The 72,089-nt window shown below is 42.7% G+C and overlaps 1 protein-coding gene and 1 long non-coding RNA gene across 2 annotated transcripts; one reads left to right on the forward strand and one right to left on the reverse strand.

The window, feature by feature from the left end:
- Positions 18,567–51,522, reverse strand: BBS2 (Bardet-Biedl syndrome 2). The gene is given in 18 exon segments (XM_021093887.1): positions 18,567–18,986; positions 18,989–19,054; positions 19,935–20,083; positions 25,550–25,662; positions 26,611–26,748; positions 27,235–27,366; positions 28,848–28,977; positions 29,749–29,920; positions 30,008–30,152; positions 31,570–31,709; positions 32,255–32,390; positions 34,263–34,349; positions 34,434–34,538; positions 38,344–38,421; positions 39,954–40,016; positions 40,277–40,402; positions 45,498–45,725; positions 51,406–51,522. Coding segments are annotated over 18 exon segments (2,163 nt in total). The 3' UTR covers positions 18,567–18,948.
- On the forward strand, positions 54,578–56,084 carry LOC110261424. Its single transcript, XR_002345505.1, has 3 exons — positions 54,578–54,704; positions 55,295–55,374; positions 55,981–56,084. It is a non-coding gene; the product is annotated as an uncharacterized LOC110261424 (long non-coding RNA).

A 72,089-nucleotide genomic window follows, 5' to 3' on the forward strand; every position in this document is an offset into this window, starting at 1 on the left:
CACACTAAGTGAATATGTCCAAAAGTCAAAGACAAACACCATGAGAAACCTCTTCCCTCTGGAATCTTACAAAGGACACCAATGAACCTTTCTACACAAAACAAACTCATGGACTGGAAAACAGATTTTTGGTTGCCAGAGTAGAGTGGTAGGGTGTGGGAAAGACTGGGATTTGGAGGGTAATAAATCCAAACTCTTGCCCTTGGAGTGGGCAAGCCTAGGGAGCCTGCTGTATAGCACAGGGACATACATCGTGTCACTATTTTTGGAACCAAACGGAGAATACTGTGAGAAAAAGAATATGTAGATGCATGTATGATTGGATCACTTTGCTGTTAAAGTGAAATCAAGCACCACAAATCAGCGATAATGGAAAATAATAAATGATTTTTAAAAATCAACAAATTTAGTGGCTCAGCGTTCACGAGAGAAAGTGGTTGAGACTGCTGCCTCTTAGAAAAGAGGCAAACTGACTCCATTGAACCTGTCAAGATTTCCTAGCAAAGTGACATCCGACTGTACCTAATTACCTAGCGTGTATGAATTTCTATAATAATTTTTTTCATTTACTATTTTACTTACCTATTTATCTTCCTACACCCATGTGTCATGCAGATACACTCTGCCCTGGAAATGAATTCATTCCTATGCTATGCGTCCCAAGGCTTGTACTTAAAACCCTCTGGCACCCAAGATATTTGGTAAAGAGAGCAATTAGGGTGGCCTTATCTATCAATTCCATTAGCTGCTCTGTAGGAATGTACATATGTATGTATTCATATGTATGTATGTATGTGTATATATACCCACACACACATATATATACACTCATTGACTTCCTTATCAATTAAGCTCACTCTTTTCAATATCTAATTTATCAATTTATTTGGGTGCCCCATGTGACATTGGGATGTTGTATGGTCAGAATTGGATCTCCAATGCAGCTCTTGCCACAGCCACAGCAGTGACAAGGAGAGACTCTGAAGCCAGGCAGCCACAAGGGCACTCCCTGAGAGCTTGCTGGATGATACCAATCAACGCTGCTTAATTCATCAGACCTGGTTCCGCACAGGCTTCCATACCTGGCACTGTACTGAGAAGTGCTGCTCATCCCAAAAGGCAAGGAGGAAATTTCCATAAGCCTCTTGAGCAAAAAAAGCCCAGGGACTAGCCCAGCTGCCCACCCAAATGCCACTGAAGTCCCCCATTCATTCAGCAGCACCCCCCTCTTTCTCCACATACCTAAACCCACCAATGGTCAGGGGCTGGAAAATGGCCAGCTCCCGATACAACACAGATGCTCTGTGGGTCTTGGCCCCTGCCGCTGGAGGAACACAAGGTGTTCTGAAAACCAGTGAATCCTTCAAGCATTCTAAACACACTGCCACCCAACCAGGCTGCCAATCCACCTCAAAATGCTGAAGAGATACCTGTGTCCTCTGCCTGACATGAGGCGTCTTGGAGCAGAGCATCCCCGGTGCCCAGGAAACAACCAAAAAACCTCTGGGTGCTTGCTGTCAGTTCTGCTCAGATCACCATCAGCCCCAGCTCTGGGCCTGCACCTTCAGAGCCTTGGAGCTGCACTTGGGTCCAAAAGGTGCTCTGGCGCACACGTGTGGAATCTGATCTATTAGCAACTCTCAGGTCCTTCTCATCTCTGGCTCAGCTGTCCCCAGGGCTGCATTGGTTGTGTGCAATATTCTTATTGGATTTCCTTCCACTCTTTGATGAAATACCAAGAAGTGCCCTGCCAAGTGGGCTCTTTATCTCTCAAAGGCTTTCAGAGCCCTGGGGCCAACCTACGCCAGGCCTCTCTGGTTACACCCTCAGCCCCTGCCCCATCATGTCATGACGGCCTTCTTCCTTTTGTATATATCCCGGCACTTATGCATCTATGAAGATAGGTGTGTAGGTATGTAATGATTGATTTTTTTAATAAATTTTCTGCCTGTGATTCCTTCATTAGTAAGTAAAATCTGGCATCTTTTCTCTTCTTTCTCTTTGTTTCTAATTTATTGACCCCACCTGAAGCATGTGTGACTTGTCGGCACATCGATGATTTTCAAGCCACAGTATTTACCAAACCCACCACAGCAATAAATACAGATCTCTTACCCAGGTTGCTGGGAGGCATGTTGGTGAGAGCTTTCTTTATATCAATCAATCTATTGGCCTTAACATCCCCGACCCGGTGTTAAACCAGGTTTTCATACCAAGTGAATAGAAGGAAGAGATGAGGCTCACATGGGAAAAAAGGATGGAATTTCCTGACAACTCTTGAGAGAAAAAGCACAGGGATTTGCACAGCTGCTCACCAAAATATCACCGTTTTACTACCTCCTGTGCACAACCCGCAGGTACTTTATCTGGATCCCAAAGGCCAGATCAGGCTGGGCATCCAAAATTAACAGCTCAATAACTGATACCACCCAACAGCAAAACAAAACCAGCACCTCAACTGAAAAATGGGCAAAAACATGAATAGACATATCCCAAAGGAAACATGCCCCAGAAAAAATGATCACAATCACTTATTAACAAAGGAATGCAAATCAAAACAAACACGAGGTACCACCTCATCCCCCTCTGTATGGCCACTATTTCTAAGTCCTCAAATTACAACCCTGGAGAGGGTGTGGAGAATAAGGTGCCCTCCTACAGTGTGGGTGAGTATGTAATTTGGTACAACCACTATGGACCATAGGATCAATGTAATCTGAAATACAGAACAACCAAATGACCCCAGCAATCCCACTCTTGGGTGTATATCCAGAAAATGTTCTTTTAAAAATTTAAATGCCATGTTTTGTTCATGCAGCACTATTCTCAATACCAATACATGGAAACTCTATATCCATTGACAAATGATTGGATCAGGAAGAGGATGTACATATACACAATGGAATACTACTCAGCCATAAAAAAGTTTTTAAAAAAGCCATTGGCAGTCACATAGATGGAAAGAGAAACACTTATACTAAGCAAAATATGTCCGAAGGAGAAAGACAAATATAATGTGATATGCCTTCCTTGTGAAATATTACAAATGACACCAATGAACTTTTCTACAGAAAAAAACTCATGGAGAGGAAACAGATTGTGGTTGCCAGATTGGAGAGGGATGGTGTGGGAAGGACAGGAATTTGGGGGGCATTACATCCAAACTCTGGCCCTTGGAGTGGGTAAACCATGATATTCAGCTGTACAGCACAATGAACTATATCTAGTCACTATTTTGGAACAAATGGATTAAAATGTGAGAAAAAGAGTATATATATATGTATGACTGGCTCGCTTTGCTGTTAAAGTGAAATTGATCAGCAAAAGTCAGTGATAATATAAGGTATTAAATAATAAAGTAAAACTCCCAAAATTTAGTGGCTCAGCGTTCACCAGAGAAGGCATCAGGGTTAAGACTCCTGCCTCTCAAGAAAAAAGAGCAGCAAACTGACTCCATTGAACCTGTCAGTATTTCCTAGCAATGTGACATTCAACCAGAACTAATTACCAAACATGTATGAAATTACTTCTATAATAACAGTTTTACTCATTTTTTACTTACCTATTTATGTTTCTGCACCCATGTGTGGCATGCAGATACCATCTGCTCAAGAATCGAAGCCACGCCTATGCTGTACATCCCCAGGGTCGTACTTAAAACCCTCTGCCACCCTAAGTGTAGGGTGAGGAGAGCCTTTCGGATTGCCTTATCTATCAACTGCATTAGCTAATCTGTAGGAATATATATGTGTATTTGTTTACTTCTTTATCAATTGAGCTCATTGTTTTCGGTATCTGTTTTTATTTGTCAATTTATTTGGGTGCCACTGACACTGGGATGCTGTCTGGCCAGAGTTGGATCTCCCAACCCAGACCTTAGCATAGACACAGCAGTGATAAAAGAGACTCTTGAGCCAGACAGCCACAATGGAACCCTCTGAGATTTCTGGATGATACCAATTAACACTGCTTAATTCATCTGAACTGGTTTCAGTCAGGCTTCCATACCCTGGGCACCATACTGAAAAGTGATGCTCATCTCAAAAGCCAAGAAGGAAAAATCATTAACACCTGTGAGCAAAAAAGTACAGAGATTAGCACAGCTGCCCACCTAAATGCCACCCAAATACCCCATTCATTCATCAGCACCAGCTTCTTTTTCCACCTACCTAAAGCCCCAATGGTCAGGGACTTGACAATGGCCAACTCACAACACAACACAGATGTTTGTGTCTCAGCCCCTTCCACTTGAGGAACCCAAGGCATTCCAAAACCCAGTGAATCCTTCAAGCATTCTAAAGACACAGCCACCCAACCAGGCTGCCAATCTACCTCAAAATGCTGAAGGGACACCTGTGCTCTCTGCCTGACATGAGGCATCTTGAAGCAGAGACTCCCTGCTGCCCAGGAAACAACATAAAAACCTCTGGATGCTGGCTGTGGGTTCTGCTCTACACCCCATCAACTGCAACTCTGAGACTGCACCTGCAGCCTTAGAGCTGCAACTGGGTCCAGAAGGTACTCTGTCGCCCTCTTGTGGACAGATGCTCTAACAGCAACTCTCAGGTATTCCTCCTCTCTCTAGCTCAGCAATCCCTGGGGCTGCTATGTTCCTGGGCAACATACTCTTATGTTTTCCTTCCCCTGCTTTTTGAAATACCAAGAAGTGCCCTTCCAAGTTGGCTATTTCTCTCTCAAAGGCTTTCAGACCTTGAGGGCAACATACACCATTATTCCTCTCTGTTTAAACAGTCAGCTCCCATACCAACAGGTCATGACAGTCTTCTTCCTTTTTATGTATCACTGCACTTACGTACTTATGAAGACAGGTGTGTAAGTAACAATTGATTTTTTTTCTTAATTTTCCAATTTTCCAACTTAATTTTCCAATTCCCAATGAATTACTTCATTCATAGAGTAATGTCTGGTGTCTTTGGTTCTTTGTATATTTTTCACCTCTTCATTCCCTATTTCTTCTAAAATAATTGACCCTACCTGAAGCATGCATGAGTTGTCTGCCCATCGATGTTTTTCAAATCACAGTGTTTACCAAACCCACTGCAGTGACAAAGACATATCTTTTATCCAGGAAGCAGGGAGGGATCTCAGTGAGAGTTTTCTTTATATCAATCGATCTTCTGGCCTTAATATTTCCGACCTGGCTTAGGTCAGATCTTCATACCAGAGCATAGAAAGAATAGAAGGGGTTCACATGGAAAGAAAAAGAGGGAGTTTAATGAGACTCCTGAGAGAAAATGCCCAGCAATTGTTACAGCTTCTCTCCAAATTATCAGCACAACCCACAGGCACTTTATCTGGATCCCAAAGCCCAGGTTAACAACTGATACCACCCAACAGCAAAACAAAACCAACAACTCAACTGATATATGGGCAAAAGACCTGAATAGACCTTTCCCTAAACCATATAAACTGAGGGCAACAAGCACCGGAATAGTGGATGCCATCACTCATTAATAAAGAATTGAAAATCAAACTGAAGCTGAGGTATCCCCTCACCCCTCTCCAAATGGTCATCATTAGTACATCTTCAAATAACAAACCCTGGAGAGGTGTGGAGAAGAAAGTCCCCTCCTACAGTGTGGGTGTGCATTTAAAAATGTGTACAACCACTATGGACCACAGGATCCAGGTAATCTGAAAATTAAATATAAAATGACTGTATGAACCAGCAATCCCACTCTTCTGCATATATCCAGAAAATGTTCTTTTAAAAAAGTTCAATGCCCCACTATGTTCGTACAGCACTATTCACAATAGCAAGACATGGAAACACACTCTATGTCCATGGACAGATGATTGGATTTGGAAAAGGATGTCCATATACACCATGGAATACTACTCCGCCATAAAAAAGCAAAAAATTTCCACTGGCAGCCAAATAATTGCAAAGAAAAACTCTCTCATACTAAGCAATATATGTCCAAAAGAGGAAGATAAATACCATGAGAAAACCCTTCCCTCTGGAATCCTACAAATGACAGCAATGAACCTTTCTACACAAAACAAACTCATGGACTGGAAAACAGATTTTTGGTTGCCATATTTGAGGGGGAGGGTGTGGGAAGGCCTTTGATTTGGTGGGTAATAAATCCAAACTCTTGCCCTTGGAGTGGGTAAGCAAAGAGATCCTGCTCTATAGCACAGGGAACTATATCTAGTCACTATTTTTGGAACAAACTGGAGGATAATGTGAGAAAAAGAATATGTAGATACATGTATGATTGGGTCACTTTGTTATTAAAGTGAAATTGAGCAAGAAAAACAAGGATAATGGAAAATAGTAAGTGCTAAAAAAAAAAAACAAAAGCAAACAAACAAAAAAAACCCACAAAATTACCAGCTCCGCAATCACCAGAGAAGATGTCTGGGTCGAGACTGCTGCCTCTCGAGAAAAGAGACAGGCAAAGTGAGTCTACGGAACCTGTCAAGATTTCCCATCAAAGTGACATCTGACCAGACCTAAATACATAGCATTTAAGAATTTATTTGTACAATAATACCTTTATTTTTAACTTACCTGTTTATGTATCTGCACCTATGTGTGGCAGGCAAATACACTCTTCCCTGGAAATGAATCCACGCCTATGCTGTACATTCCCAGGCCTGTACATAAAACCATCTAGAACGTGAAGTATTGGGTCAGGAAAGCCTTTAGGATTGACTTATCTATCAATTCCATTAGCTACACTGTAGGAATATATAAATTTATTGGGGTGCCGTCTCTGAATTAGGATGTTGTCTGGCCGGAGTTTAATCTCCCAATGCAGCTCATGTCACAGCCACAGCAGTGACAAGAAGAGACTCTTAAGCCAGGCAGCCAGGAGGGAAAACCCTGAGAGCATTCTTGATACCAATCAACCCTGCTTAATTCATCAGACCTGGTTTCATTCAAGCCTCCATACTGAGGCACTGTACTGAATAGTGAGGATCATCTCAAAAGGGAAGAGGAAAAATTCACTAAGAATCCTGAGCGAAAAAAGCACAGGGATTAGGCTAGCTGCCCACTAAATACCACCAAAGTCCCCCATTCATTCAGCAGCACCACCCTCTTTCTCCACCTACCTAAACACCTGACAGCCAGGGGCTTGAAAATGGCCAGCTCCTGATACAACACACATGCTCTGTAGGTCTAGGCCCATTCATCCAAAGGAACACAAGGCGTTCCAAAACCCAGAGCATCCTTCAAGCATTCTAAACACACTGCCACACAACCAGGGTGCCAATCCACACAAAATGCTGAAGGGACACCTGTGCCCTCTGACTGACATGAGGCATCTTGTAGCAGAGAGCTACAGGTACCCAGAAAACAACCCCAAACCTCTGGAAGCTAGCTGTTGGTTCCACCAAACACACCATCCACCCCACTACTGAGCCTACACCTGCAGCCTTGGAGCCGCACCTGGATCCAGAAGGTACTCTGGCACCATCCTGTGGACATCTGCTCTAATAGCAACACTCAGGTTTTTCTCCTCTTTCTGACTCAGCAGCCCCTGGGGCTGCATTGGCCTTAGGCAATATGCTGGTTGATTTACTTCTTCCACTTTCGTGAAATACATAGAAGGGCCATTCAAGATGGGATATTTCTCTCACAAAGGCTTCAGAGCCCTGAGTCCAAACTACCCCATGCCATGCCACTCAAACTATCACCTTTTGACCCATCATATCTTGACAGACTTCTTCCAGATTTAGATATACCTGCACTTGTGTATTCATGAGAAGAGTTGTGTATATACAGAACTCTTGTTTTTTTCTTAAATGTCCAACTCTTACACCTTCATTCATACAATAAACTCTTGCTTCATTTATTTCTTCATTTTTTTTTTTCTCTTTCTCAATCCCTCTTACATACTTATTGACCCCTCCTGGAGCATGCATGAGGTGCCAGCCCACTGATGGATTTCAAGCCACAGAAGTTGCCAAACTGACTCCATCACAAAGACAGAACTTTTACCCAGGGAGCCAGGTGGGATCTCCATGATAGCTTGCTTTATATCAATATACAAGCCTAAATTCACCTGAATTTGGCTACGGATCCAGGCATCAGACCACATGTATAGAGAGAAAAAAGAGGCTCCCATGGAAAAGAAAAGATGGAGTTTCAGCAGACATCTTGGGAGAAAATGCACAGGGATGAGCCAGATGCTCACCAAAATATCCCCATTTTACCACCTTCCATGCACAACCAGCAGGCACTTGAGACGGATCCCAAAGCCAGGTCAGGCTGAGGTTTCAAAATTACCAGCTTGACAACTGCTACCCGCCCAACAGCAAACAAAATCAACAACCCAATTGAAAAATGGGCAAAAGTTCTGAATATACATTTCCCTAAACCAGATAGACAGAGGGGAAGAAGCACTGTGAAAAAATGATCAACATCACTCATTAGGAGAGAAACGCATATACAAACTATGCTGAGGTACAACCTGACACCCATCCAAATGGCCATTTTTAGTATATCTACAAATAAATTCTGAGGAGGGTGGCAAGAAGAGGGTTCCCTCCAACACTGTGTGTGTGTGTGTGTGTATGTAATTAGGTACCAATACTCTGGACAAGAGGATCGAGGAAAATCTGAAAAAATTATAAAGAACTACTGAAGTACACAGCAATCCCACTCTTGGGAATATATCCAGAACAAAAATGTTCTTTTCCAAAAGTTAATGGCCACGCTATGGTCATCTCAGCACTATTCACAATGGTCAATACAGGGAATCAAACACCATGTCCATTGACAGATGATTGCATTAAGTAGATGTTGTACAGATACATGATGGAACACTAACTACTCAGCCATAAAACAAGAACAAAATAAAGCCATTTGCAGCCACAGAGCTGGAACTAGAAACTCCATACTAAGTGACATGAGACAGGGAAATACAAAGAGCCTAGGATACCTTTTCTCTCTGGAATCCAACAAATGGCACAAATGAACACTTCTACAGGAAAGTCATGGACTGGTAAAGAGAGGTGTGATTGCCAGATTTGATATAGGGTGTGTGGGAAGGACTGGGATTTAGGGGATAATAGATGCAAAATCTTGTACTTGAGTGGGAAGCAATGAGATTCTGAAATATAGTAAGGGGAGGTATATCTAGTCACATTTTTTGGAATAGGATCTAGGCTAATGTGAGAAAAAGAATATGTATATACATGTATGTCTGCTTCGATTGGCTGTCAAAGAGAAACTGTGCATGATGAATCAGCAATAATGGAAATAATACGTGATGGAAAAAAACACCCAAAATTACCAGTGTTGGCCAGAGAAGTTGTCTAGGTGCCTGTTGTAGATTCTGCAAAACACATGATCAACACCAACACTGAGCCTGCACCTGCAGCCCTGGAGCTGCACCTGGGTCCAGGAGGTACTCTGGCACCTCCAAGAGGACATCTGCTCTAACAGCAACTCTCAGGGTTTCCACCCCTCTCTTGCTCAGCGACACACATGACTGCATTTTCCTTAGGTAATATGCTGGATGGATTTCCTTCTTCCACTTGCCTAAAATACCAAGTAGGGCCATTCCAAGTGGGCTATTTCTTTCTCAAAGGCATTCAGAGCCACTCCATTCATACCCTCAGCTCCCAACGCTTCAACTCATGACAGCCTTCTTTGGATACACTTGAAGTTATGTATTGATGAAGACAGGTATGTATGTATAGAAGTCTTGATTTTTTCTTAATTTTCCAACTCTTATGCCTTCATTTGTACAGTAATGTCTTCCTCTTTTTCTTTTTCTTTCTCTTTCACTCAACCACTCTTTCATTCTTACTTTATTGACCCAACCTGAAGGGTGCATGAGGTTTAAGTCCACTAGAGGATTTCAAGACACAGAGGTTACCAAACCGACCCCAGAGCAAAGGCCGAAATTTTACCCACTGAGGCAGGTGGGATCTCCATGATGGCTTGCTTTATATCAATATACCTTTCTTAATTCATCTGAATTTGGCTACAGATCCTGTCTTCAGAACACAAATAGAGACAACAAAAGAGGCTCCCATGGAAAGGAAAGGAGAGAGTTTCAGCAGATCTCTTGTGAGAAAACCCACAGGGATAAGCCAGATGCTCACCAAAATATCCCTGTTTTAGCACCTTCCATACAAAACCCGCAGGCACTTGATCCAGATCCCAAAGCTGGGTCAGGATGGGGTTTCAAAATTACCAGCTCGACAAATGATACCACCCATCAGCAAAACAAAACCAAAAACCCAATGGAAAAATCGACAAATGTCCCGAATAGACATTTCCCTAAACCAGATATAAAAAGGGCAACAAGCACTGGGGGGGGGGAAAAAAAACAAAAAACCAGCATCACTCCTAAGGAGAGAAATGCATATCCAAACTACTCTGAGGTACCACCTGAAACCTGTCCAAATGGCATTAGTAAGTCTACAATAAACAAATCCAGAGGAAAGTGTTGAGAAGAGGGTGCCCTCCAAAAGTGTGGATTTCCATGTAATCTGGTACCATAGCTCTGGACAACAGGATCGAGGTAAATCAAAAAAAAAAAAAAAAAAAAGATAAAGAGCCACTGTAGTACACAGCAATCCCACTCTTGGGCATATATATGAAACAAAGATGTCCTTTTTCAAATGTTAAAGGCCCCACTATGTTCATTTCAGGACTCTTCACTACAGCTAAGACAGGGAACCAAACAAAATATCCATCGACAGATGCTTGCATTAGGTAGATCATGTACAGATATACAATTTAATACGACTTAGCCATAAAAAAAGAACAAAGTAAAGCCACTCGAAGCCATATACCTAGAACTAGAAACTCCCATACTAAGTGACGTAAGTGCGATATAGAAAGACATATAGCCTAGGATATCCCTTCACTCTGGAATCCAACAAATGCACAAATGAAGCCCTCTACATAAAAGAAAGGCATGGACTGGAAAACAGAGGTGTGGTTGCCAGATTTGACATGGAGTGTGTGGGAAGGACTGGGATTTGGGGGGGGGGGTAATAGATGCAAAATCTTGCACTTGGAGTGGGTAAGCAATGAGATTCTGAAATATAGTACGGGGGAGTGTATCTAGTCACATTTTTTGGAATAGAATCAAGGATAATGTGAGAAAAAGAATATGTATATACATCTTCATTTTGCAGTCAAAGAGAAATTGGGCATGATCAATCAGCTAAAATGGAAATAATAATTGATGAAAAAATACACCAAATTTCCAGCTCAGTGTTGACCACAGAAGGTATCTGGGTTCAGATGAATGACTCTTGAGAAAAAAACAGGCAACCTGACTCTGCTAAACCTGTCAAGTCTTTAGCCATGTGAAATGGACCTTAAGTAATTACCTGAGGTGTACGAATTTATTTCTCTATTAATATTCATCTATTTATTTTACGTACATATTTATTTTTCTACACATGTGTGGCTTGAAGATACAGTGTGGCTAGGAATTGAATCCACGCCACTGCTGTACAATCCCCTGCGTGTATTAAATCCCCTCTGCCACCAGAGATGTTGTGCCAGGAGAGCTCTTATGATTGCCTTATCAGTCATTTCCTTAAGTCCTCTGTAGGCATGTATTTACTGATTTCTATATCCATTGAGCTCAATCTTTGCAATATCCATTTTACTTCATAGAAATTATAAGGTGCCCCCAACTGACTTTGGTTGGTTGTCTGGCCAGGGTTTGATTTCCCAACACAACTCTACCACAGCCACAGAAGGGTCAGATGGAGATTCATAAGCAAGGCGGCCAGGAGGTAACCCTGAGAGCATTCTTGATGATACTATTCAACCCTGATTAAGGGATCAGAGCTGGTTTAGGTTGGGCCTCATATTCTGGCACTGTACTGAAAACAGACTAATTTCAAAAGGCAAAAAGGAAATTTCACAGAGCAAAGACAGAAATTTTAGCCAGGGAGCTAGGTGGGCTCTCCATGAGCGCTTGCTTTATACCAGTCTACCATCCTCAAATCACCTGAATTCGGCTACCGATCTGGTCTTCAGACCATGTGTACAGAGAGAACACAATAGACTCCCATGGAAAGGAAAGGATGCGGTTTCAGCAGACCTCTTCTTTAAAAACGCACAGGGATGAGCGCAGCCACTCACCAAAATATCCCCATTTGACCCCCTTCCATACACAACATGCAGGCACTTGATCCAGATTTCAAAATTACCAGCTCGACCACTGACTGATACTACCCAACTGCAAAACAAAACCAACAACCCAAGGGAAAAATGGGCAAAAGTCTTGAATAGACATTTCCCTAACCAGATATACAGAGTGCAATAAGCCCCCAAAATAAAAAATGATCACCATCGACTAGGAGAGAAATGCATACATATCCAAACTATTCTGAAGTCCCACCTAGCACCTGTTCGAATGGCCATGATTAGTAAGTCTCCATACAATTTCTCAAGAGGGTGTTGAGAATAGGGTGCCCTCCCACAGTGTGGGTGTTTATGTCAATTGGTACCACTACTCTGGACAAGAGAGATCGAGGTAAACCTGAAAAAAGATAAAGAACCCCTATAGTACACAGCGATCCCACTCTTGGGCATGTATCCAGGACAAAGGTGTCCTTTTCCAAATGTTAAAGGCCCCGCTATGTTCATTTCAACACCCTTCACCACAGCCAAGACTGGGAAGCAAGAAAAATGTCCATCAACAGGTTAGTTTGATGTGGTACAGATACACAATGGAACACTACTCAGCTATAAAATAAGATCAAATTCAAGCCATTCACAGCCACATGGCTGAAAACAGAAACTCCCATGCTAAGTCACTTAAGTGAGATAGAGAAGGACCAAGAGCCCAGGGTACTCCTTCCCTCTGGAATCCAACAAATGGCACAAATGAACCTCTCCACCCACAAGAAAGGCATGGACTGGAAAACAGAGGTGTGGTTGCCAGATTTGACATGCAGTGTGTGGGAAGGACTGGGATTTGAGGGGTAATAGAGGCCAAATCTCACACCTGGAGTGGGTAAGCAGTGAGATCCTCATATAGTTCGGGGAGTATATCTGGTCACTTTTGCAACAAAATCAAGGATAAGGTGGGAAAAAGAGTATGTAGATACCTATGTCTGCTTCCCTTGGCTGTCAAAGAGGACTTGAGCATTGTGAGTCAGCTATAACGGAATACTTGATGAGAAACACCCAAAATTACCAGCTCAGCATGAACCAGAAAAGGTGTCTGGGTCCAGACGACAGCCTCTCGAAGAAAAGAAAAAAAAAAAAAAAAAAACTGCCAACATGACTCTGTGGAACCTATCAAGAGTTTTAGCCATGTGACATTTGACCTTAAGTCATTACCTGAGGTGTATGGATTCATTTAAGTGCTGTATTTATGTATGCATTTCTTTACTTCACTTGCCTATTTATTATTCCGCACCCACATATGGCTTGAGGCTACTAAATTGAAGATAATTCACTTTTGTGATCACAGGACTGTGCACTGGCACATCTGCAACTGCTAATTATAAAGTCTGAAATGTTAATAATGTTGAAGATCCTTCTTGTAAAGTACCTCTAGGGCTGCGTAACAGTCATAAAGTTCCCAGTTCTTTGACTCCTGAAGCGACTGACCGGCTTACACAGGACACGTCCAAGGAGAGCAGCAGTGCTTTTCTGTGCTCCAGGCACTGGCTCAGCACCATGGGGAGGATGAAGCTGATTAAGATACAGCCCCAGCTCTCCTTTAATAGAGGACTAAGATTTACATAAACACAAAATGTAAAAAGGGTTAAAGAACAGACATGGGGAAGGAAGGGTCTCCTGAGAGAGCATCTGAACTGAGCCTTGATACATTTAAACAGGCAGACATGGTGGAAAGTAATAAAAAATCATACTCTCTCTGAAATGCTGAATAACTGAATCTGGGAGTAAGAGGGGGTGACTTTAAAGGGAATGCTTTAAAAGTGACTACAAGCTTTCTCCCAAATACCAGAATCCTCAAGAGCTTTAAAATGAAGGCAGAGTGTTCACTTAAAGTTTCAAGGAAATTCAGCAACAAAAGTGTCTAAGCTGTAGCTTCTAGAAGGCACTCAGATTCTACCAGAATAGAAGAAATATGGCAACAAAACAGAGAAGTAGCTGATAACCAAACACCAGCTCTATTCCCTAGGCTGAACATGACCTCGAGGGGGATAAAAAGGGTAGTTAGGTGTCAGAGGCACATCTCATCCTGCCTTTACTCACTTAGGAATAGTTTGAAAGAGCAGAAAAAGCAGTGACTACTTAGTTTCAAATCTCCACTGTGACTTAACCAAGCTGTAGACACCTACAGAAAAAAATCTGCCTCTCTGAGCTCAGAGACACTATATAAAGAGGATCAAATTAATGTGAAAATAACCTATATGTAATCTAAATATCAGGGTTATAAGGAGATATCTTGCTGTAAGTAGACCCCTTCAAGCCTTGTCCATGAATATTTTTAGGTGTAAGAAGGAAGTTTTGGGGCGGAAGAACAACAGAATGACCTTTAATGAGATTATTAAGGGTCCCTAAAGATGAATAGTGCCATACCATTTAAAACCAATACCGGGAGTTCCCATTGTGGCTCAGTGGGTTAAGAATCTGACTAGTATCCATGAGGATGTGGGTCTGATCCCTGACCTTGCTCAGTGGGTTAAAGGATCCCAAGCTGCAGTGTAGGTCGGAGACACAGCTGGGATCTGGCCTGAATGTGGCTCTGACTGTGGTGTAGGCTGGCAGCTGCAGCTCCAATTTGACCCCTAGCCTGGGAACTTCCATATGCCTCAAAGGAAGCCCTAAAAAGAAAAAACAAAGAAAAAAACACCAATTAGAGATTTTGATCTCAAAAGGTTTAATTTAGACTATGGCTAAAACAGAGAAAGACTCCACAGCGGGATTTGAGTTTTGCCAGTAGCTCTGTGACTCTGGCAAGTAATTAATCCCTGCACTTCATTCCCCTCCACTTTGAAGCTGATATAAGAGACCTTATTACTTCAGAGATTAATGAAAATACAGTATAAGTGGAGGTCTTTTGAGCTTACAGGTTGAAAACGCAGAACAAAGGTATTACAGGTACATAGTCTCACAAAGTTTAGGACTCCTTAAAGATCACATTTCAGAAATGGAAGAAAAATAATTTACCAGAGAGGAAAGGCCTTCTCCTCTAACTACTTACAAATACTATGTCTTTTTTGTCTTTTTTTTGTCTTTTTGTACATAGTCTCACAAAGTTTAGGACTCCTTAAAGATCACATTTCAGAAATGGAAGAAAAATAATTTACCAGAGAGGAAAGGCCTTCTCCTCTAACTACTTACAAATACTATGTCTTTTTTGTCTTTTTTAGGGCCCACACCCATGGCATATGGAGGTTCCCAGGCTAAGGATCAAATTGGAGCTGCAGCCTGCACAGTCACAGCGATACAGGACCTGAGCCAAGTCTGAGAACTATACCATAGCTCACAGCAATGCCAGATACTTAACCCACTGAGCAAGGCCAGGGATCGAAACTGCATCCTCAGGAATACCAGTTGGGTTCGTTGAGCCATGATGGGAACTCTAAATGCTCTAAGATGTGAAACTAAGGTTTTGGTCCTGAAGCCAATCCTAAAACCTACCCTAAGGCGAAATTTTAACTCTTAGGGAAGGAACTGCTAGCTGTTGGCACAAACATCAGCTTTCTTTGCCTTGCAGGCATACAGCTGGATAACGTTTCCCGTTTCCCGGCTGCCTGGCAGTAGGGTGTAGCCGCATTAGCTATTGGAATGTGAGTGGAAATGATAATGTGCTAGTTTCAGACTACAGCTTTTAAAAGCTTTTCCTTTTCTACTGGCTTGGATATAAATAACTGCAAGGCCCGAAAACAACCCTTCTCAGGAGGAATTCCGAGTGAGGGAATTAAGCTCCAATATCCTAAGGTCTTCATTGTGTGCAGTGCATGTGGACATCGTCATCCAGGTCATTTTCCTGAAGCTTATTTCTCGAGGGAACTCAGGTTGAGAAAGGCTGCCCTAGAGGATGATTAAAGGAATCTGGGTCCCTGAATAACTACAGAGAAATCCTAGCATAAATGAGAAGTGAAGTCATCGTGAATTTTGAGATCTATTTGTTTCAGCAGCTAACATTACTCCACCTAATAAGTCATTCTAAATTGGCTCTCCCGTAATACCAATGTGCTTACACTCACTTTCCATTGATTAAAAAGATGGCACGCACAAAAGATCTGAATGGATGTTTTTCTAGAGAAGACAGAGCTGGCCAACAGCTACATGAAAAGATGTTCAACATCATTAATCATCAGGGAAATGCAAAACAAAACCAAAATGAAACATCACAGCTATTAAAATAATTATAAAAAAAAACAAGCATTAATAAATGTTGGCAAGAATCTGAGTAAAGGGAATCCTCATGCACTGTTGGTGTGAATGTAAACTGGTTTGACTGCTATGGAGAACAGTATGGAGGTTCCTCAAAAAATTAAAAATAGAACTACTATAGTATCCAGCAATCCCACTTCTGGGTATTTATTTGAAGGAAACAAAAACACTAATTCAAAAAGATATCTGCACCCCTATATTCACTGCAGCATTGCTGAAAATAGCCAAGACATTGAAAGAACCTGTGTCCATTGATGGATGAAGGGATAAAGAAAGTGTGAGGGAGTTTCCATTTGCGGCTCAGCTGCTTAAGAACTCAACATAGCGTCCGTGAGTATGCAGGTTCAATCCCTGGTCTTTTTCAGTGGATTAAGGATCCGGTGTTGCTGAGAGCTACAGCACAGTTTACAGATGCAGCTCAGATCTGGTGTTGCCGAGGTGTTGCCTGCAGCTGCAGCTCTGATTTGAACCCTAGCCCAGGAACTTACATATGTTACAGATGTGGCCATAGAAGAAAAAAAAAAAAAAAAAAGAAAGAAAAACAGAAAACTGCCATTTGCAATGACATGATGGACCTTGAGGGCATTATGCCAAGCAGAATAAGTCAAACAAAGACAAATACCATTATGATTTCTCTTATAAAACAAAAAAACAAAAAATAAAAACCAAAATAATCTAAAAACAAAAAATAAAACCAAGCTCATAGATAGAGAACAGACTGGTGGTTTCAAGAAGTAGGGGGTAGAATGGGTAAGAGAAAAGGGAGAACTCTTTTTTGGTTTTTTTTAGGTTAAAGAAATTGAATTTTTAAGATTTAAATGCAATTTTTCAACAGATAGACAAGGGAATGCGGACAAAAAGGAAGTTTAGCAGTAGGGATTTTTGTTTGTTTGATTAGAGGAAAAGAGAGTGTACACTTGAAGATATAGCCGAAAAAGAGTTAAAGATTATTGCACCACACTGAGGATGAACTAAACACTGCAAACTAACAATAAGTACTGCATTTCAAGAGAACACTTCCTCACAGATATTACAGCTAAAATGCAACCTACTCTCACCTGTCCTCTGAATGGTGAGGCCTCACATGAAGCATGGAGAGAAAGGAGCAGAAAATAACTGGGAGTGAAAAAGGACAGAAATCACAATGGGAGACCTGTTAACAGAGTCAGTTATTTCTCAACCCAATTATCTGACTTTTTAAAATATAATCATAAAAAACTATTCTTTTACATGTTCTGTATACTCTGAGGTTTCATATTGATCAATATTCTGATGCAGAGACCGGATTCCTTGCTAGACAATTTGAATAAGAGGATTACAGCATGCCAGATGGCTTAGAGAATTATTAAGGTACTTGAATAAAAAGCTGTAGGATGCAATTCCAGAATCTATGCTCAAGTCTACACTGCAGAAGCAGGCTGCCAAAGGAGCTGCTTCTCCTGCCAAATCAGGAAGCTGCTTGTGAAATCAGGAGGCACCCCTTACTGTGTATATAAATATAGGACTGCCTTAATCGGAGCTGCTACATCAGCTACAGTTACTGGTTCCAGAACAAAATCACTGTGCTCCATTCAAGAAACCTCATGTGCCCCAAATCAGGAAGCTGCCATTCTAGCTTCCAAGTCTCATATCATCCACCTTTTCTACTATCCCGAACTACTTCTGCTCAATCAGCAAGCCTCAGAGACACAGAGGCTGGCTCTGGAAGAACCACATCACATTCACTATAATCCACACTGGAAAAATACATGCCCAATATCCTATTTCTCCCAGTTCAAATTTCAAGTCTCATGTGGTTGCATCTGAAATGGAAGCTGAATCAAACTTGGACATCACCAGCTGAAAACAAATTGGAAAATTTGTGTTTTAGCTTCCTGCTCTTCAGAGAAAAGGGAAGTCACACAAGAAGAAAACTCAAATACTTATTCTGAGCCAAACCTCCATTACTACATTAGACTTCACTGTCTCTGCTCCACATTAAGCTTGGAAAATTCCAAACCTTTTCTTGTTATACAGAGAATTATATATTTGGTCCATCTTTTGAGCACAGTCCCAGTCTAGAACATTCCTATTATAAGTAAGTCCTTGACAAATAAACATTCAGTACATTAATGCAAGGTTTTTTAAAAAGGGCACACAAATTGAATAGCCATTTGTTTTTCTCCATGTAATACAATTGGTTTTATGCAATTCTGATATGGTGGTGATTTTATAATCAGTCAACACAAAGTGCAGCACTTTTAAATTTTAATGAAAAAGTAGATAATCTATTTTTAATTACAAATTCAGTAACAATTTCAAGAAAAAAGACGTATCTACAGACCATTTTACACACATACAGAAAAACGACTTTGAATCCATAATGTTTCAAAAGTATTCGGTTATCTCCATACAAACCTAGTATTATATGGCAACAGTACTACTGACTTTTTACAGAAAAATAAATTGGGGACACTTTTCAGAAACAAATGCTTTTTTTCACCTGTACAACTCACCAAGGTTGTTTTCATTCCTAGCACCTTGGGTTCACGAGGATGTGACCCAAAGCAAACCAGCCTAGATGTTTAAAGAAAAATCCTTTTGAGGAACTTGGTTACCTATTCTCTCCTCTCCTACGAAGAAGCTGTCCCCACCCGCATGATTCGGAAAGCGTGTTGATGTTGTTGCTTCGAATGGCATCCCGACAAGCACTGATCACCTGGTTCTTTGGTTTTCCAACTGTATGAAAGAAACATCAAAACTGTATGAGCAAGAAATTAGTAAAAGTGAAATTATAAACCAGAGGCCATCTTTAATAAAACAACATAAAACTAAAGTAGAAAAGTTATAGACAATGCAAATTTAACTGATTTACCACTCCCTAAAAAAGATGCCTTTAGTGAGGGACTTTATCACAAACCAAGCATAGAGACCATCTCACACCTAGAAACCACGAGTCAGTTTTACAGAAAAGGACCGGAGCTCATAGCCACCTAGCTCATAGCCACCTATCCACCTTCCATTATTTCTAAAAGGAAGTCGTGGAGTTTCCTGGTGGCCTGGAAGTTAAGGACTCAGCCTAGCAGTTAAGGTCAGTGCTATGGCCTGGGTTTGGTCCCCAGGAACTTCCGTATGCCACAGGCTTGGTCAAACAAAGCAAAAAAAAAAAAACCATAAAAGGAGGTCAAAGCCTTGACCCAAAACAGCAGATTCCAAGTATAAATCTCTGGAATATAGTTCTGCCTCTCTGGTTTATTCTGTTGTTCTTTTTCTAAATTTTAAGTTGGACACTTACCCTCATTAATTTTCGGTCTTCCCCCCCCCCCCAATGGGAATATTTAAGGCTTTCCTCTTGGGTACATGTCACTAGCTTTACCTTTAGAGGATGCAGCAAGATCTAAGGAAAGGAGCTGAAAGTGGTTCTTTTTCTCTGAAGTCTGCAGCCTAACTAGAGCCAAACAAGAGGCTGACTGAAACTCGAGTGATTGGTGCCAACTTAAGTGTAAAAGTTATCTTTAAAAATACAAGCCCTGATACGGATTCCTGAAGCTACCACCATTGCCAATGATTCTCATCCCCAAATTACAGACAGAATACAATGCCACAGAAAGAGACTTACCACGCAGACGACCTGCTCTTTGAATCGCTTGATTTACTGCTTTGAGGCTTCCCAAGAGCTCTGTGTGATTGTTACAGCGAATTTTATATCCATTTAGCAAGTCTTTATTAAGGTCATAAAGTTCCATATAGCGACTCTTCATTGTTTTCCTGTATACATCAATATAGATTTAACACCACTCAAAACAGCGGGCTTACATGAAAAGACCTGCCAACTTCTTAGACACAATTAAAAAAAATTTAAAAAAGGAACACATCAGATTTTTAGCTATACTGTCCATTAAAACAGGGTAACCGCTAAAGTTTGCTTTGAAAACAGTGAGAATTTTCCATCAAATACTCTGCTTCTTCCAAATGAATGGAAGACAAGGACTTCCTTGGTTACTGATCCATGGTTTGTTTGAATTTAAGAACCAAGAATTATCCATGCTAACAACATGAGGGGTGGGGAAAAGTGAGCAAGGTTCAGGCTATCTCCCAGGATTCAGATTAATATTGGCAATTTCTTATAAAGTTACATATACACTTACTATACATCCCAGCAATCGCACTATGAGCTATTTATCCAAAAGAAATGAAAACATGTCTGCAAAAAACCTGTACACAAATGTTCACAGGAGCTTTATTCTCAATTACCAAAGTCTGGAAATAACCCAAAAGTCCATTAACTGGTAGAAGGTTACACAAAGTATGGATATCTATACAATAGAATTCTATTCAGCAATAAAAAGGAATGAACTACTCATAACTAGTGACAATATGGATGACTCTCAAAGGCATTACGGTAGGTCAAAGAAAGCAGACTTGGAGTTCCCATCTTGGCGCAGTGGAAACTAATCCAACCAGGAACCATGAGGTTGTGGGTTCGATCCCTGGCCTTGCTCAGTGAGTTAAGGATCTGGAGTTGTGGTCTAAGTCACAGATGCGGCTTAGATCTGGCATTGCTGTGGCTGTGGTGTAGGCCGGCAGCTGTAGCCCTAGTTGGACCCCTAGCCTGGGAACCTCCATATACCATGGGTACGACCCTAAAAAGCAAAAAAAGAAAAGAAAAAAAAAAAAAAACAGACTCAAAAGGCTATATATAATGTATGATTCCATTTATATGACATTTTTGGAAGTAAAACTATCGGAAGAGAAATTAGATCAGTGGTTGTTGTCAGGAGGTTAGGAGAGGTACTTGATTGTGGTAGTAGCAGCACAACTGTATACATTTCCCCAAATTTATTGAACTGTAAAAACCTAAAAAGCAGGAGTTCCCATTGTGGCTCATTGGAAACAAATCAGACTAGGATCCTTGAGGATGCAGGTTTGATCCCTGGCCCTGCACAGTAAGTTAAGGATCCGTGAGCTGTGGTGTATAGGCCGGCGGCTATCACTCCCATTTGACCTCTAGCCTGGGAACTTCCATATGCCACCAGGGCAGTCGAAAAAATAAATAAAATAAAATAAAATAAAAAGACAAAAAAACCTAAAAACTATATATTTTCTGCATGTATATTATAAATTATATATCAACTAACTTGACTTTTAAAAAATAAAACAATGTACCTCTGACAGTCTCTAAATGAAACATAAATAAATCAGGAAAAAAAGGAATTCAGAGGTTGCTGATCACTTCTCTGCAGTTCAGTACAGTCAAATGCCTAAAGCCAGCACCATTTAAAAAAAAAAAAAAAAGCCAGGGAGAAAAAAAAGGTGGGTGGAGCCGTCTGTATTGGCATAAAATTGGCAAGAAAAAGCAAAAATTGTATATACCTAGGTGATGTTGATGTGGCTGCGGTGTAGGCTGGAAGCTATAGCTCCAATTTGACCCCTAGCCTTGGAACCTCCATATGCTGTGGGTGTGGCCCTAAAAAGACAGAAAAGAAAAGAAAAGAAATGCAAACAGCCTGTAAAACAATGAAAAGATGCTCAATACTGCTCATAAGAAAATAAATTAGAACTACAATGAAACCATTTCTCAGGCACTGAACTGGTAAATATCCACGAGTTTACCAATATACTCCATCAGCAAGACTGAAGGGAAACAGGCACTCTCATAGGTTACTGATACAAAATGATATGACACCTATGGAGAGGAATTTGGCAAAATCTTGCAAAACTGTGTACACATTTACCATTTTCCCCAGCAATCCCATTTTCAAACTTTTATTGAAAGATACTTTGGAAAAAATATGAAAAGATTTATGTAATAGTTATACACTGCAATATAATAGCCAAAAAATGATCCAAATGTGTGGAATTGGCTGAATAAACATCCGGAGAGTGGAGTACTATGCAGCTGTAAAAACAAACGAGCAATATCTCTGTGTGCTACTTGGAGTGAAATCCAAAGTATATTTTTAAGTTCAAAAAGCAAGGTGGAAATGAGTTAACATGCTATGTGAGGAGGTATGCATATATTTAAAATTTTTAGTGATTTGTAATGAAAGGGAGGGAACAGGATGGAGGTGACAGGAGAGGAGAGTTAGACTTTTCTGGTGTGTTTTATAGAGCCAACTTTGGAACTACATAAAAGTTTTAATAAATATGTAATAAAATCAAACAAAAAAGGAAAGAACATCAATCCCCCAAGACTGAAAGCAAAATAAACCAAATGAACGTAACTGTATAGCACATCTGTAGCAAGATCACAAAGTGAGGAATTATTTCAAATTTTAAAATACAGTAATTTGACCAAAACTCTGTTCTAGAATACACTCTAATGACACAAAGCACTGGGGAAAAAAAATCTCACACCACTGTTGGCAATCATATTGTTGACCTTAAATACTGGTATTATCCTTAAATGTTGTATTATAGTATGTTGTACTATAAGATAAAGCCAATAGTTATGTTGATAGTGGTTACAACCATGATTTTCAACATGAGGGAGAAGAGATATAACTCCAATATCACAGTTAAGTAAGAGCCTATATTCATAAATCTTAAATACTATGAATTCATGATACATTTTCTCATTGAAAAAATTTATACATTTTCTAGCTTTATCCACTGAAAAGGTCTAGAATCAAAAATCAACCCAGCAGAAATGAGCATTTCTAATGCTCAGACTATGACATCTATGTAATATTTCCCACTAAAAAGAAGCAGGATTAAAGAAATGGGTGATTCCAGATTCAGAACAGGATGTATACTACAGAAGCCTAAAACATCGTGTACAAGAAAACAAACTAATGAAATTAATAGGATCCATCCAAAGGTAACTGTAGCCAACCTGAAAAGGCTTCCACTAGCCAAAGACAAGATAACTGAGCCATCATAAAGAATGACCGAAAAGGGAGTTCCCATTGTGGCGTGGTGGAAACGAATCCGAGTAGGAACCAGGAGGTTGCAGGTTCAATCCCTGGCCTCGCTCAGTGGGTTAAGGATCCGACGTTGCCATGATGTAAGTTACAGACGTGGCTCAGATCTGGTGTTGCTGTGGCTCTGGCATAGGCCAGTGGCTACAGCTCTGATTAGACCCCTAGTCTGGGAAGCTCCATATGCCTCAGGAGTGGCCCTAAAAGGACAAAAAAGACAAAAAGACAAAAAAAAAAAAAAAGAGTGAAATGGACTGCAGCACATTATATATGTTAATAAGGATTTTAAATTTCATTGGTCAACTTGGAAATGCTATAAAACCAACTCATTATTTTAAAGCTGATAAATAAATAGCCCGTCTTTCCAGGACAAACTACCTTAGGAAACCCAGTAATTCATTAATTCCCGACAGAATTTTGTTTTGTTTTGTTTTGTTTTTAGGGCCACACCTGTGGCATATGGAGGTTCCCAGGCTAGGGGTCAAATCAGAGCTGCAGCTGCCAGCCTACAACACAGCCACAGCAATGCCAGATCTGAGCCAGGTCTGTGCCTACACCACAGCTGTGACCTACACCACAGCTAACAGCAACGCCAGATCCTTAACCTACTGAGTGAGGCCAGAGATAGAACCTGCATCCTCATGTCAGATTCATTTCCACTGTGCCACGACAGGAATTCCAGAGCATGTTATTCTTACAGAGCTATTTCAGCTAATATATGACAAAGAAATAAGTGAATTAAAACACCACTATTTTTGCAAACTACAAAAGAAATAATCGATCTCAGCAATGATCATAGAGAGCTAGTAACATTATAAAAAAGAGACAACCAGACATTACATGCATCCTCATGGAAGTACATACTCATTCTTGCCAAAAAAACTAAACCTGAATCTGATCAATCTTCTATATCTAACTACCATTCTAACAGAAATACACAGTACGGAAGAATCATACTAAACATTACCACAAGGACACAATCAGCAAAATCCAAAAAGGGAAACAACAGGAGAAGGAGAAGGTCAGGAGAAAAAGTGAAGCAGCAAACATATGGATTAAAAAAAATTCATCAACCAAATTCAACACATGGTCTTGACTGCAACAAAACAACTTAAAATACACTGAGATACACACACACACCATTTATGATACAACTGGGGAAATTTTAAATACTGGCTAGATATTTTGTGATATTAAATTATTTTACATTTTTCTAAGTGTGTTAATGGTACTGCGATTATTGTTTTTTAAAGTTTCACTGTCTAAAATATTTGTGGCTAAAATTATGTGATGTCTAGAATCTAATTTCAATACAATAACGTGTTTGGAAGAGAGAGAAGTTGAGTGTGGAGAGGAAACAAGATGAGCCATTGGTCGATGATTATTGAAACTAAGAGGCTGGTATTATAGGAAATCATTATATAATTCAATCTAGTCATGTGTGTGTTTGAAATTTTCAGCAATATAATTATTTCAAAAAAAAAATCACTTACTTCTGATAAAGACCATTTTAACTATTTGCTAATGACTCAGACCTTTCAGGGGGAAAAAAAAGCAAGTAGCACCTTAGGCGAACCCTTACCTCTAAAATACAAATATAAAGTTCATCTATTATTGTTAACTATTTTATACATCAATGGATAACCTTTTTACAGAGTTCACCTCAGTACATTTTATTTTCAAGATAAATTTTGCATCTTAGCAAAAAGCTAGCTAGACCTGCACAAATTTTTAACTTTTTTATTCTAAAATAAAATACATATTCAGAAAAACCTCATAAAAGCAAATGCTTGTTAACTAGGTCAAGAAACAAGACTTTGCCAACATCCCAGAAGCTTCCCAATGTGTTCTTTCTGCAGAGTCCCTCCTCCCCAGGGGAAAATACCATCTTATATGATAATCTCTTCCCTGCATTTCTTTGTATTTTTATCATCTACATATGCTTCCCAAACAATATGGTTCACTTTTGTGTGTTTCCAAACTACATAAATGGAGGCATCTTGTGCATAATCTTTGTTTTTTTGGCTTTTTGGGCCACACCTGTGGCACATGGAAGTTCTTAGTCTAGGGGTCGAATTAGAGCCACAGCTGCTGGTCTATGCCACGGCCACAGCAACATGGGATCTGAGCCACATCTGTGACCTACACCACCACTCACGGCAATGCCAGATCCTTAACCACTGAACAAGGCCAGGGATCCAAGCCGAGTCCTCAGGGATACTAGTCAGGTTTGTTACTGCTGAGCCACACAAGAACTCCCTATATTGCTGACATTTTAAACCATGCACCTGTCCTAGCAATGGAAAATACTCACATGTCCCTCATCAGACGAGCATCCTCAGCTCGGACCAGTAAACTTCGGATCAGATTAGAATTATCAGCCATGTCAGCACTGAGCTTCTGATGGACTGAGTGATATTCATCAACCTGGAGACCGAGAACATCCAGGAATTAAAAAGGCCTCACAAACTTCTTTAAATTAGACAAATTGATAAGACTATCTACTATACACCAGGGCCTTTTTTTTTTCCATCATTCATTTATCCTATCTTAACTGTCTCCCACTGTTTCATTTCCTCTTCAATGAAATAATTAGTCTATGCTGCCTCCAACAGTCGAGATGACATTCTATGTGAATCCTTTCCATGTTTTAGCACCATGAGCCTAAGCCACACACATATTAATATTTTAGAGATTTGGGGTGAGAATGTTGATAAAAGTGGGGACGAATCACAATCATTTTTTTCTTTCAATTTTGGGTTGCTGGAAAGCACTAAACCAAGAACAAAGTAGATACAGTGGATAAGATGAAGGACTAGCCAAGGAAAACGTTCATGTATTTTTTAAAAGCATCCCTCCAAACCAAACAAAGAAAGTACGGTGGTCAAGAGCTAAATACTCATTTTTATACAAGAAATCTTTAACTAATGAACTCTCCAGTACTAGTTCAATTTTGATTTTAAGAACTTGCAGAAATTTGGGAGTTCCAGTCATGGCGCAGTGGAAATGAATCTGAGTAGTATCCACAAGGATGCAGGTTTGATCCCTGGACTTGCTCAGTGGGTTAAGGATCGGTGCTGCTGTGACCTGTGGTGTTGGTTGCAGATGCGGCTCATATCCCGCATTGTTGTGGCTATGGCTATAGCTTTGATTTGACCCCTAGCCTGGGAACTTCCATATGCTGCGTGTGAAGCCCTAAAAAGCAAAAAAAAAAAAAAAAAAAAAAAAAAAAAAAAAAAAAAAAAAAAAGGAATTTGCAAAAATTCTTTAAATCTTGATTATCATGTAACATTTGTAGTATCATTAATTTAACAGAGCAGTCAAGCATTATTGAACCACCATGTTCTCCCAAATGCACCCACTAGGTGCCCTCACCTTAACCAGCACCTTTCGTAATTCTTCAAAGTAGACAGGGAAATCCGCTTCTACCTGAAGGTCTTCAATACCAAAAAATGATGCCATCGACTGTATGATGTCACCAGCCAAATCAATATCATCAGTATTTATAGTGATCTATCCAGAGGGAAAAAGACAAGTTTGGTATCCTCGAATATTAAAGACAAACTTTGCTGAAACAGTACCTTAACATCCCCACATTCAACACACTTACAGGACATAAATTTATATGCAGTGATAAAGATAAGATCTAGCTCTCAAAGAAGTTAAAAATCACATTAATTATTTCTAGTGTAGGCAAAAAAAAAAATCAATCCTCTTGCCTTATGAACTAAACAACAAAATCATTCAAACAGTGCAAATGTTTTGCTCTCCACTGTATTCTTAAGCCATCCCACATTAGGCAAGGAATGGTGAAGGGAAGGAGAGAGAGCAAGGCAGAAAACCGCTGTTCTAGATGATACCCTCATGTCAGAGATGCTAACACTAACAGACTGGGTTGAAACGTGGTTTTACAACCTTGAGATCTGTGCCACCCGCTTCACTTTACACTGAAAGGTAGGTATTACATTAGAAATCTATGCCCATGACAGCAAAAATTACCTCTCCACTAAGTTTTATTTTTATAAACAGCTGGTCACCATTTCGTAAGGATGTGAAACACACTTGAAATGGAGCATTCTGAATGTTTGTGTCCTCTGGTAACAGAAAGTTCTGGTTGAGCCACATAACAACCTTTAAGATGAAGAGGATGAAATGAACTTCAATTTTTAAAGTACAGTCATCATTAAGTTATTCTACTTTATCCTACTGCTTGGTTTAAACAAACAAACAAACAAAAAAGACCCAGAGTTCACATCATGGCTCAGTGGAAACGAAACTGACTAGTATCCATGAGGATGCAGGTTTGATCCCTGGCCTTGCCGTGAGCTGTGGTCGGTTAAGAATCTGGCGTTGCTGTGAGCTGTGGTGTAGGTTGCAAACGCAGCTCAGATCTGGCATTGCTGTGGCTGTGGCACAGGCCAGTGGCTGCAGCTCCAGTTCAACCTCTAGCCTAGGAACCTCCATACACCGTGGGTCTGGCCTTTAAAAAAAAAAAAAAAAGATGTAAATAAATAATTTTTTAAAAGACCCAAAAACAAAGATTTATACTTTACCCCTCTCTAGTCACACTTTTTCCCACGTCATACATGTTCTTAAAGTAACATTCACAATTACGTCTGGTCCCACAGCATGCATGATTTTACAGCATTCTCTACTTAGATATAACTTATATGTCATGTGGAAATAACTCATGTATGATGCTAATTCTGTTTACACGACAGATCTTTTGTGGCTATATCCTGCTTAAAATCATTCCATTCCATCCTTTAAAAAACATAAATTTTTGCATGTACACATATCAAAGACACAGAGCTACATCCATTCTATAAGTAAAGAATAAATTTTAATATCAATAATAATAATACTTTACAGTGGTTTGCAACACAGGTGCCACATAAGATCTACCTGAGAGCCCTGGAAGGAGCCACCTGTAGAGTTTCAAGTTTCACAGGCCAGGAAGGGGCCTAACAATCTACATGACTGAAAAGCCTCACTGAGAATTCTGAAGTCCAACCATGGTTAAAATCCACAGGCAGTAGTCCTCTAAACCTTACAAAGTGCTACTGCACCAACATGTTACCCTCCGGGGCCCCTAGTGAGGGAAGACCTCCTGACCTATAGGTGAGAAAACTGGGGCTCAGACTGCTGAGGGGAATTCCCTAAGACCACTAGGAAGTTCATCAGTTAAGCCAGAACTTGAACCCCCCCACCCCACCCCCAAATGTTCTCACTGCCAAGTCCTACTCTTTCTATTCTGATGCAGGCTCCTCTTGCAACACTAGATGGGACAGGCACACAAGGACCGTGAGAAAAGAAAGAGAGGAACTAAAAACAGGTTAAGAACTCATCTGTAACTAAGGATTGCTTAAGTAAATACTTTTGAATTGATTAGCCAAAATACATATTTTTGAATAATTTTTCAAAATGGGAAAAGGTATTTTAGCAACACTTTTGTTACAGGTTATAAACCAACTCCAAGCTACATAACTCTTTCATGTCCTATTTACTGCTACCAAATAACACACTCATGTAATTTCCTCCTTCCTACAAAATAACATCCGAAGGATTCCAAAGTGGAAAAGTGTTGAAAAAAAAAAAAGGCAGACACTCACCCTCTGCGCCCGTTCTGCGATGATGAAGTTGACATAACTAGGCGGCTCACTGGCTGAGTCTGGGCTGGTCAGTGCATACATGGAGAAGCGGGGGAGCTGTCTTGTCAGCTCAAATACATGAAACTGGGTGCTACGGCCAACCAACGGAACACAAGGGAACCGTTTGTGTGGAGTGTTATTTCAACGTGAAGGACCCAGAAAATACATGTAAAATCACTACCGGGTCATCAACCTGATATTTATGGGTTTCACTCAAGTAACCTCCCCACTCCCATAAAAAACCTTGAAGATTAAAGTCCCATAGACATGCACGTTGGGATTTAGAGATAACATGAGTCCATGAATATACATGCATGCACCAAGGGTTTAAAACACTCTAAAAGGAATGAGGAGTTCCCTCTGTGGCCCAGTGGAAATGAATCTGACTGGTATCCATGAGGATGCAGGTTCGATCCCTGGGCTTGCTTGGTGGGTTAAGAATCTGGCATTCCCAGGAGCTATGGTGTAGGTTGCAGACATGGCTCAGATCCTGCGTTGCTGTGGCTGTGGTGTAGACTGGCAGCTATAGCTCCAATTCGATCCCTAGCCTGGGAACTTTCATTTGCAAGGTACAACATAACCCCTATAGTCTTAACGGCCAAAACTAAATCATCAATAAAACATATTTTTGGAACTTTTGTGCATATGAGATAATTTGACTAAAGCCAGAAAATAACCATCTTAAACTTTTTTTTTTTAAAGATTTCAAATTAGAGAAATAAGCAGTCATGGCTTGCCTAGGTGGGAAGAACCACTAAATGGCCCCTCCAGCCCCAGAGAACACATAGCATGAAGGGAAATCTACACATTTTGCTCTGTCCCCTAAGTGCTGTCTGGAAACCAAGCGACTTGCAATGGTTACCTGCTTCTGTAACCCACGAAGGTTTTCAAGTGCAGATCCACAGGGACATCTTTGGGAGGTGTGATTGGGATGCGAATGGAGCTGGAAAGGTTGTGAATGCTGGGATGCACCACGTGGCTTTCACCTAGAAAAATTCCCTCTGCAAAAATCAGTACTGCTCGGATGATGGTGTCTGCAGGGAAGAGAGAAGATGGCAGTCCAGGAACCACTCCAAGATGGTGCAGGTGCCAGCAAACATCAGCTATAAATACCAACTTACCGTTAGAAGTGGAGATGCACAACTCGGTGTGGGCAGCCTGCGCTGCACTCCCCAGGTTGACGGAGAGGGCCGTGTGCAGCTTGGTGTTGGCCGGGATGACGCCCCGATGCCCATCAGCCTCACTCAGGGGACTGCTCAGTTCGGCCTGAAAAACACCCCACCCACATCCAGCTCAAGTCCTCGGAACACTGAACTGATGCCAGTTTTAAATAATTCAGCTATTCAGCTTCAGAAGACAGATCCCCATCATCTTATTAATCCCATTCTTCAGACTTCAGAGACTCACCTCATTAGTGCTCTTGCTCTACTTGGCCTTTTAAAAGGAAATACCCTCATCCCTTTCTGCAGTGAGGGTCCATTGTCCCCTAGCATGCCTTTTACTGACTGCTGTTTCGTTTTTTAAAAACTACTAAAGAAATTCACTTAATTTAGCAAATTCAAATACAGTTGTGCATAATGGAACAAATTAAAACCCTGTTCCCCAGCTCATCCTCCTGCCAGTTTAGCATGTAAATGGACATAAATGTATATACACACTCACCAGAGTTTCTGTCAATTTTTATTTGTTGTTGAAAAATCAAAAGATACTCTATACATACTGCCCTGGCTTTCTCTCACTCAATAATACCACAGAAAACCTTCCATATCAGCCTATATATATATATATACACACACACACACACATATATATACTCCTCATTTTTTTTGTTTAGGGCTGCACCCCTAAAAAGGCATACAGAGGTTCCCAGGCTAGGGGTTGAAGTGGAGCTGTAGCTGCCGACCTACACCACAGCCACAGCAATGTGGGATCCAAGCTGCATTTGCAACCTACACCACAGCTCACAGCAATGCCGGATCCTTAACCACTGAGCGAGGCAAGGGATCAAACCTGTGTCTTCATGGATACCAGCTAGATTCATTTCCACTAAGCCGTGACGGGAACTCCAATACACCTAATTTTTTCTTTTTTTCTCTTGAGCTACTTATTCTTCCCCAGCACACACTCCCTACTACTTTTTTTTTTTCCCATCTTTTTAGGGCCCCACCTGAGACATACGAAGTTCCCAAGCTAGGGGCTGAATCAAAACCATAGCTACTGGCCTACACCATAGCCACTGCCAAGCCAGACCCGAGCCGGATCCATGACCTATACCACAGCTTGCGACAATACCGCGGATCCTTAACCCACTGAAAGGGGTAGGGATAGAACCTGCATCCTCACAGATACTAGGCGGTTTCTTAACTCGCCAAGCCACCACAGGAACTCCCACACTCCCTACCACTGATCAAAACTTAGGTTGCCTCTATCTGTTCCCTGCTACAAACAGTGACGCAGTAAATGCCTCTGAACCCTCGTGCAAACACTTCTACAGCTTAGCTACTGGCGGTGGGATTTCTAGGTCAAAGGATGCACGACCTCTTCACTCTGGCACTAGCCAACAGGCACTTCTCTCCCTTTCCTGTCCGGGGCAGACATGGAAATGCTCCTTTCACAAGCGCCGATCCTTCCCGGCCGCCCTCAATTTTTCAGGTTCCCACGTACCCTCCGCATCAGGACCCACCTTGGCATTGTCCTCGTAGTTACGGAGCTCCAGCAACAGGTTCTGTTTTTTCTGACTCAGTTCTCGGATCAGGTCCTGCTCTACACTGGTGTCCATGATGTTCCCTCTCATCTCAGGCGTGCCTGGCAGGTAGCCACGGACTGACAGGAGGAAAACATACTCACCAGACTGAGGGAAGGCCCAAATACAGCCAGATCTACTTTTCCTTTTCTTTTTTAGGGCCATATCTGTGGCATATGGAGGTTCCCAGGCTATGGTCAAATCAGAGCTGCAGCTGCTGGCCTACACCACAGCCACGGCAACACTGGATCCAAGCCGCATCTGTGACCTATGTCACAGCTTGTGGCAATGCCACATCCTTAACCCACTGAACAAAGCCAGGGACCCAACCCAGGTCAGGTTCTTCACCCACTGAGCCACAATGGGAATGCTTCAGCCCAGTCTACTTTTAAGGGATGTGGAAGTTCCCAGTCCAAAGACTGAATGGCACCACGGCAGTGACAATGCCAGGTCCTTAACTCCAATTACCTATTCTTAAAACCTAAGGCCTCATTTCCCCAACTTCGGTGAATTTATTAGGACAAAAGTACAGCAACACAAACACTTTCTAGTGGAATTTCCCAGTATTCTGACCCAATCAAATTGAAAATCTGACTTTTCAAGGACTGCTCCTATCTCAATTTACTTTCCCCATCCACCGAGCAGCAGATTAACTGAATGTGGCCATCCATCCGGTAATCTCCCTCTACCACGCCGGCAATTGCAGAAGAAAAGTTGTCTTTAAAGATGACCTCCCCAGTTCGGTCACTCCGAGCATCGACCTAAAATAAAGTAAGAACCTGAAAAATAGCTTATGCTACAGTTTTGTTTTGTTTGTTTAAATAACACAAAACTTCAAATATATTTTTGTCTTTTTTTAAATTTTAGGGCTGCACCCAGGGCATATGGAGGTCCCCCAGGCTAGGGGTTGGATCAGAGCTGTAGCTGCTGCCCTACACCGCAGCCACAGCAATGTGAGATCCGAGCCACATCGCGACCTACACCAGAGCTCAAGGTGATGCCAGGTCCTTAACCCACTGATCAAGGCCAGGGATCAAACTTGCCTCCTCATGGATGCTAATCAGATTCGTTTCTGCTGAGCCACTATGGGAACTCTGAAATTTCAAATTTAAATCAGCTTTAGTCTAGAAGTTTTCAAAAGTACTCCATAGAGCCCTGTGGCTTCTCAGGAGGACTTATAACCATAGGGGCCAATCAGCTCTGCTTTCTTTTTCTTTTTCTCAGTAAATAAAAGCTATTTTCCATATGGGCCTTCACATAATATTTCATTTGGAGAAGTGGCTTAGCTGAGAGGCAGTACATTTAGAATATGTAGCATAGTACAAAAGTCCAAACTGCCCAGGTTCAGATTCCAATTTGCCACTTACTATCTGTGGGATCTTGGGAAGTTTCTTAACCATTCTGTACTTGGCCTCCTCCTCTGGAGATCAATAATAACCTGAGGAAAGTAACTGTATCTAGACCTCAGACTTGTGAAGAGGCCTAAAGGTGTTAACACATGTTAAGCACTTAGAACAGGCCCTGGCACACGGAGATATATGAGACATGTTAGCTCTCTTTTTTTAACTTAATTTTTTTTTCTTTTTAGGGCTGCACCTACAGCATATGGAAGTTTCCAGGCTAGGGGCTGAATAGGAGCTGCAGCTGCCAGCCTACGACACAGCCATAGCAACGCCAGATCCTTAACCCACTGAGCAAGGCCAGGGATTGAACCTGCATCCTCATGGATACTAGTTGGATTAGTTTCCACTATACCAGGATGGGCACTCTTACAATCCTTTCTTTGAATGAAGACTTGGATCCAGTACAATAATTTATATTCCTCAGAATAGGGTACCTTTTATGGATTTTTTTAATGAACAACTACATAGTCTTCCTTTACAATTTTTAATGTACATATCAAACACAAAATCAAGTGGAGAAGAAGAAACATAACAGTTTTTTAGAATTTGTTCTTCACACAACACCAAAGGAAGGTTACAAGGCACTGACCAAAGGTAAAGGAAAATCAAAGAAGAGACAGAATTAGCTGATCTCCTTTTAGGCAATCAGCACTGACAGACAAAAGAGCTAGGACAAATGGTATCCATGGAGACCTGGCAGCTACTTAGGCAGTTTCTAACAAGACAATCCCAACTTGCCAAAAAACTATAGAAAACTCTGATTTGAAGTTAAAAAAGGAAAGAATTTTTAAAATTCTATCTTGAAGTTGTAGCTGGGAAGACAATATGATAACACAATTCTTCCCATTAATTCTAAGTTTTTAGTTAGACTTGAAGATTAGAAAAGAGCTATACAAACAGTTTGTTATTAGCTTATTAAAAATCCTTTTTTGCTTGCCTATGCCCAGGATCAACCTGATTAAACTGAATCTCATTCCTTTAAGAAGAGATTTAGAAAGAACCTTCCTGGAGATTTTCCTCCAAATAGGACTTATAAGACCAAAAGGACACTCACTCACTTTGCAGTGTTGATAACTAGAGCAGGAACTGAAAACACGGAAAGATTATGGAGTTAAAAGCACAGCCAAGGAACTCAAGTTTATATTCTCACATCACCGTTCTGAGTCATACAGCCAATCTATTTCAGACAATTATTACTTTAAATTACATCTGAATTTTACTTAAACTTACCTTCCCATTGGACCAACCAGTTATCAGTTCACATACTCCATCAGAATTAAGGTCAAAAGCATGAATGCTCATGGCATGATTTTTGGACTGAAAAGAAATTTCAATAATTAGTACAGAAGTACTCTCAATAAATATAAAATCCTTGAACATCAGAGGCTGAATCATACTAACTTTAATTCTCCAGTATCGGGCTGTTTTGTCATAAACTCCAACTGTGCCATTGGAAAGGGCATAACCAAATCGACTGCCATACATGGGGCAAAGAGAGGTGATTACCTGCAGAAAATAATGATAAAGATACAACACCTTTCATTAAGGCTCAATTTAACACAAAGTGTGGCTTTATGAAATTGGATGCCTTGCTACAAGTGTGTTAAAATTAGATTTAAACATGCTTCCAACCCATTAGTGGGGAATGCGTTGCTCTTCTCTATGATCAATGTCACCTATTCCAGAGTTGAATAATTAGAATTAAATAAACTTGCAAAAATTTACTGTTTCAGATCAAGCATATGTAGTAAGTTTCAACAAATTACATATTTTTTAAAAATTTGTAAACCAGCTATAGCAAAAAAAAAAATCTTTAAAAAAATCTAAAAAAATTTAAAAAATAGTAAAATTGAGGAAATAAGGAAGAAATAAGCTGCATACACAAATCTGGAATATGTACAACAGATTTTTTTTTTTTTTTTCTGCTTAGGGCTGCACTTGTGGTATATAGAGATTCCCAGGCTAAGGACTGAACTGGAGCCACAGCAACTCTGAATCGCTGAACCACTGAGCAATGCCAGGGCTCAAATCCACATCCTCATGGATGCTAGTCAGAATCGTTTCTGCTGCGCCACAACAGGAACTCCTACAACAAATGTTACATATACTAACTCAAAATGTTTTAATGATTACTCTAGTTTCCTTAACTAACAATATCCCAGAGTCTAGAATTCTAAAGGACTTGTAAAATCCATAAATATCTCTTTAGTGTATACTTTTCTATGACCTAATTTATTATTTGCCAGAGAGATGCAAGTCATTTTTTAGAAAAAATCATAATCCTTTGAAAAGGGAAAACTCAGCACACAGGAGCTCCTGCTGTGGCACAATGGGGTCAGTGGTGTCTCTCAAGTGCCAGGATGCAGATTCAATCCCTGGCCTGGCACAGTGAATTAAGGATCTGGCATTGCTGCAGCTGTAGTATAAGTCACAACTGTGGCTCAGATCTGATCCCTGGTCCAGGAACTTCATATGCTGTGGGTGGCCAAATAAAGGAAAAAAAAAAAAAAAAAAAAGCCATGTGTTAGAGTTCCCACTGTGGCTCAGTGGGTTACGAACCCAACAGAGTGTCCATGAAGATTCAGGTTCAATCCTTGGCCTCATCCAGTGGGTTAAAGATCCGGCATTGCTGCGAGCTGCACCTTAGGCTACAGATGCAGCTTGGATCTGGCATTGCTGTGGCTATGGCACAGGCTGACAGCTGCTGTTCCAATTCAATCCCTAGCCTGGGAACCTCCATATGCTACAGGTACAGCTGTAAAAAGAAAAACAGAAAACAAAAATTCAGCACATAGATTTGTGTGTATATCTAACAACATACAGAATAGAGGTATTATACAAAGTATTTATAGCACTATTCGAGGGTTTAATATACTTAAAAGGGTAAAGTTTTAGATAGTGAATGAAATGAAATTATCCTTTAAAATTAAAACCAAAGTTTAATGATGTCTACAATCCTGCAGATATCCTTTCTTACACTAATATGAGAGACATTAAGAAATAAATTGTACAGAGAATAGTTACGTAATTTCTTCTACACCTACAGCTTGTCTATAGAACCACCCACTTCACTTAACTCAGAATATAAAGTGCCATGTAGGACTCCAGAATCATTTAGTGAAGGCATTCTTTTGCCAGTACTTTCAGCTGCCAAATAAATTCTCATTTTGCTAATGTGAGAAGGACATTTGAACTGGAGCAAAATCAAACCAAGAGGACAGGAAAACAACCCTGAAATGAACAATTTCCTAAAGTCCACATTGTCATAAATGCAGCCCCAGATTCCCTAGTCCTTCAGTTCTTCATTAGTTCACTAGTTTCTTGTTTTGCAGACCAGAGGATCAACCGGCACCTCAGATCTCCCTATTTCCTGTTCTCCTACCCTTTTCTAGGATTTAGGAAGAAGGTCTTTCAGAGGAGGCACTGCCTTCACATCTAGTACTGACAATTAACAGAGATCCAAAAAGACCTCAATGATCCCCACCAAATGGGAAAAGATTTATTACAAATTTGAAGGGGAAATGGTAATGCAGGATGCAGCACCTACAGGCCAGTGCTTCTCACACTCATTTCTCCCCTCATTTCCCTCTATCCACAACTGTCGGCTTACAATTATAACACCTATGAATATATAAATAGGAGGACTAATCAAAAATCTATGCTAAAGGTAAACAAGTTAAAAATAATTGATAACATTTTATATATCAATATGCACATTTTGCTCTTTGGTCTCCTGTTCATAGCCAGGGGAACAGAAGCCTGACGTTCCTAGACAGTTCTGTAAGTGACAAGAAGCAAGGACAAGTGGTCAAGGTGGGTTTTGAAGCAAGTTCCCTCAAGCTTTTCTTTTTCTTTTCTCTTTTTTTCTTTTTTTTTTTTTTTTTTTCTTTTTGGCTTTTTAGGGCCGCACCCACGGCATATGGAGGTTCCCAGGCTAGGGGTCCAATCTGAGCTGTAGCCGCTGGCCTACGCCACAGCCACAGCAATGCCAGATCCCAGCCGAATGTGTGACCTACACCACAGCTCATAGCAATGCCGAATCCTTAAGCCACTGAGTGAGTCCAGGGATGGAACACGCAACCTCACGGTTCCTAGTTGGATTAGTTGGATTCGTTTCCACTGTGCCATGACGGGAACTCCAAGCTTTTCTGATACAGACCCTCAAGCATCCTAATTACATTTTGTACAATCCCACCATTCTGCTCTCTAAAACCTCCTTCTGCAGTGGTTTCTTTTTCTGTCCATTTACAACATTCACAAGCTATTGCTCCTTAATCTCCTTCTCCTTCCCTCATTTGGAATATCCTACATCTTTTTTATTTCCATCTTACCCAAGCTTAGAAAATCAGCAGCAAATAAGGATCCTCAGAATACCAAAACTACAAAGGATAAGAGCAATCTTTAGATCCTGCTTAAAAAAAATAAACTAATATCTCAGATTTAATTACATGAATAATTCTAATCACAAAGAAACTCATTAGGTTCCATAATATTTAACTTTTAAGTTTATCTACAGAAATGTGCTTAAGAAGTACTTAATTTGAATGAAGAGAAAAAGTATAAAAATCTCATTTATGCACTTCAATATTCAATACCATTTAACAGATGATGAGGAAGAGGAGGCCAAGGCACAAAGCTTCGAATCCTGATCATGTCACTTAGTAGTCATAACTTTGTAAGAATTAACAAAGAAACTTAACATGTTCCCTCAGCTGTGAAATGAGAATTAATACTACCACCTTCATAATAGGGTTGTTGTAGGATTAAATGAGTAAATTCATGTAAAGCACTTAGAACAGTGCCTGGTATACATAAGGTACACAATAAATGGTTGCCTTTAAAAAAAAAATGGGGGCCACACCCACAGCATATGGAAGTTCTGGGGGCCAGAGATAGAATCTGAGCCACAGCTGAGACCTATGCCACAGCTGCAGCAACACCGGATACTTAACCCATTGCACCAGACCAGGGATCAAACCCAAGCCTCAGCAGTTCACTGCAGAGACAAAGCCGGATCCTTAATCTGCTGCTCCATAGTGGGAACACCTATTGTTATTAGTAGGTAATAGCTCATTAAAATACCTTTAGGTACTTAATAATTTTTCTCTAGGCAATCAGTCTTTTCAAAATATATCCTGGTAACGAAACATTTAAATATCCTTTATCTATAACATACGGCTCTGTTTAATCCCCAGTTTTTAACCCTAAAAACTGTCCAGACTGTAAGATGTCCGAGTGCTCGAATCTAATGTTACATTTGACTGTGCTAATCTATCGAGGTTTATCATAATTCTGAAATAGCACTTCTTACCTCTGTTTCTGTCATTTCTGCCACAATCTCATCTTCTTTAAAAACTCGGATATCAAAATCCTCAGATCCAACAAGCAGCTAAGAGGAAAAAAAAATTTATGCATATTTAGTTCAGCAAATGAACACAGCAAAATTTCCATAAATAAAATGTAAAAACTGCATAATACTTTATTTTTTTAGGGCCACACTTGCGGCATATGGAAGTTCCCAGGCTAGGGGTCCAATCGGAGCTACAGCTGCTAGCATACACCACAGCCACAGAAATGCAGGATATGATCCATGTCTGTGACCTACACCACAGCTCACGGCAAAGCCGGATCCTTAACCAACTAAGCGAGGCCAGGGATCGAACCCACAATCTCATAGTTCCTAGTTGGATTCATTTCTGCTGAGCCACAATGGGAACTCCAAAACTGCATAATACTTTGTATGCTGCTACAGCCACCCAAGAGTTCCAACCCCCCAGGAATGTGATTCTAGGAAAGGTTCCTTCTAATGAGGAGGTCAAGATTCAGTCAGTGATGAAAAAGTGGTTACTACAGATCCTGCCACGTGGGCTGCACCTCCTACCAAAACAAGTTCCTTCACTAGGCACCTGAAATATTCCTGGTTCAGTGTCTGTCTGCCTGCAGGTGAAAGCCCTATTTCAAAAGCGAGAGTTCAGGAGTTCCCGCTGTGGTGAAATGAGTTAGGAATTCAACTGCAGCAGCTCAGGTCTCTGTGCAGTTGAAAGTTTGCTCTCCAGCCCAGTATAGTGCATTAAAGGACCCACTGCTGCTGCACCTACAACTATGATTCAATCCCTGGACTGCGAACTTTCATATGCTGCACGTGCAGCCATTAAAAAAAATCAAAAAAATTTTAAAAAGCCAGAGCCCAGTATTCATGTACAAGTGGAAGGTAAAGTCAATGCCTAACACAGTGCTTCACTAGCTGCTCAAGATGCTAATATCTAGAGTAACCATTACAGTAGTTTAAAAAGGCTAAGAGCCAACCTCTAAAACTTTTAGATTCCTAAAAAAGTTGGCCAAAATTAAGGAGTAGGTGCTATTATGATTTCAAAGCAACAGAATCAAGTTATAAGACTGTGAATATGACTGCAAAACCAGCAACTGTTCTGCCCTCCCTCCTCATCCTGTGTCTTTGAAACATCATAATCTTTTTTTTTTTTGCTATTTCTTGGGCCGCTCCCGCGGCATATGGAGGTTCCCAGGCTAGGGGTCCAATCGGAGCTGTAGCCAACGGCCTACGCCAGAGCCACAGCAACGTGGGATCCAAGCCGCGTCTGCAACCTACACCACAGCTCATGGCAACGCCGGATCGTTAACCCACTGAGCAAGGGCAGGGACCGAACCCGCAACCTCATGGTTCCTAGTCGGATTCGTTAACCACTGCGCCACCACGGGAACTCCTGAAACATCATAATCTTGATCCCTGTGTGAGACAAACACAAATGATGATTGTTCAAAAGAGAGGAGAGAGAAAAATGAGGCCACAGAGGTTATTATTTAGGCAACAACCATGAGAAGCTAACAACCCTAGTGTCACTGTCATGGGAAAATGTATGTACTGAGCCGACACAAAAAGAGACAGATCTCCTCCCCCAGTACCTCTTTCTTCCCATCACTGTCGAAGTCACACAAGGCCAAGGAGTGAACATTATCTCCAGTAACCTGAAAATAAAACCAAAATCATTACTATGCCATCTTTTTCCTTTTAATCCAAACATAGGAGCTACATGAAAGAGAGGATGATACAAACCATGAATTTAAAATTCTAATTACTTATATACTTTTTTAACATACAGAATTATAGTGTTCTATTTTATTCCTAGTATTCATTACAGTCAATTGTAAAAAGCGAACAAACAAGACCTAAAGAACATTAAAAGTAAAAATGCTAAGGGGATTAAAGAGAATGTTCTGTTCTTTACCGTCCAAAAGAGATCATTTCCTTCATGATCAAAACCCTGCAGAGCACAATTTCCACCAATAATTGCAAGAGGAGAGGAAATATCTCCCAATGTCCCCAGCACAATTGCATTGGCCCCATCTGCCACCTAAGAAGGAAAAAAAGACATCAACTCTCAAACACAATGAGGCATAGGCACACTGGAGGCACACAGATCTTTATTTCTATTTGGACACCCAAGTTTCTCTGCCACCTTTTCTGAAATGCCAAGTGGTCTCCTGAGCAGCAGGCCAGGCCTGCCCACCTAGGATGGTCTCTTTGGCTTATATGTGTTCATGTCAGGATGAGCACAGACCCAGGATCAACTCAGGTGATTGGCTCCTCACACTAATCTGCTAGAGCAACTTGCTACAAAATCCCAGGTTCTCCTGGACGACCAGATTCTGGAAGCCAAATTCTCCAATGAATCAAGATGTATGCCTTTAAAACATTCAAACTTTTGAAATCTATTTTAACTATTTTAGATGGAAATATTTTTAATCTTTATTACCCAGTTCTCCTATCACTGCTCTTTTGGATTATAAAGTACTAAAAACTACAAAGAATAAAACAAACACCTAAAGAGCCACCATCTAGAATTAATAAATGTCTCAGATTGTTTTTTTTTTTTTTTTTTTTTTTGGCTGCACCCACAGCCTGCAAAAGTTTCCAGGCCAGCAATCAAACCCACACCACAACAATGACAACACCGGATCCTCAATCTACTAGGTCACAGGGAAATAAGACTTCTTGAATAAAATGTAAAAGCATAATTTATTTTTGGAATATTCAAGGACATCTTTGTAAACCTAATTGTTTATCGTACAGGAAAACAATCCTTACTTGTATAATCTTTAAGTTGAAGAACTACAAAAAACAGATTGTGTATAAAAAGAAAGAATTCATAAAAAATAAAAAACATAAATGATCAATCAAGGTAAAAAAATAAACTAGGAAAAATAACTGCGATATATAAGACAAAGAATTAATTTTTTCCTTTTGCTTTTTAGGGCTGCACCCACGGCATATGGAGGTTCCCACGCTATGGCTTCAATCAGAGCTACAGCTGCCAGCCTAGGTCACAGCCACAGCCACACCAGCTCCAAGCCACATCTGCAACCTGCCACCGCAACTCACGGCAACACCGGATCCTGAACCCGCCGAGCAAGGCCAGGGATCAAACCCGCATCCTCATGTATCCTAGCCGGGTTTGTTAACCGCTCAGCCACAATGGGAACTCCAAAGAGTTAATATTTTTGTTAATACAAAGCAGATCAATGAGCAAACAAGCAAAAATAAATAAACAGAAAAGTCACAAGAAATACAAATAGACAAAAAACATGAAAAATATCCATTCTCACAATACCATTTCACAAATTGACAAAGATGAAAAAAAAAACCAACACTATCCATTGTAGACTAGGGTGTGATAAAATAGGCACTCTCATATTCTGAGGGGGGAGGTGAGAAAACAGTTGTCTTTCTAGAGAGCAATTTACCAATATCTACCTAAAATCTCATTTAAAAAAGGTTAACCTGGATTTTCCGTCATGGCTTAGCAGAAACCAATCCGACTAGCAACCATGAGGACATGGGTTTGATCCCTTGCCTTGCTCAGTGGGTTAAGGATCTCACATTGTCATGAGCTGTGGTATAAATCGCAGACACAGTTTGGATTTGGCATTGCTGTGGCTGTGGTGTAGGCCAGCAGCTACAGCTCCGATTCAATCCCTAGCCTGGGAACCTCCATGTTCCGTAAGTGTGGACCTAAAGAGACAAAAAAAAAAAAAAAAAAAAAGTTAACTTACCAATTTAAAAAAAAAAGGTGTTTAACTCAGCAATTGTAAAACTGAATTCTTGTGATCGCTAATTTTATGTCAACTTGGCCAGGCCATGGTATCCAGATATTTGGTCAAACATTACTCCAAATGTTTCTATGAAAGTATTTTTTATTTTTTTTATTTTTTATTTTTGCTTTTTTTTTTAGATCGAACCCACAACCTAGTTCCTAGTTGGATTTGTTTCAGCTGAGCCACAAGGGAACTCCTCTGTGAAAGTATTTTTTAGATGAGATTAACATTTAAATCAATAGACTCTGAGTCAGCGGATTACCCTCTATAATGTTGGTGGGCTTCATTCAATCAGTTGAAGGTTTAAATTGAAAAAGACTGACCTCTCTAAGGAAGAAAGCATTCTGCCACCAGAATGCCTTTGGACTTGAGCTTCAACCTCAACTCTTCCCTCTGTCTCCAACCTGCTGGTGTACCCTGAAAATTTTGGACTTGACAGCCTGCACAATTTTGGGAGTTAATTCCTTAAAATAAATCCCTCTCCACTCCCTCTCTTTACATATATATGCATCCTGTTGGTTCTATTTCTCTAGAGAACCTTAAGACAGTCCTAAATGCAATTTCAGTCATACAAAAATACAGAAAGAGGAGTTCCTGTCTTAGCTCAGCAGTCATGAATCCAACTAGTATCCATGGGGATACAGGTTTGATCCCTGGCCTTGCTCAGTGGGTGGGAGATCCAGTGTTGCTCTGGACTGTGGTGTGGGTAGCAGAGGCGGTTCAGATCCTACATTGCTGTGGCTGTGGTGTAGGCTGGCAGCTGCAGCTCCAATTCGGCCCCTAGCCTGGGAACTTCCATATATCACGGTTGCAGCCCTAAAAAGACAAAGAAAAAAATACAGAAAGAGTATCTTTGTGACCCTGAAATAGGCAAAGATTTCTTAGTACAAAAAGTACACTAACCATTAAAGAAAAAAACTGATCAGCTAGACTTCATCAAAACTTTGCTCATCAAGACACCTACCTATTGGAATGAAACACATACTGGAAAAAAATATTTGTTATATATGAATCTGATAAAGAGCTTGTACCAAGTATATCCAAAGAACATCTAAAAATCAATAATATACTCAAGGAGTTCCCACTGTGGCACAACAGCAAGTGGCATCTCTGGAGTGCTGGGATACAGGTTTGATGCCTGGCCCAACACAGTGCGTCAAGGATCCAACGCTGCTGTACTTGGCCTGGAAACTCCATGTGCCACAGGGCCACCAAAAAGGAAAAAACAAAAACATAAACAAAAAAAAAAAAAACCCACTCAACACTACCAATAAAAAACAGGCAAAAGACTTAGACATTTTACAAAAGAAGACATGCAAATAAAAAGTAAGCACAAAGGAGATTCTTGGTGCTGGAGCTGTCACTGCTGTGGCTCAGGTTCAAGCCTTGGCCTGGGATCTTTCTCATGCAGCCGAGAAAAAAAAAATACCAAAGGGAAAAAAAATTGCACTTCTAAGAACGTATCCTTAGGAAATAATCAGAGAAGGTGGCAAAGACATATGCTTATGAAAGTTATCAATTGTAATAGAGAAAATATGAAAACATAAATATGCAACAATATGGAATGGGTGAAACAAATTATGGTATATTTTAACACAGTGAAATACTATAGAGCTAATAAGAATAAAGCAGAGATATAACAGTAACTTGAAAGATGTTCACGACACATATCTTATTGAATAAAAAGGCCACGTGTAATAGCCAGGGAGTGGAAATAACCCAAATGTCTATTAACTGATGAATGGGTAAATAAAATGTTGTGTATACATATAATGGAATACTAGCCATAAAAATAATGACATGTGATACATGCAACAAACTGTCCAGAACAGGTAGATCGATGGAGACAGAAAGCAGATTAGCGGTTGCTTAAGGATGAGAGGTTGGGAGCAAAATGGAGAGTGACTCTAAATGGATACAGGTTTCTTTTTGGGATAATGAACATGTTCTAAAATTGACTGTGGTGATGGTTACACAACTCTGAATAAACTGAAGAGCCTTTGTATGGTATACGAATTTTATCTTAATAAAGCTGTTACAGGAAAAAAAGGAAAAGGCTACATGTACATAGTATGATCTTATTTTGTAAAAAAAAAAAATCATAAATATTTAGTAAAATAAGTATAAATGGGAAAAATCAATTCAAGAGTTAAGTGTTATTTCCAAATGAAGAAATTATGGGTAACTATTTTTATTTTCCTTCCATATCTTTTCTATAATAAAGATCGATTATTTGAATACTAAAGTTGCAGTGGCCTGTAGATGGCAGGCTACAGTAAATGCTTCTCCCACAAATTATATAGTAAACTTTAATCCAAAGCCACCAGGAGACCTGGTTGATGGCTTTCTGGCTGTTGGCTGAATTCTCAATAGTAAACCTTTTTTAAAATTTTTTAATAATTTACAATGTTCTGTCAATTTCTACTATACAGCAAAGTGACCAGTTATACATACATATATATTCTTTTTCTCCTATTACCTTCCATCATGTCCCATCACAAGTGTTTGGATATAGTTCCCTGTGCTATACAGCAGGACCTCATTATCAATAGCAAATCCTAACAGATGGTATTATCATGGATCAACCTCATGAGAGATAAGTTGGGAGTGTCACCAAGTGGTTACCAACTGTGACCAAATACATTAAGTATCAAGTACATGAAGCAGATGTAAACGGCAAAAATCTTTTCTTTTCTTTTCTTTTTAGGGATGAACCCACAGCATATGGAAGTTCCCAGGCTATGGGTAGAATCAGAGCTGCAGGTGCTCACCTAGGCTGCAGCCACAGCAACACCAGATGCCAGCCTCATCTGTGTCACAGCTCTCGGAAATGCCGGATACTTAACCCACTGAACAAGGCCAAGGATCGAACCTGCAGCCTCATGGATACTAGTCGGATTCTTTTTTTTTTTTTTTTTTTTTGTCTTTTTGCCTTTTCTAGGGCTGCTCCCGAGGCATATGGAGGTTCCCAGGCTAGGTCAAATCGGAGCTGTAGCCGCCGGCCTACGCCACAGCCACAGCAACATGGAATCCAAGCCGAGTCTGCAACCTACACCACAGCTTCATGGCAACGCCGGATCCTTAGCCCACTGAGCAAGGTCAGGGATCGAACCTGCAACCTCCTGGTTCCTAGTCAGATTCGTTAACCACTGTGCCACAAAGGGAACTCCACTAGTCGGATTCTTAACCCACTGAGCCACAACAGGAACTCCAAATGGCAAAATCTCATGTTTTTTAACTACACTATAACAGCCACATAATAAACCAGAAGCAATGTCTGATCTTTCAAATATTAAAAAAAAAAAGACATTAATGGGTAATGGGAGTTTTATGATTATAAAGGGGTACACCTACCTCTCTGTAGAACAAATCTGAATTATTGTAGACATCATAAGCCAAAAGGTTAGTCTGTGTCCCCACTAAAAGAGTATCATAGCCAAGCTCAGGGTTCAGTACTCCTGCAGTCAGGCAGCTGACTGCCTGGTTAATGTTGAGAAGCGAAACATCAGACTCCAGGGGGCTCTGGAAGACCCTGGATGCACTGAAATGCTGGCTCCGTGTATGAGGGTTGTGAATAAAAACCTAAAAAAAAAAAAAAAGTTAATTACATCCCCTTAAATACCAAAATGTAAAATTAACATGCAGTTTTTTTTTAAAAAAACTCAGGTTAGTAACAGATATCAACATTAACAAGAAGTTACTTTAATCATGTACAAAACTTCAAACACCCACACACAGTTTTCTGTGTGGCTAGCTTTCAATCACTGTGAATCATAGAAGTTCAGTGGTTCTTAGCTTTGTAAAGAATAAGGTAATGGCCAAGATCTAGCTGGACAGCTCATATACTACCCCACCAGCAGGATGTTAAAGCCCCTTTACAAAACAGCCTTTTCCTAATCAACCTATACAAAGCTGCTACCAGCTACAGAGTGATTGCTATGCACCAAGAAGCTCAGAGAAAACAAGAAACACATCCTTTAGCATCTTTCCTCCAAGCACCTAACATATTCACTTCCTAACCCTAACCCTTAAAATTGGTAGTTTTAAAGCCTGGTAATGAGTAAATCTCTTTTACAAACATAAAATGAGTCACACAAATCAAGCTTTTTAAAGGCTATCTGTCTATATTAGGAAGACAGAATTAAGTAGTTAGCTCAAAGCTAATTTAGCAGTTTCAACTATCATAAACATAATCCTCTATTATGAGTGTCCACATAAATCACTCAACTTTCTTGGGCTTCATCTGTAAAAAGGAGGTTTGGACAAGAACATGATTCTCAGGAGGGGTGCTATTGCTCCCAGGAGGGGTAACTGGGTTTGGGGTGAAGGATCTTAGACATTAAGCTTGTGGGGCTCCAAAGGACCAAAGTACAAGAACAGGTAGATATACAGGATATCTACGGCTTTAAAATTTCACTAGGAAAATTTCACTTTCTGAACAAAGCTCACTGGGAAGCAATATGGGAAAAAAAAAAAAAAAAAAAAGGATGAGAAACTGTACTTGAGATCCCTTAAGTCCCTTCTAGTTCTAAAACTTGACTGTTTTCAACAAGCATTTTAACACTTTGGTATAAATCTGTTAACCAGACAAGGCTGGCTCAGTTGCTCATCACTCGAAAGGCCAATACTCAAGAGACAAGTGCGGTGGAAAAAGAAATGCTTTATTCAGGAGCCCGACAACCTGGGAAGATGGTGGACTGATGTCCTGAGATCATCTGCAAGTTGCCGGTCAGGAGACAAGGTTTTGAAGGCAGTGTGAGGGAGTCCAGTGGCTTTATAGCCTAAACTGCTGTCAGTTTCTCGGCCCAACAGCTGTTCATTATTTCTACATCTTCACCTTGCCTAATTATTCACTTATTTTGCCCACACCCAAAGAAGTTCCCGGGCCAAGGACTGAACCCGAGCCATAGCTGCACCACAAGGGAACTTCCCCTAATTACTAACCCTTGAGCCAGTCTTTTGAGACTCAGGAGAGGCCTAGGAGACTAAAACTTTTCTACAAACAAGAGGCAGGTGGAGGACATGCAGGGAGGGGGGTTGTCCCAGAAGGGCCCACAGGTGCCTGCTTGGTTACAAACCTCCCCTTTCTTTGCTGCTCCTCAATCCTGAGGAGGAACAGGTGTGAAAGGAGAAAAGGAATAAAGTTTTGGATAGAGAGGTTAATCATAAACTCGGCAGAGGAACTCAGTTTTAGGGGACTTAGTTTAAATTCAAGTAGGACTAATATTAAATTATTATCCCAGCGTTGCCATGGCATAGGCCAGCAGCTATAGCCCCGATGGGCCCCTAGCCTGAGAACTTCCATATGCCACAAGTGCAGGCCTAAAGAGATAAATAGATAAATAAATAAACAAGATAGCCTATTCAACAAAAAACTTTTTAAAGATGGGTTAGAAACATATAGAAAAGGTGTGTAGCTACTGAATATTGTGTTCCTGTTCTCATTTGTGTTTACTTTACAACATGCTTTTACAAATGTTACTGCATTTGGTCCTCACAACAAGCCCTGATATACAGAGAAGGTCAGAGCGATTAAGGCCCCTCCCCAAGGTCTCACCACTAATAAGTGACAAGGATAAGACACAAGCCAGGTGTCTGGCTTCAAACTCTAATCTCTATCAACTTGTCTTCCTTTTACAACCATTCTGAACAACAACAAAAAAAATTCGTACAGTCTTCTAGTAATAAGATTTGCCCAGAAAGAACAGGCGGGGAAATAACCCATGGACTTCATTGTTACTGGAATGGAATGAGGTTGGGGTTTGCTGCCAAGAGCAACAAGAGTCCCAGGAGTCTGGTTTCTCCCTAGTTCCCCTCCTGCTGTTCTCCACACACAGAAATCAGTGCCCAGGAGACCTAGCTGTCCCACAGGTGAGGAAAAAGTCAAGTTTAGTCACACAACAAATAGGTCACTCCCAACAGACTGGCTGAAAGTCACGTATTTGTTCTAGCGAAGGGGGTGCTGCTGACAATGTGAACTCCAACTAAGCCCTCCAACTGCGTGGGGAAAAGAAACATGTCCATGGACGAACCATGTTCATCCTGCAAGAAACCCCTTTTTAAAATATGCTTGCTTGGAGTTCCTGTCATGGCGCAACAGAAACGAATCTGAGTAGGAACCATGAGGTTGCGGGTTTGATCCCTGGCCTTGCTCAGTGGGTTAAAGATCTGGCGTTGCGATGAGCTGTGGTGCAGGTCACAGACCTGGCTTGGATCTGGCATTGCTGTGGCTGTGGCGTAGGCTGGCAGCTGTAACTCTAATTAGCCTGGGAACCTCCATATGCTGCAGGTGCAGCCCTAAAAAGCAAAAAAATAAAAAAAAAATATGCCTGCTCAAGGTCAGAGACCAGATCCCAATAAGTCAGCCCCACATTCACAAAAGAATCTCACTGAAAATGACAAAGTCCTGTTTCTAGAGACATGGGTCAAGGAGGGCTTTAGCCTTACCTGAAATGGTTTGGGGGTTTTTTGGGTTTGGGGTGTGGTATTTTTGGTTTTGTTTTTGTTTTTGCTTTTTAGGGCTGCACCTGTAGCCTATCAAAGTTCCCAGGCTAGGGGTCGAATGGGAGCTGCAGCTATGGGCCTATACAACAGACACATCAACACAGGATCCGGGCCACATCTGCAGCCTACACCACAGCTCATGGCAACGCCAGATCCCCAACCCACTGAGCAAGACCAGGGATCGAACCCACATCCTCATGGATACTAGTCAGATTCCTTTCTGCTGTGATACAATGGGAACTCCCTAAAATGTTAGTTTTTAAAGAAAAATATATTTGTGTATTGCATGGATCACAAAATAGTACCAATTTTATTTTAAAGTCTCAAGATAAAAGATCAGGTCAGAACTTTTCAGATTTGTTTACAGTTCTGAATATAAAGCAGTCAATTACATAGGCCATAGCACCTCCTCTCTCTCCCCCGACTCCCATCTCCAGAAACAGACTTAGAATCAAGTGTACCTGCTTCTGACTCTATATCACATTCTAATAAAAGGGTTTCAAAAGGAACCTCTGCCTGATCTTCCTGTTTCCATTCCTACAGTTCCCTCCCTGCATCTGTTTGCAGCACCAGCCAGTAATCCTTTATCTAAAAACATAAACCAAATCCCATCACCCACTTTCTTAAAACCAAGGTCTTCACTATGGCATACCAGGCCCTAAATGATCCAGCTATTGGCTACTTTACTGCTTCCCTCATCCCACTCCAGCCCCAGCAGCCTTCTGGAACACACCAAGCATATCTCTACCTCAAGGCTGTTGTGCTTACTGATGCCTCTGCCTGGAGGACACTTACCTTGCCTATCTGCAGGGCTTGTTTCCTCATTGCCTTTCAAACCTCTGATCCACAGTTACCTTATCACAGGCCTATCTGACCACCGTCTAAAAGAGCAATATCCTCTCACACTCAACCCCTTACTCTGTTTTTCTTCTATCAAGACACTGTGCGCATGTGTTTGTGTGTCTGTGTTTCTGCTAACTGTCTGGTTCCCCCTCTCAAAGGTAACCTCCAAGGGGGTACAACTTGTCTGTCACATTCAACCTTGTACCTGCAGAGCTAAGAACAGTGCCCAGCACATACCAAGCCCTCAAAAAATCAGGGCTAAGCTAACATCCATGGGACTTTTTCAGCCCACTGAGTTAGCTGCTGTGCACCAATACGAATTCTTTTTCCTATTTGTCAGTGCCTTCCAACATTTTTATAACTAACATTATTACATGTCAGGCTCTGTGCTAAGGGTTTTACTCCATTATATTACTCAGTGAAAATGAATCATTACTTTTTACTTACATAGCCCAAGGCATAGCATATGGGAAAACATACAACATAGGTCGAAGTGTCTTGAAAACTACAAATCACTACCTAAATGTTAGCTTATTAAATCCACACTGGGGAGTTCCTGTCGTGGCGCACCGGAAACAAATCTGACTAGTATCCACAAGGATGTGGGTTCGATCCCTGGCCTTGCTCAGTGGGTCGGGGATACGGCACTGCTGTGAGCTGTGGTGTAAGTCAAAGGTGCAGCTCAGATCCCGTGGTGTAGGCTGGCAGCTGTAGCTCCGATTCAACCCCTAGCCTGGGAAGCTCCATATGCTTCAGGTGCAAAAGAAAGAAAGGAAGGGAGGAAGAGAGAGAGAGAAAGATACACAGACAGACACACTGGGTCACAGAACATGCACTCTAATCTCATTTCCACCACTTTCCAGTTGAGCGGCCTTAAACATTGCTTTGAACCTCTCTGAACTGTTATTTCTAATGAAGAAAATAACAGCTAACAATTAGTGACCACCGCCTAGATGCCAAGCACATGACACGTTGTAACATTTTAATCCTCTTAATAACCCTCTGTGGTAGAGACTAAGTACCTTGCTCAAGGTCATGAAATTAGCAGGTACTGGAGCCAGGATCTACCACACCTGTGCTATGCTGTTGCCATTGGCAATGCAGCAAGGATGCTGATATAATTAATGTAATAAGGCTTTGTGCTTGTTAAAAGTTACTACGCTTGATGTCACTGTATTCCATGTATGGTGGGCATGCCTCCGTCAATACACAGTGCCTTGATTTGCCTTGTCTATTGTCCTTCTGGACGATAAACTTTCTGAAAGTAAGCACTCCAGCTTTATCTCTGAATCCCCAAGATCTAGTACGAAGGAGAGTTCAGAAAGTCTGGTGAATGCCGAATGGCATATCTTTTTCATCTCTGTGACTCACAACTTGCACAGCACCTGCCACACAGGAAGCACCTAACAGGTACTTAGTGAATAAACAGCAGGATGAAAAGTGAATATACGTGGATAAAGATCAAAAGTGTAATTTGAGTCATTTAAGTTAGGGTGTCTTTGTAACTTTTTCCCCATAAAGTTGTTTAGCTCTGAGAGGCAGTTTGAGAGAAGTTCAGAGCTATAGGCAGAAGCCCTGGCCTCTAATCTGGGATCTGTCCCTACTGCTAACGCCGACCAAGCCCTTTCCCCTTTAGGGACTTCTCTTCCCCAAGCTCCCTAGCCGTACAGAGATTCCAACACGAGTCTAAGTACCTGAAGAGAAATAAATTGCTCAGCAAAGTCGTTCCCCGTTTTCACTCATTACTTCTGCGCAAGCTAAAGAGCTACAAACACTACGGACTCGGACTCGTTGCCGGGCAACCCTGGCTGGGGGCGGAGTCAGACAATGAAGAACTGGATTGCAGGGACACGCCCCGCGGGGGACTCCAGGGGCACTGGCTCCGTGCGGGTTGGGAGCAGGTGGGATTGGTTACCTTGCCCGCTTGGGTAGCGGCGGCCAGACACGGGTGAGTCCCGTCGTAGCGCCCAACGGCCACCATGCGGGGGCTGATTTTGTGGCGCAGTTTGAGGGTGAATACGGGCAGCAGCATGATGGCGGTGGCTCAGGAGAAAAGGGTTAGCGGCACGAGAGCGGAGCCGTGGAGCCCGCCTCACCCACCGCAGTGAGGGACGTGGGGACCAAGCCAGACCTGCTCCTGCAGCCTCAGGCCTGGCGGGAAACCGCTGCACCGACGTGGACCCCGGGCCGTTGGCTATTTCTGCGCCTGCGCAGGCCCGCCCACCTAGTTCTGCGGCTGCGCGTTCTGGCCTCGCGCTGGGCTGAGTCTGAAGTTGGGTCCCAGTGGTTGGGTCTGCTTTTTGTTGCTGTAACTTAACGGCGATGGGACTCATCGGGTCTACTTCGGCAGTTTCCGAGCCAGTGCATCCCTGGGGCTTCTTCTAGCACCACAACCAAGTTGCTGCACCGTTGCAGTTTACACACATTTCTACGCCACTCCAAACGGTCATTAATTCAAGAAATATGCCTTGAATGCCTACTTTGCCCCTTAACTTTAGCTGTTATGTTGATGCCCACGGTAGTTCTTAAATGTATCAATCACCTCCCCCCCCCCAAAAAAATGCTTTAAACTCTCAACTTTAAACAGCCCGTGGCCCTTTGTAAGATTCCCTGAGTATATATACATATAATGTACATATGTGTGTGTATATTTATGTGTGTGTGTGTGTGTATATATATATATAAATTTTTTTTTTTTTTTTTTTTTTTTTTTTTGCTTTTAAGGGCCACATCCACAGCATATAGAGGTTCCTGGGCTAGGGGTCGAATTGGAGCTGCAGTCGCTGGCCTATGCCACAGCCACTGGAACGCGGGATCCCAGCCGAATCTGCAAGACCTACACCATAGCTCACGGCAACTACGGATCCTTTAACCCACTTGAACAAGGCCAGGGATCAAACCCGCAACCTCATGGTTCCTATTCGGGTTCATTTCCTCTGCGCCACGACAGGAACTCCTCCCTGTATATTTTTAAAGCAGGACATGCAAAGTCACTAAACTTTTTCAGCATTTTTTCAAATAGTTTTTAAGGGCTTGCTCTGTGGGGGGTACTGTTCTGGGCAATATGGCAGCAAACATAAGACAAACTTCTGCTCTCCTGTTGCTGACATACAAGTCAGGGGAGAGAAACACTAAACAGGAAATACAAATGGGAGGTCATTTGGTGGTTAAGTGCTAAGGAAGGGAGAGAGATTGACTTCTGGAGGGAGTACAATTTTTTTCTTTTTTTGTCTTTTAGGGCCGCACCAGCAGCATGTGGAGGTTCCCAGGTTATGGGTCCAATCAGAGCTGTAGCTGCCGGCCTATACCACAGCCACAGCAACACTGGATCCGAGCCACGTCTGCGACCTACCTCACGGTTAGCAGCAATGCTGGATCCTTAACCCACTGAGCGGGGTTTTTTAACTGCTGAGCCACAATGGGAACTCCGGGGGTACAATTTTAAATAAGGTGGTGGGGAAGAGACCTCACTGAGAAAGTGACATTCAGGCCAGAACTTGAAAGAAGTAAAAGAATTATTTCTGAGGAAGAGTGTTCCAGCAGAAGAAATTCAAGTGCAAAGGCACTGAGGGATCACCTTGGTTGTCTGCTAGAAATAAAAACATTCAGGTGTGTTTGGGATGAGACGAGTAGGAACCAACAGGAGACTGAGAAGCAAGCCAAGTGAAGAGAGTGTTGCCATCCACCTAGCCAAGCCTTACTTATTCTGTGTACTCCTTGGTGACCTGCAGCTTTGCAGTTGCTCCTCCCAACAGGATAGTACAATCAACAATGGCTGCATCACTAACATTTAAAGAGCATTTTGTATGTAATTTTGTATGTGAAATGTATAGGGATCACCTCTCTTAGCCCTACAGTAACCTATGAGGCTGGTACCACTGTTAGCCCATTTGACAGATGACAAAACCTTACCAGTTTTCTCCTCCCTTCCTAACTCATCACCAGCTCCCTATTTTCGACCACATTAAGTTTAAGTCCTTTGAGAGATTACACAAAATCTCCAAGTTCTTTTTTTTTTTTTTTTTTTTTTTTTTTTGTCTTTTCTAGGGCCATTCCCGTGGCATATGGAGATTCCCAGGCTAGGGGGTCTAATCAGAGCTGTAGCCACTGGGCTACACCAGAGACACAGCAACTCAGGATCCGAGCCACATCTGCAACCTACACCACAGCTCACGGCAACACCAGATCCTTAACCCACTAAGCAAGGCCAGGGATCAAACCCGCAACCTCATGGTTCCTAGTCAGATTCGTTAACCACTGAGCCACAAAGGGAACTCCCAAAATCTCCAAGTTCTGATCATTGTTGGCCTCTGCCGCCCCTTGCCTCTCCAACTCGGTCCCTTCTGAAACGCTGTCTCTGGCCTCTCCGCCTTTGTTCCCATTAGCCCTCTGCCCGGGGAGTCCTTACCATCATGTCACAGGTTGAAGAGCATCACTCCAGGGAGTCACGTCTGATAGTCTCTCCCACAGCTGCTGCCATGCTTAGGAGGGAGCCACCCCTCCTAGGTCCCAGCTGACATATCAATCACCATATTGGAGGTATTTGATTCTTTGCATCACACACTAATTAGAAACAGCATGGATCCCCAGAAGGGTGGAGAATCCCCATCCTCCCTGCCAAGCCCTGATCAGGGTAGGGGACTTGAGGTTTTTCAACAACCAAGAGAGGCTGCACATCTCCTCCAACAACAAAAAGTTTCTTATAGAGGAAATTGTAAGGGACTAAAAATAACTGTACGCATGTGCAGTGGGGGCAATTACGAACATTAAGATGCAAAAAGGCCACAAACGAACTGCCATTTCTGAGGTGCCAGGAGCAAAAACAGGGTACTGACCATGAGCCCTGCACACGGCAGCACCAAAGGTGTGGGCAGACCACTGATAAGCCACCCTTCCGGCCCTGCCCATGGATCCACCCCAACCCTCACCCATTTACGGAACGAGCTTGCCCTGCAAGCAGAGGCACCTGTTTCTTGTTTTCACTCCCTTGAGCCATAGCATGAGCCCCAATAAAGCCTTGCCTGAATTTCTTGTCTGGCCTCGTCAATTTCTATTGATCAAAGGGTCTAAGGGCCTGCAGTGGTAACACCATGACCCACTAGGAATCACTGGGTCTTCAGAAGGGACACAACTGCACATCAGTGAGAGCTGGACTCAGGACTTGGGGTGAGGGGAGGAGCTGGTGGAGATGAGGTTGGCAGCACTCCACAGCAGGTGAGCCCACAAGCCTTGATGGCAAGCAGACCTGGGTTCAAATTCCTCCTCCATCAATCACCAGCTGAAACGGGCCCATCCTTTCCTCACGCTCACATGTTTTGAGTGCCTTCTCTGCACCAGGTTCTTGGCACACTAACACATTGAATCCTCACTGCCACCCTCTGAGGGAGATTCTGTCATCAGCCCATTTTACAAGAGAGGACACTGAGTCATGGGAAGTTACATAACATAAGCCCAGGGTCACACAGCTGGTCAGCGGCGGGACCAGGATGGCCAGCCCAGGTGGTTGGTGCTACCACGCCTGAGCTATTAACCACTCCACTACTCTCTCCTGTGACAAACACCCCAAGTGCCAGTGTCTCTTCTAGAAAAGAGAAACATTAATAGGACTGCTTCTGGGGAGTGTTGTTGTGAGAATTAGACCAACTAATATAAATCAAGCAGTACCTGGCACTTCATAAGGGTCCCATAAATGGTTATCATCACTGTCACTATAAGGTCATTATTTTAACCTCTAGGTGAAAATGCTGTTTTTGACTTGTTAGGGTTGCTATTGTAATAAAGTTGGTGTCTTCTTTCTTTTTTAGCAGATAGTTCTTTTCCAAGTATTTTCTCAGCCCTGGGGTCAGAAGAAACAACAAAGCTAGTCAAGATGTGGTGGGACCAGGTGAGAACAAGAATTTAGATGCTGACCTAGAGCGGCCTTAGGCGACCCTGCCGCCAAAGCCTCTCCCTTTGTGTCCTCACCGCGCCTAGGCAGAGCACCCCCACTAGGGGGTGTGCAGGTGTAAAGAATGGAAGCTCTCATGCTAAGGACTCGGAACTGAAGGCCTAGAGGGAGGCGGGGTGAGAGGACCCCCAGGACCCAGGCCTCCACTAGTCACAGCGTTGACTTCTGGGGGTGGACGCGGGGCAGGGGACCAGCTGGGGCCATAAGGGTGAGGCCATCTGGGTGAGTCTCTTTGACAGCCCATTTCACACCTTAAGAAATGAAGAAATGAAAGCCACTTAACAGCATGTCACTTAGGAAAAACAGAAACAGCTGTCTTTTGGTCAGCAGATGGCGCAAAGCTGCATCACCACCATCATCTTCATCATCGAAGCTGACGTCTGTTACACACTTACCATGTGCCAGACTTTAAATTATTTACTTGTATTCTTATCTCGGTTCTCATAATAACTCAAGAGAGGTAATATTATAATCTCTGTTTTACAGATACAGAAACTAATTTCAACTCCAATTTTTGTTTCCTCCTCCCCTTATCCCTCCCAGGCCTGCACATTTCACAGCATTGGTAGGAAATGCCATCAGTGTTAACTAACAAGGACCTGCTGTGTAGCACAGGGAAATCTACTCAGTATTCTGTAATAACCTATATGGGGAAGAAAAAGAATGGACCTATGTATATGCATAATGGATTCACTTTGCTGTACTCCTGAAACTAACACAACACTGTCAGTCAACTATACTCCAATAAAATTTATTTAAAAAAAATGGAGTTCCCATCGTGGCTTAGTGGTTAATGAACCCAACTAGTATCCATGAGGACGTGGTTCAATCCCTGGCCTCACTCAGTGGGTTAAGGATCCGGCATTGCCATGAGCTGTGGTGTAGGATCATAGACACGGCTCAGATCTGGAGTTACTGTGGCTGTGGCTGTGGCTATGGCACAGGATGGCAGCTACAGCTCCAATTTGATCCCTAGCCCGGGCATCTCCATATGCCGTGGACGCAGCCCTAAAAAGACAAAAGGCAAAAGACAAAAAAAAAAAATACTATGATCACCCCCCAACCCCCAAAGATCATTTCACTCCTTCCTATTCATAAAATCCTCCAATGACTTCCCACATGGAACAAAATGCAAATGTTTAACTTGGCCTATAGAACTCTGGTGTTTGTGAATCATCCAAACACCCTGAGTGTGGTCTCACCTCAGGGCCTTTGCACTTACAGTTCCCTCTGCCCAGAGTGCTCAGCCCTAAGACCTGGTCAAGCCTGGCTCCTTTGTGTCAATCAGATCTCAGCTCAATGTTCTCCTTCTCAGAAAGTTCTGCCCACTGCCCTAGTGTGAGCTCTCTCTCTCATAATTCTGCTTTTTTTAAAAATAGCATTTTAAAAAAATGCTTTCTCTCATTATCCTGTTTTCTCCACTCCACCCTGTGGGACTGGTCTCCAAAACTTCTCCCCACTGAAAAATTCAAAATAGATTGTATATTATATTTTGTACTAATAAGCATCAAGATGTGATGCCTCTTTCTTTTTCTTGTTTTGTACCATTACACCCACGAGACCATGCTTGAGATTCTGGGCATGATCTGAGCCTGATTCATGATTCTGGGTGAGCTGGAGACTCCCGAAGAGAAGAAGGGAAGCCATGGAGACATGACCACCATTTGCACATATTTGAGGACTAGAAGTTAATCTTTTTATAGAAATAACAAGTAATGCCTTAGTGCATCACATACTCAATTATTCAAAGATTTGGTAAGTTACTTTAAAAGACTCTTTAGGAAAGAAAAGATTTTTGTCTAGCAGGATTCAAACATTATAATAGCCTTCCCAAACAATTCACTCAAAAACATATTTTGATCAATTTTTGTTGAGGTTCTTTCTGTCATTCTCTGGCTTTAAGCATAAGCTTCTGAGGTTGAAGTCCTTACATAACCTACATAAATTTTGATTTTTTAATCTGCAAATCTACTCTCAATCTTTTCGTTGCTATGATTGATGAAAAATTCCTTCCACTTTCATCTCCACCTGCCAAGCCCAGAGTGGCAAGTGGTGTTGATTGATAGGAAGGTGGGACCAGGTGTGTGTTGACAATGACAAATCATCTCTGCCAGGGAAATGGAGACCCAAGAGTCTTCAAGGTGATTTTGAAATTAGATGAGGCCACACAGGATGCCGGAAGCCCAGCATCCTAGGACCAGAGAAACTGGCTCCTGGTCCAGCCCGCCCCCAGGGCTCAGATCAAAGCTGATAGCTGGAGTGTGTTCCAGTTTCCAAGGAGTGTGCTCTTTATAGCCCACTGGAGCCATACGTGGGTGTGGGCGGCATCTGACGCCGGCTGAGGCTTGACTCAGCTTTAGAAACCACCTATGTGGGTGGGAAGCCAACTTCTGGGGCACCTGCTCTGGAAGGCTAGAGTTTTTCTACCTTCGTCTGAACTCCTCTAGCTAAAAAGCAGTGTGCAGCTTTGCAGATCTGAGCCTTCTATCTTCAGAGGACAGAGCAGAGCAGGCTAAAGGAAACTCTAAATTCCATTTCTACAATCGTGGTATTTCTCAGTTGGAGGGAGCCAGAGCGATCACCAGCCCAGGCTTCTAACCAAGGCAAGAATCACCATCCCACCCCAGTTTGAATACTTCCCGTGACTGAATGCGGCCATTACATTTGAAGACGATTCTCAGAAACCTCTTAACCTATTAGGTCATGAGTCATTGTCTCTGTAGAAACAGACTGACTTTATCACTATCCCCACATGGGCTCCTTGGGTGTTCGAAGACATGTCATCATCTATCTATGGCTTCTTTATGCTGAACAAACCCAGGTGGAGTCTTCAGGGGCTAGGGAGTTGGCAGGGATGAAATGCCCTGTTCCCTTACCCAACCTGGTCACACTTCACCATCCCTTCTTCCTTAAGGAGCCTGCTTTGAGAGGAACACAACTTTAAAGCAGACGTGACATCTCGTGAGCCCTCCCCTCCTCCCCCACACAGACGTCCTTTCCCTCTGCTGGCCTCAAGGTCCCAGCAGTGAAATTCTCCAACAGCAACAGCAGGAATCAAAGATCAGGGCTAGGAGTTCCCGTCGTGGCTCAGTGGTTAACGAATCTGACTAGGAACCATGAGGTTGCGGGTTGGATCCCAGGCCTTGCTCAGCGGGTTAAGGATCTGGCGTTGCTGTGAGCTGTGGTATAGGTGGCAGACGCAGCTCGGATCCCACATTGCTGTGGCTCTGGCATAGGCCAGTGGCTACAGCTCCGATTCAACCCCTAGCCTGGGAATCTCCATATGCCGTGGGAGCAGCCCAAGAAATAGCAAAAAGACCAAAAAAAAAAAAAAAATCAGGACTATTTTTTGAAAAATAGACAAAAGCAAATGGCCAGGGTGCTAAGGCTTGAGGGGGTCCCTGTAAGACACGGAAGGCGTGGTCGGCTGGGACTGCTAGAAACTGAATGAAGCCTGGGGCAGGATTTGGGAAACCAACACGGGGAAAGGAAGCACCTGAGCAGAATTATATCCCTCAAAAAAAAAAAAAAAAAAAAAAAAAAAAGGTACATAGGCTTTCTAATCCCAGTGCCTCAGAATGGAGCTGGAGTCTTTGCATAGATAATCAAGTTAAAAGAGATCAATAGGATGTCATATTCCAATACGACAAGTGCCCTTAGAAGAGGGGAAATTGGGACACAGAAATTTCTTTCACTGCGAGAAGGCCATGCGAAAATGAAGGCAGAGATCAGGGTGATGCCTCTACAAGCCAAGGAACCCCAAAGATGGCCAGCAAACCACCAGAAGCTAAGAGAAAGGCAGGAGATAGATCCCCACTCTCAGACCGCAGAAGGAACCAACACCACCGACACTTGGATCCCAATCTCTAGCCTCCAGAACTGTGAGACAATACATTTCTGTGGTTTGAGCACACGTGCACACACACCCCCGCCCTGGTTTGTAGTACGTTGTTATGGCAGCCCTAGACATTGAACGCACCACATGAAAACACAAGGGAAGGAAACTAGGCTGCAGGAGCCCAGCGAAGGTGCGCCTGGCTGGAGCTGTGTTCATAGAGGTGGCAATGCAAGGAGGGAGCTAAGTCATCAAGACCACAATTGACGGCATCTCTGCAATACCAGGATGAAAGCTCCAGTCCTGGCCCAGAACAGTGGGTTAAGTGATTCAGCATTGCTGCAGCAGGGGTGGTGGGTCACAATTGTGGCTTAGATCTGACCCCTGGCCCAGGAACTCCATATCCCAAAGAAGAAAAAAAACTAAAATTAAAAAAAGATTTTAACACCCCCCCACACCGCTCTCTCCTTCCTCTCTCCAGTCCCCTGCATCCCTAACCCAATGGGAGCCAGAGGGCAAGAGAACCTCCCTGGGGGGGCACTGTCCTCATTTCTTCTGGGACCTATATGTGTGGCATCCTCAGCTGATAGAGCAGGAAAAGAACTCAGGAGCACCTAATTCAACTCTTTTATTTGACCCCCAAGGGAACCAAGTCCTAAAGCAGGGTGTAGCAATGCAGCCAATTAAATACAGAGGCTAAAGTCAACCCTCTGGATTCTTTTTTCCTTTTTAAAATATTTTTAAGTATTTTAATTAATTAATTAATTTAGCTGTGCCTGAGGCATGCAGAAGTTCCAGCGCCAGGGATCAAACCCTTGCCACAGCAGTGCCAACACCAGTCCCCTAACCTGCTGAGCCACTAGGGAACTCCAACTCTCTGGATTCTGAGTCATGCACTCCTTCTGAATATCCGGGCAGCTTTTTGTTTTATTGTTGTTGTCTTATTTTTCTACTCATGCCCCCTAACCTCTTTAGCATGATGTTCTTTTTAAAAATTTAATTTGTTATTTGAATAGGTTACGCTTTGATATCATACCAAATTAAAAGCTATAAAAGCAGATACATGAAGATGCGGAGAAACTGGAACCCTGTACGCTTGCACACTGCTGTCACTACATGTAAAACAATGTAGCCACTATGGAAAACAGTATGATGATTCCTCAAAAAATTGAGCATAGAATTACCATATGATCCAGCAGTTCCACTCCCAGGTATATACACACAGGTTTTGAAAGCAGGAATTTAAGTAGATACTTATACACCAATGTTCATAGCAGCATTATTCCCAACACCAAAAGTGGCAACGGCTTAAGTGTCTACCAACAGATGAATTTTTAAAAAGTGGTAATTATGGCTATATGTGATAATACATGACTGAATATTATTCAGCCATTAAAAAGAATGAATTACTGGGAGTTCCCATCATGGCTCAGCAGGTTAAGAACCCAACTAGTATCCATGAGGATGCAGGTTTGATCCCTTGCCTCGCTCAGTGGGTTAAGGATCCAGCATTGCCATGAGTTGTGGTGTACGTTGCACACATGGCTTGGATCCCATGTGGCTGTTGCTGTGGAGTGGGCTGGCAGCCGCAGCTCCAATTCAACCCCTATCCTAGGAACTTCTATATGCAGCAGGTGGGCACCCTAAAAAGAAAAAAAGAGAAAGAAAAAAAAATAAAAAGAATGCAGTACTGAACATGCTGCAACATGGATGAAACTTGAAGACATTATGCTAAGTGAAATAAGCCAGACACAAAAAGACAAGGATTGTGTGATTCCACTTATGTGAGTTACTGGAATAGGCGAATATGTAAGGAAAGAAAATAGAGGTTACCAGGGGCTGGAGGGAAGAGCGAATGGGAAGTTAGTGTTTAATAGGTATAGTGTCTGTTAGGAATGATGAGAATGTTCTTAAAATAAACAGCAGAGATGGTGCTTAAGCATGAATGTGCTTCATGCTATTGAATCGTATACTTAAAATGATAGCATTTACATTACACATATTTTACTATAATAAAATGTATATATATATATATATATATTTTTTTTTAATTCTATGGCTGCACCCTCAGCATAGGGATTCCTGGGCTAGAGATTGAATCCAGATTGAATTTAGAAATGGCCTAAACCTCAGCTGTGGAAACCCACTGTGCCAGGCTGATTGAACCTGTGCCTCTGAAGCAACCAGACCTGGGCCAGTCGGATTCTTAACCCACTGTGCCACAGCAGGAACTCCAAAAAAGTATGAATATATACACACACATGTATATATATATTTTAAAAGCATATATGTATATATCTATATACACACATTTGTATACACACATGTGTGAATATATATGTGTGTGTTTATATGGTTTTTTTTTTAAAGCATATGCAATGAAAAGGAAGTCCCTTCCTACCCCCATCCTCGCCATCAAGATCCCCTCCTTAGAGACCCTTCCCCCCCACACACCAATTTCCTGGGGGTCCTGAAGATGGCCTATGATTACACAGGTAAGTCCTCTCTATATATCACCTTCTCCCAGCTTTTGTTTTCTCCATAAATGGTTGTATACGAGACACTGGGTTTTATCTTTTGCTTTTTCACTTACCAATAGGCTTCAGAGAGCAGCCTCATTTTCCTTTTAAGGCCACAGAAAGCATTCGTGCACAAAACCTTTTACACAGAAAGGGTTCAACTAATGTTGGAGTTGACAACATTTGCATTTTAATAAGGCATAATATCTTACCTCCAAAGAATGAAATAGAGATGAGAGAATTTCAGAAACCAGCCAAGGGCATGTGCCATGAGGAGAAGGGGGGGTATCGTCTTTTCAGTTCATCTTAACAAACATTTATGGAAAAAGGCCCTTTGCAAGACGTTGGTGTAATAACGGCCAATAGCTGGAAAACTCCTACCCTGTGGCAGCTTCTGTTCTACACGCATTAACTTATTTAACCCTCACAACACCCTTAGGAGCTAGGTGCTATTATTAATGATTTCCACTTTACAGGGCAGGACTCCCAGGCATGACGTGGTGACTTGCCTAAGACCACAGAGCTCATGAATGACAGAACAGGGGCTGCACCCACAGACTCGGGCTCTTGTTCTCTACACCGCCCTGCTGCCTCTGGGGCACACAAATATGTATTGAATTTTACTCCAGGCCCTGGGCTTCCTACTTCGAGAGAAGTAATGATGGCTTTGACAAAAGCCCCAAGTTCAGTGAGTTAACGATTGAAATGGGGAAACAATTCACCCTAATGCAAAACAGAACTGACTGGTAATTAAAAAAAAAAAAAAAAAAAAGAGGAACTTATGGAATGTTCTGGAGGTTAGAGGAGGGATGATGGGGAATCCAGAAATGCCCCATGGAGGAAGTGGCACCTGGATACAAAAGGAACCAACATTTATGGAGCGGCTGTCCCACATGGACCACTTGATATGTTGAATGCTCCCAATGACCTTGTCATCACTGCATTTCATAGATGATAAAACTGAGGCTCCCAGAGATGCATTAAAATAGTGAAGCCAGGGAGTTCCCATTGTGGCTCAGTGGTCAGCGAATCTGACTGGGAGCCATGAGGTTGTGCATTCGATCCCTGGCCTCGCTCAGTGGGTTGAGGATCTGGCATTGCCGTGAGCTGTGGTGTAGGTTGCAGACGCGGCTCGGATCCCACGTTGCTGTGGCTGTGGCGTAGGCCGGTGGCTATAGCTCCGATTCAACCCCTAGCCTGGGAACCTCCATAGGCCGCAGGATCGGCCCAGGAAATGGCAAAAAGACGAAAAAAAAAAAAAAGAAAGAAAGAAAATAGTGAAGCCAGACTGGGTCACTTTATTGTACAGCAGAAATTATCACAGACTTGTACATTAACTATACTTCAATAAAGGTTGAAAAAGTGAAATAAAATAAAGCATTAATTATGCTTCAATAAAACTTGAAAAAATAAGTGAAGCCAGGATCCTTTCCTAGGCTGGTCTGTGACTCAGAGCCACAGAGCTGAGGCCTTTCCACGGTAGGGGCCAGCTACCAACTGGCAGGGTGTTCCCAATGCCAGTGACATCAGCCCTCCCTGGTCGGCCAGGAGGAGGGTGCCGTGTGGGATCTTTAGTCAGCTGGGTGTAAATCGCAGCTAATTAACAAGTTAAAAGCACTTTGAAGATGACTTTGTGCCTAGAAAGGGCCTGTTCCGACAGGTGCAGACAGTTCGGGGAGGGGCTGTGGTGATGACCTTGTAGGGGCAGGGTATGGACTCCTGGGCCAAGGAGCCTGGAGCCGGGAGGCTGAGCTTCCAGGCCATTCAAAAAAGTTCCTTCTCTGGATCCAGAGGTGTCCACAATCTAGGGCAGAGTCACCACAACTTCAGTGTTTCCTGATCACAGCCCCCCAATTTTTGCCATAAATGCGCACTGCCTGTGCTGTAACTTACTCAGTCTTTTCATTACACTGATTCAGTTCAAACTTATTCATCCTAAGAACAAATGTAATTTGTGCAAAAATCTTGTGCAATTATAAATTCCACGTATTAGTTGCATTGCTTTCTAATATGACTTCAAGTCCATTAAAACCACTAAAACAACAAAGTTTTTCCAGACACCATCTGAAAGCTGGTGTTTATTATCCCGTTGATTTCTCTGGGCCTCAGTTTCCCCATCTGCCAAGTCCCTGTAGCTCTTATACAATAAGGTGGTGAAATGTACAGATTCAAGCCAATCAGCCTGGGTTAGAATGCCTGCCTTCCGTTTCTTGCCAGTGTGACTCCAGGCAAGTCACTGAATTCCTCTCTGCCTCAGCTGCACCATCTGTAAAATGGGGACGACCTCACAGGGCTGCTGAGGGAATTTGCACCTATTCTAAATTGCCCACCCTACTGTATACGCCACGTGTCCCCTGCCCCCACCAATATCCGATCCCTCTCCCTCTTCTCTACTTTTCCTTTTCTTCCCAGCCGTCATTACCTCCTAACAAACTGTACGCTCAGTCGATTGACTACGGTTACTCTCTTCACCCTCCTGCTTTTCCCTGAGAATGTAAACTCCGTGAGAGCTGGAATATCACCAGTTTTGTTCACGGATGTATCTCAAGATAGAACACTGTCTGGTCCTTAGTAAATGTTTCTTTGGGTGGGGGAGGCGAAGGAGAAAAAAATAGCTTTTATTGCTTTGCCAGGCAAAGGAGGGTCACAGCAGGCTAATGCCTCAAAGACTGAGTCCCCCTTAGCAGAGCTTGGGAGATTGTTTTATAGTTTGGGGAGTGAAAAATAGAGCCACAGATAAGGATCAGGGCCGAGGCGAGCTTGCATTGTTTTCAAAGCTAGTGTTCGGGGGTCTGGTGGTCTTCTTTTGAGGTCCAGGTTCTTCATGCCTCCACGCAGGAGGGATTCAGAGAAAGAGAGAGAGAGAGAGGGAATGATAGGCAAGAAATAGATTTATTGGAGTTCCCATTGTGGCGCAGTGGAAATGAATCCGACTAGGAACCATAAGGTTGTGGGTTCGATCCCTGGCCTCCCTCAGTGGGTTAAGGATCTGGCATTGCCGTGTGCTGTGATGTAGGTCGCAGATGTGGCTCAGATCCCTATTTGCTGTGGCTGTGGCATAGGCCAGAAGCAGTAGCTCCGATTGGACCCCTAGCCTGGGAATCTCCATATGCCACAGGTGCGGCCCTAAAAAGCAAAAAGAGAAAGAAAAGAAATAGATTAAGATAGGATGCTTGTGAGAAACGCAAGCAGGCAGGCAAAGAGGCTCTGCCAGTAAATATTTCTTTTTTTTTTTTTCAAAAGTTTCATTTTAATTTATTTTTTTTAATTTTTTTTTAATTTTTTTTGTCTTTTGTCTTTTTGTCTTTTGTTGTTGTTGCTATTTCTTGGGCCGCTCCCGCAGCATATGGAGGTTCCCAGGCTAGGGGTTGAATCGGAGCTGTAGCCACCAGCCTACGCCAGAGCCACAGCAACGCGGGATCCGAGCCGCGTCTGCAACCTACACCACAGCTCACGGCAACGCCGGATCGTTAACCCACTGAGCAAGGGCAGGGACCAAACCCGCAACCTCATGGTTCCTAGTCAGATTCGTTAACCACTGGGCCACGACGGGAACTCCCCAGTAAATATTTCTTGAATGGAGTTCCCACTATGGCAGAGTGGGTTAAGAATCCAACTGCAGTGGCTCAGTTTGCTGGGGTAGCGCAGGTTCAACCCCTGGGTTGAAGGATCTGTTGCCGCCCCTGTGGTATAGGTTGCCACTGTGGCTCGGATGCAGTCCCTGGCCTGGAAACTTCCATGTGCTAGGGGGTGGCCATAAAATTAAAAAATCAAATTTCTTGAATGAAGGGAATGACTGGATGAATCCTGAGTCTCATAGACTCCCACACAGGGTTAGAATTCCACACCCCAGGAAAAGTTAATAAAACCCCTGGCCAAAGAAATCACCGCCTTCAGTTTAGTATTTCTAAGGAACAGGGACTAGGGAATGGTCTCTGACTCTAAGAAAAGCTCGTCTTTTTCGCTTTCTACAAATATTAACGGCATGTCAAAGGAAATAAAATTACCATCAAAACAGGTAAATTTCAGCAAGCCTGGGGACGGGGTTGTGGGGGATGTGGGGCTGCTGCCCAATTTGGCTTTGAAAGTGGTGTTTGTTGGGTCCAGGGATGGCCCCAGGTTTCACCTCCCTGCTGGCTTCGGTGTGTGCGTGGAGGGGCGGTGCTTTTACTGAGCACCTACTAAGTGCAACGCAGGGGCTTCCTGTTACATGAGCTCATTTATTCTGCCAAACAACCCCATGTAGGGGATGGAATTATGCCTATTTTACAGAAGGGAAAAGAGGTATGTAAAAGGGACTTGCTGGGGATGGAGGATCGTCCAGCCAATTGATTACTAGCAGAATCTGGGCTGGCCCCCCGGCCTACTCTTGGTTCTGCCAGACCCTCACTCACCCCCGCATCCTGCTTCTGATCCCTAGAGCTCGGGCTTCCTGGAAACAGGGCAAATCAGGCTTCTGCTGCTGATGCTGTGGAAGTGCATTTATTCACCACGGAAAGATGCCCTCTGGCACGCCTTGAAAGCCAGAGCTGGTTTTCCGATCCCAGAGGCCTGGCCGACTTCATCCACCAGGCTGAGTGCCAGGAGATCTGGGTTGTTTCCAGAGAAGCCTCCTATGAGATCCTGGGAGGCAGCAGGTCAGAGGCCACTCTCCCGAAATTACGATATGGACAGGGACGTCCTGCCTCCTGCTCCTTAGAGAGTCACCACACTGTGGCGTCTCACCACCAGATGCTTATACAAAATATTGGTGCAAGGAGACAGAAAAACAGGGAATAATCATTGCTTCAGGGAGGAGAATGGCAAGGTTGGCTCGGGGAGGGTGGGACACTTTCCACAGCTGCCCTTTTTTTTTTTTTTTTTTTTTTTTTTTTTTTAGCTTTTTAGGGCCACATCCACAGCATATGGAAGTTCCCAGGAATCAAATCAGCTACAGCCCCTGGCCACAGCCACAGCAATGTGGGATCCGAGCCACATCTGTGACCTACACTACAGCTCACAGCAACTCCAGGTCCTTAACCCACTGAGTGGAGACAGGGATAGAACCTGCATCCTCACAGATACTAGTATGTTGGATTCTTAAACTGCTGAGCCACAACAGGAACTCTGTCCACAGCTTCCCTTTTGCTTTGGGAAAACAGGCAAAACAGGGCCTTAGATAGCTACATATCAGGAGGTTTTTTTGTTTTTTGTTTTGTTTTGTTTTTTAACATTTTAGGGCCACACCCATGGCATATGGCAGTTCCCAGGCTAGGGCTTGAATCACACCTACAGCTGCAGGCCTACATCACAGCCACAGCAACGCGGGATCTGAGCTGCATCTTCCACCTAGGCTGCACCTTGCAGCTAACCCACTGAGCCAGGCCAGGGATCAAACCAGCATCCTCAGGGATACTAGTCAGATACCCTTTTATTTTTTTTTTCACTTTTTAGGGCCACACCTGCAGCATATGGAGGTTCCCAGGCTAGGGGTTGAATCAGAGCTACAGCCACCAGCCTATGCCACAGCCACAGCCACGCGGGATCCGAGCTGCTTCTGTGAACTATACCACACCTCACAGCAATGCCAGATCCTTAACCCTCTGAGCACGACCCTCAACCTCATGGTTCCTAGTCGGATTCATTTCCACTGCGCCATGATGGGAACTCCACTAGTCAGATTCTTAAACCACTGAGTCACAGCAGGAACGCTAGGAGAAATGTATTTAATGAACCCAGATGCCTGCATCTTTCCAAACATAGGAAAGCATTAAAATCACTAGCTGAGACATCTATTCCTCATAAGCAGCAGTAACCAAGATGTAGATTGCATGTGCTCCTTAGCCAAACTCACATGTACGATGTCCTCTCTCCCCTCTCTTCAGAGCAGTTCCTTACAGCTGAGAGGCTGTCTCCCTGGCTGTAGTCCTCAGTAAGTTCCCTCAATAAGACTGAAATTCACACAGAGTTTTTTTTCTTTTTTTCAGTCGACCTACATATGCCCTTTATTTATTTATTTATTTATTTATTTTCTTGTCTTTTTGCTATTTCTTTGGGCCGCTCCCACAGCATATGGAGGTTCCCAGGCTAGGGGTCGAATCGGAGCTGTAGCCACTGGCCTACACCAGAGCCACAGCAACGCTGGATCCGAGCCGCATCTGCAACCTACACCACAGCTCACTGCAACGCCAGATCATTAACCCACTGAGCAAGGGCAGGGACCGAACCCGCAACCTCATGGTTCCTAGTCGGATTCGTTAACCACTGCGCCACGACGGGAACTCCCATATGCCCTTTAAATCTGGGGAGCTCTCCTAGTTATCCTGCAGTTTGCACATCACCATCCACAACTGAGCACACCTGATTCCCCACAGCTCTCCCACATGGCATACTCCACACTTTGGGATCTCTGCCAATCAGATAAAAAAGATTTTTACATGATATCTGGTTGTAGTTTTCATGTGCATTTCTATTAGTATGAGGGTAGATGAGTATCTTATCGTTTGCTCTAAAAGCCATTTGTATTATTTTGGTTCTCTCTGTCATCTCTCACTCCATTTATATGCATGGTGTAAAGTGTCTACCACAGACCCAGCCCTCCCACAACATCAGTCTCAGGCTGAGCCCTCTTTGGACCTCCCCCCACCCCGCCCAAGCGCTGGAAAGAAGTGGATCTGTATCTTCTGGTGCATCCAGACCACAATCATGCCCAGTGACTCAAGCCTCTTTGGGGTTTTCTAGCTGTAAACCAAGGACAATTATTTACCACGTGTACAGGGAAGGTGACTCAGCCCAGGCCCAGGGCAGCCCCCAGCTCTCTGATCAGCCGGCTGCAGGTGCCTGTCCCGTGGCAGGCCTGTCCTTGGACTTTTCAGCACTCCTGCTTGCCCGCCCTGAGGAACAGAACTTCTTTTTCCTTCTGGGTTTCTATTTTCTCCTCTTGTCTTTAAAAGGCTATGGTAGGAACAGAACATTTCATTCAGGGGAGGCCCTGAATGGCCCTTTTGTACGGCATCAATTCCAGGAGCCAGCTCGGTATTCTCAGAAAGAGCAAAGACTGGGACAAAAGCTGGCATCCTAAGAACCTAGTCCTTATTAATTAGCCACGGGCGTCTGTGCCTCCTTAGTATGCAAACAGAGCCTCTGCTCCTCGAGCCCTCATTGACCCAGCTCTGTGTGGATGTTGATTTTACAGTTGAAATCTTCTTCCCTCCAACTTTTGCAAGAAAAGCTCCACAGACAGGGACTTTTCCTACCTGGGATCACGGCTGAGAATATTTCAAGGTGACAGTCATTATCTTGACCCTGCATGCATTGTAGACAAAGCCTGGGGTTCCAAACTGATAGACCAGGGTTCAAATCCTAGCCCTGCCCCTTCCTGGATGGATGACCTTAGCAGATGACCACTCTGAGCCAGTGTTCTCATCTCTAATATGGATTTACAATACTACCTACTTTGCAGGTGAGATGCTGGTGCCTTGGGATGAATAATAGATGCAGAAATGAGTTCCGGAGTTCCCGTCGTGGCGCAGTGGTTAACGAATCCGACTAGGAACCATGAGGTTGCGGGTTTGATCCCTGCCCTTGCTCAGTGGGTTAACGATCCGGCGTTGCCGTGAGCTGTGGTGTAGGTTGCAGACGCGGCTCGGATCCCGCGTTGCTGTGGCTCTGGCGTAGGCTGGTGGCTACAGCTCCGATTCGACCCCTAGCCTGGGAACCTCCATATGCCGCGGGAGCGGCCCAAGAAATAGCAACAACAATAACAACAACAACAAAAAAAAGACAAAAGACAAAAAAAAAAAAAAGAAAGAAATGAGTTCCCATGGGGGCTCAGCACATTATGAACCCCACATAGTGTCCCTGAGGATGCAGGTTCAATCCCTGGCCTTCTCAGTGGGCTAAGGATTCAGCATTGTGGCAAGTTGCAGCATAAGTTGCAGATGCTGCTCAGATCCAGTGTTGCCGTGGCTGTGGCATAGGCCTCAGCTGCAGCTCAGTTCGACCCCCAGCCCAGGAACTTCCATGTGCTGCAGGTGTGGCTATAAAAAGAAAAAAAAAAAAAAATGCAGAAAAAAATGCAAATCCTAACATTTTCTTTTGGGTTGAAACTCAGCAACTTCTAATTACGCTATTACTCTCAAGGTTAAAAAATAATCCTGGCCCTGGCTCCTAAGACCCCTACGAGCTCAACCCTGTACCTTCCTAACCACCAATCCACCACCAGGCCTTGGGCTCTGAGGCCCCAGAAGTGTGGACCTAGGAACACTTGGAGCACCCTCACCCCTCCTCCAGCCTCTGACTCTGGAAACTCCTTCTCCTTGGAATAGCCCCCGACTTTTCTCCCCACTCTTGCTCAACATTCGGCTTTCAACTAAACCACCACTTAGGGTCCTGAAGCCCAGGATGGATTATTTGCTCCTGTGACTCCCCTGCAAGGTCCATCCTGTAACGTGAGCAGAAGGCATGTTGACTTCTGACTCCGTGTTTTCCCCGCTGGGTGGCAAGTTCCACAAGGACACATTCCTGGAGCTCCCGGTGACCTGGACCAGGAAGAGGCTCCCTGAGTCTCTGGGCAAGGACACAAAGGGAAGAGAGGGGAGGGAAGGAAGAGACCGGCTGGGGAAGACAGGGAGGTACTGGGGGACCCCTGGAAAATCACGGCATCCCTAAGGGAGGGGAGGCCCCCTGGAGAAGGGGAGGGGGTGGGGTATACAACTTGGGGGCACTTTAAGAAAAAATCCCCTTCTGAAATCTGATGTGTACTTTGCTCTTGGAAGCTCCAGAGCCATTTTTAAACCCTAATTACTCTCACTTATTAGAGCCCCAGGGATCCCCCAAACTTGGCCTCAAACCTCCCATTTGCCGATTAGAAAAACTTGCCTGGCAAAAGCTTTCCTGGAGCCAAAAAGGAAATCAGCCTAAAAGGCTGCTCATTCCTCAGGAAACCACTGGGTGGCGCAAGAATTGGAAGCAGAGAGTATTGAAGCCTCAGTTTACCTAACTGAATGAAAGGGGATGTTCCCCACTCTCCAATTCCTTAATTCTCCACTGTGGAGATACCCAGCTCAGGGGCCGCCAAGGGGCGCACCCAAGGAGGCCACATTCAGCCCTTAAACATGCGTTGCCATCACAACATTGTAAGTCAACTAACGTCAATAAAACCAAAAAATAAAACCAAAATGGCTTTTTAGGGCCATAACCATAGCATGTGAGGTTCCCACGCTAAGGGTTGAATCGGAGCTGCAACTGCCGGCCTACACCACAGCCACAGCCACACCAGATCTGAGCCGCATTTGCGACCACAGTTCCCGGCCATGCCAGATCCTTAATCCCCTGAGCGAGGCCAGGGACTGGACCCACATCCTCATGATACTAGTCGGATTCGTTTCTGCTGCGCCAAGCCAGGAACTCCTCAGTGTTTTTTAAAAATAAAAGATTTTCTAATAAAAATCTAGATTTGAGAGTTCTCCTGAAAAATCAAAAGGCCTGGCAATACTGGCCAAGAGTCCATTTTCACATGTGCAAGCCTGGCTGGAGCTGAGCAGTAACTGCCTCCTTTACACAGGGTCTGTGTTTACCAATTTGCCTCAGTTTCCACTACTCCCTCTTTTTCTGTTTTTTAAGGGCCATACCTGCGGCATAGGGAAATTCCCACGCTAGGGGTTGAATTGGAGCTGAAGCCACCAGCCTACTGCACAGCAATGCAGGATCTGAGCTTCGTCTGCAACCTATACCACAGCTCACGGCAATGCCAGATCTTTTAACCCACTGAGCAAGGTCAGGGATTGAACTCACATCTTCACGGATACTAGTTGGATTCAGGTTTGTCACCACTGAGCCACAACCAGAACTCCCCCACTACTCCCTCTTGTCTCTAATCTGGCTCACTTCTCTCATTCATGAAAGCTGCTGAACCCTGTAGCCATTTGAATCACAGCCCTTGAAGTATCTCCTTCCCCTTCGTCGCTACTGCTAGTTGCACCGGCCTTTTCTGGGTTTCTCAAAAAAAAAAAAAAAAAAAAAAAAGCTAAGCTCTTTCCAGCCACAGGGCCTTTGCATATGCCATTCTCTCTGCCTGGAATACATTTCCCTCCACAAGCCTCAGCCGAAAGGTTACATCCTTGTTCTGAACTGGGTTCCCCTTAATGTGTCTGTAGTTATCTCTCATGTAACATATCACAGCTTATAATTATTCATGAGTGTACTTATTTTTTTTAAGGCTGCACCTGCAGCATATGGAAGTTCCCAAGCTAGGGGCGGAAGCAGAGCTACAGCTGTGATTCACAGCCCAGCCAGATGACAACACCAGATCCTTAACC

This window comes from Sus scrofa, chromosome 6 (assembly GCF_000003025.6).
Source record: "Sus scrofa isolate TJ Tabasco breed Duroc chromosome 6, Sscrofa11.1, whole genome shotgun sequence".
Lineage (NCBI taxonomy): Eukaryota > Metazoa > Chordata > Mammalia > Artiodactyla > Suidae > Sus > Sus scrofa.